Here is a 72,089-nt window from a genome sequence, read left to right on the forward strand (position 1 = left end):
TATATGGTTTGATGGGGATTAATTGAGTTAACCGGCTTCAAAGATGTTCCAAAGAGGAGATGGAAGCAGAATGACCAGATTTGGAAAAAAAGGTTTGGAAATCAAAAAACGCTACTTGTACTTATTGCCCAATAACTTACAAAAAACAGCAAAAAAGCATAAAAACATTGGGTATTTCTAAACTCAGGACAAATAGTAGAATCTATTTAGCTAGTTTTTTTACTTCCTTTTGTAGGTGAGTAAAATATGTTTCAAAGAAAAGTCATAAAAGGTGGGGGTTTTTCAAATTTTCACCATGTTTTGTTTTTTGTTTTGTTTTTTTTTTTATACTAAATAAGATGATATGATCAAATTATATGGTATCGTAAGAAAGCCCATATTGTCCTGAAACAACATATAACATGTGTGGGTACACTAAATGGGTGAGGAGAAAATTACAGCCGAACACAAGCACACAAAAGTGTTAAAACAGCCTCGGTCCCACAGGGTACAAAAAGAAAAAATAAGCCAGGCCCTTAAGGGGTTAGGGAAATTAGAAGAATGGTTAAGAGCATGGCAGTTGCAGTTTAATATTGATAAATGTCAAATAATGTACTTGGAACGTAAAAATCGCAAGGCATAATATAGCAGGGATACTGACGACAGAAGTGAGGGACTTGGGAGTAATTATTTCTGAGGACTTAAAGGTAACCTGGCAACTTAGTCTTACAAAAAGTAAGCAAAGTTCTTATAGCTAGAGGCATTAAGAATCAACAAGAGGGTGTTGGGTCTGCCACTTTACAGATCTCTGGTCAGACCACACCTATTGCAGGATTACAACCAACGACCTTAAATTTGGGAAACCATTCTCCTACCCATGTTGCCACCAGGAGGCTCTGTGATCACTGGGGTATCTGTCTCCCCTGCTATCCTTGTTCAGGAACCTGCCACACCTGTGACCAACCTTATCATTAGTGGCCTTTATATACCAGTGCTCCCAGCTTCCTTTTCTGGAATACTGCACTTCCTTTCCTGCAATATTGTTTTTGTTGTTGCTTAATCCTTGCATTTTATCCATTTTTCTGATTAGGCACACTGTTATTGATCATCTGGCTACTTTATTTGACCTTGGCTTTCCTGACCTTGTCTGCCAGTCTCCCTAGACTCTGCTGCCAGTTCCTCAGTCTTGTTCCTGTAGTTGATGCCTAGGAAGAAGACTAAAGCTGCAGCAGACAGCCTTTCTGAACCCAAACCAGTCCCTGCAGATACTCCTATCTAATCCAGTACCTGCAACCATAACAAGTATTGTGTAAAGTGGAGACCCCATTTCCAAAAATATATTGATTTTTTTTTTTGGACAACGTTTAGAGGAGGGCTACCAAAATGGTGAATGCTTTGCAGGATAAAAAATGGGGTGAATCAAAATTTCTGCCATCAAATTCTAAATTTCTAATAAATAATCTGGACTCTTTGGAGTTTGTATCTGAGAATGGTACTAGTGCAGCATGAAATGCTATTTATCCAAGCAGGGCTGGTCTTAGTACCAGACAGCCATGGCAGCCGCCCGGGGTGCCTGAATGAGGGGGCGCTGCACAGTTCAGATGCTTATTGAGGCAGATGCAACCCTTTAAGCATCCAAATTGCTTGCAGAGGCAGGGCTTGCCACAGTCAGCAGGATAAGCAAATCAGCTCATAAAAGCTTCTCTGAAGAGGCTGCATGCACAGTGAGTAGCTAGGTGTAGGGGCATGTGTTCAATAGTGAGCAGAACACACAAACAAGATATATATATATATATATATATATATATATATATATATTTGTAAAGCACTCTCAAAGGATGGTCAGCACTCCAGGTCTTCAAGTTAACAACTTCTCTTTGTTCAAACAAAGTCAAGTAGACGTATAGGTCATTGCTGACTTTCATCAGCAATGACTGAAACGTCAATTTGACTTTGAATAAAGAGAAGTTGTTAACTTGAAGACCTGGAGTGCTGACCATCCTTTGAGAGTGCTTTTTATGGAAACTGCTGGTTACTAGCACCAGGCTTGGAATATTTGGAATGGTGTGCAATGGACTTTGTGAGTAAATATATATATATATATATATATATATATATATATTGCTGTGTATGTGTGAGTGTAAAATGAGTATGGGTTCTGGTGCGTGTCAGAGTACAGTGTTAGAATGACTTGGGGGGGTCAGAATGAGTGTGTGCAGGGTGTCAGTGTACAGTGTTAGGCTGAGTGTGTGTGTTCAGTGTTAGACTCTGTGGTATGAGTGTTTGTGTTAGTTTACATTGTTAGACTGCGACAGTGTACACTAGAATTAGTGTGTTTGGGGGTGTCAGTGTACAGTATTAGACTGTTTTGGGTGTCAGTGTATGGTGTTAGAGTAAATGTGTGTGGAGTGTCAGTGAACAGTGTTAGCCTAAGCGTATGTCAGTGTATGGTGTATGAATGTGCGTGAGTGGAGATGGTTGTCAATATACAGTGTTTAATGGTGAGGAGTGCCAGCGTATGGTGTTAGAGTGAATGAGCCAGGAACGTGATGTGCACAGTGACATGCAGATCTATTATTTCCTGTGCCTGTAATGCACCTTGTGTATTCAGCATAACCCTACATAGGAAATAATTGTTCTGCCCCATACTCTGTACAGCTTCTTCACTGCTCAATCCTGCTAGACTTAAAAATATTGCTAAAAATATTGGGGAGAGCAAGAGAATATTCTTGCCTAGGCCCAACCCTGCATCCAGGAACTGTGTGTACATGCAAGAAGGGTACAGCTAGGCATCTCAGGCTGCCTCTGTATATTTTACTTAATAGCCTTACACTAAACATGAGGCACACATTCACCAAATTTTTTTAGCAATTTATTGGTTGTATAAACACATAGAAACTGTTCATGTTTATTGTAGCAAAATAATTTCCACAACATTCTTTTATTTAACGTTCAAGCATGCAAATCCCTGTTATTACTAAATTAGGGCTCTTTGCCGCACATTTATAAAATTCACATTTATTTACTTTTTCTGCAGCTTGATGAACTCATCTCTAAAAGGGTATTTTAATAGCATGACATGCTCTGAGTAGATATGTGTTGAATTATAATTGCCGTTCATTATTATTCTTAAGCAATTGATTTAATTGAAGCTCACTAGAACATTGTACATTATACAAGACTTTAAAATGAAAAGGTTATTTTACAGAAACTTTCTAAAAAAAAATGAAAGATTAATTAATAAAGTTCAGATGCATAACCATTTTATTAAAAAAATGAATTTACTTTAAACAAAGTAATCTCTCAAACATTGATGGTGCATATTACACACTAATGGGCTGCAACACAGATGGGAGAGGTTTTAATGTAAATTAAACCTTGGTTTTAAAATGCATCATGTTGCCAAATTGGTATTAGCTGTTTCATTGAGACCTGACTTAAATGGCAACAAAACATATACATTTGTAAAGAAAGCAGTTTAGGTCATAACTTTTATAGATGTCTATTATCTAAACACTGAGTGCAAATGATGGCAATGGTCTAACATATTCCCTCTTGTATTTGGACTGCCCCATCTACACAAGATTTGTCTTGATGGAAGGTAAAATAAAAAATAAAAAATAAAAAACAAGCAGCTTGGGGATTAACTAACCCCGGGGTTCAGGGCCAGCCCTGCTATGGAGCTGAGTGGGCAATTGCTCCAGGCAGCATTTGTGAAGAGGCAGCACTTTGCCGCCCCAAGAAATACTTTTGGATGCCCCAGCCTGCAGCAAGCTATTATTAGAGAAAGAGAGAGGGAGAGGGGGGGAGAAAGCATTAGTACGTGTGTGAGAGTGATAATAGTGCAGTATAACTCCTGTCAATGTCTTATTCAGTGTATAGTGGTGGGAGTTATGCTGTACTCCATCAGTGCCTGGCTCAGTATATAGTGATGGGATTTATCCTCTAAAGTAGGTAATAACTCCCATCACTTTATACTGATTAAGACATTACATTATATGAATGTATATAGCACCAGCAGATTCTGTAGCGCTGTTACCTACAGTCAGTAAAATAAAAAATCACATTAACCAACACAGAAGGAGAAGAGGGCCCTGCTCTTGCAAGTTTATAATCTAGTTGACGGTGGTAGAGCCTATCACTATATACCACCGTCTATGTCTGTCTCAGGGTGACCACATCGGCCATGTTTTCCAGTATGTGGGATGTATAGACTCATGGACGGGAACCAATTAGTCAGTTATACATTATCCATACTGCAAGCAGTACTTTATCTGGCCTGATCAGCAATATGTAAAAATTATGTGTGTCCTGGAAAAATGGCAAATGTGGTCACCCTACTCTCAGTATATAATGATAGCAGTTATGCTGTACCACCATCAATGTCTGGCTCAGTGTATAGTGATAGAAGTTATGCTGTTCCACTGATGTCTCTCTCAGTATATGATAGTAGTTATGCTGTTTTTAAGTGTGTTTGTGTGGGGGGGTGCCACATACAGGATCGTATGTAGGGGGTGCCTGGTGCCAAATACTATAGATACGCCCTGGGGTCTGCGGACCTCATGCATGCTGCGCTGCAAAGAGCACCTTCTCCTCCATGATTGGAGGTCAACTCTTGCGTGGCCGCACCAGGACAAGATCTGCCATACTGACACCCACACACACACCAGGACAGGCTTTGTCACACCGACACCCAAACACACACACCAGGACAGGCTCTGCCACACCAACACCCAAACACACACACCGGGACAGGCTCTGCCACACCAACACCCAAACACACCAGGACAGGCTCTGCCACACATTTTCATTTCATTTCATTTCATGGCGCCCGCGGCCATTTTCATTGTTGGGCTGCCGGAAATTTCCCGGTATCCTGGTGGGCAAGTCCCTGTTAACTGTTATTATATACTAAAGCAGACATTGACGGTGTTACAGCATAACTGCTATCATTATATACTGAGGCAAACACAGACGGTGGTGCAGCATAATTGTTATCCTTAATATATTGAGGCAAACATTGACGGTGGTATAGGATTAATTTTATCATTATATACTGAGGCAGACATTAACAGTGGTACAGGATAACTTATTATATACTGAGGCACACACTGACGGTGGTACAGCATAACCCCTATCACTATATACTAAGCCACACATTGATGTGGTGTAGGCCTACCACTTTAGTGTCTGGCTTAGTATATAGTAGCGATGCACCAAAATGAAAATTCTGGACCGAAACCGAAAATTCAGCATTCACTTGGCCAAAACCGAAAATGACCCCCTCACCTTTAAAAACAAAAACAAAACGCTTTTATCCCCTTAAGGACCGGGCTCATTTTTCATTTTGTACCCTGTGGGACCGAGGCTGTTTTGACACTTTTGTGGTGCTTGTGTTCAGCTGTAATTTTCTCCTCACCCATTTAGTGTACCCACATAAGTTATATATTGTTTTTTTCAGGACAAGATGGGCTTTCTTCAGATACCATTATTTTGATCGTATCATCTTATTTACTATAAAAAAAATAAAAAAAACATGGTGAAAAATTGAAAAAAAAACACATTTTATGACTTTTATTTGAAAAATCTTTTACTCACCTAAAAAAGCAAGTAAAAAAACTAGCTAAATAGATTCTACTACTTGTCCTGAGTTTAGAAATACCCAATGTTTTTATGTTTTTTTGCTGTTTTTTGTAAGTTATAGGGCAATAAGTACAAGCAGCGTTTTATGATTTCCAAATCTTTTTTAACAAATCTGGTCAGTCTGCCTCCATCTCCTCTTTGGAACATCTTTGAAGCCGGTTAACTCAATTTAACCCATTCAAACCATATATTTTTGAAAACTAGACACCCCAGGGTATTCCAAATGCTGTTATTTTAACCCTTTCCATGCACCAATTATACAACTACACTTTGTCAAACTTTGTAATAGTAATTTTTTTTATTTTTTTTTCCACACAAATTGTACTTTAGTTATAGATATACAGGTGCTGGTATATGTCACTGTCAAACAACACCCCAATATGTGTTCAGCAACATCTCCTGAGTACAGCGATACCCCACATGCATGGGTTTGTCAGATTGTTTGGCTGGTAAAAGGCTACTTTTGGGGCATGCGTAATTCAGGTGGTCATTTGGTCATTGTGCCTCCCTCTCCTCTTTGGAATATCTTTGAAGCCGGTTAACTCAATTTAACCCATTCAAACCATATATTTTTGAAAACTAGACACCCCAGGGTATTCCAAATGCTGTTATTTTAACCCTTTCCATGCACCAATTATAGAACTACACTTTGTCAAACTTTGTAATAGTAATTTTTTTTATTTTTTTTTTCACACAAATTGTACTTTAGTTATAGATATACAGGTCCTGGTATATGCCACTGTCAAACAACACACCAATGTGTGTTCAGGAACATCTCCTGAGTGCAGTGATACCCGACATGCATGGGTTTGTCGGGTTGTTTCAGATTTAAAATGCCACATTTGGGAAGTGCGCTTTTTTTCTCCATTTTGGTCAGTCTGTACCTATGCCCTATATTTGAGCTAGGCCACTCCAATTTACCCCATCAGCCATTTTTTTTATATATTAGACACCCCTTGGGTATTTGAAGTGCTTTTATTTTAACTCTTTGTTGAGATTTTTGAGAATTTTTAGCACTTGCTCAAAATAATAAACTTTATTTTTTAATTTTATTTTATTTTTTTAATACTTTTTTTATATATTTTTTTTTACACATTTTGCTGGTACTGGATGGTTCATCTAGTGACATCACTGCATAATTATTTTTAAATGTTAGCACATTTTTTTTAATTTTTTTTTCCATTTTTTATTTATTTTTATTTTTTTTGAATATTTTACTAATCACATAGTGATTAGAAAGCTGGGCTCCATTGACTTGCATGGTTGAATGCAGTACCTGTATTCAACCAGCAAGTGGAGCCAGTTCTCTAGAGGGTCTGGAGACCCTCTAGCGAACTTTTTCGTCTTTATTGTTTTATTTCCCGGGCCGCCGCCATCTTGCTTGATGGCGAAGATCACCGGCAGCGGCGGCTGTGACCGCTCTCCGGAGTGGTCACAGCCCACCCAGAGGTAAGTGTTTGGTGTCGCTGGATGCCTCCTGATTGAGGCATTCCAGCGACACCATTTAAGTTTAGGAGGCGATCGTTGATCGCCTCCTAAACGCTTTTAAAACGGGCGTCCGCCGCCATACAATGTATGGCGGCTGTTGACGCCCCGGGGAGGGGCCAGACATGGCCCCCGATGCCGATCTCGGCCTTGCTGAATGCCTCGACATCGAGGCATTGCAGCAAGGCCGTTTAAGCGAAGAAAGTGATCCTTGATCACTTTCTAAGCTTATTTAATTTTTTGACGGTTCAGGACCGTCAAAGGTCATTTAGTGACCTTCTTGTTATGACGGTCCTGAACCGGCAAAGGTCGCGAAGGGGTTATTAAAAGTAAGTAACACATCAAAATGAGACAAAAAAATCAATAACAATATTAATCTAATAATGGAACCTGGAATGTGATTACAGGCTCCTTATGCCATGCTATCCCCCCCTCACTTACACATCCATGCTATCACACACACACTCATTCACAAACATTCAGCATGAATTACAGCATAACACCCATCACTCTCACACACTTACAAATCCACTCTCACTGAATGTTTTCTACCTTTCCTCTGTCACTGTCACTTTTCCTCCTCCTCTTTGTCTAAAAATACAGCTATTGAGGGGACATATACATACATCAGACATTCAATATCCTCACATGGTATTGTTATCTTTAAGGTCTTCAGATGCCTTCCTATTAACTTACTTCAAAAAATAGGTTATATTTTAACAATCCAAGATCACATGACGATCCCTTCATCATTCATACTTGTTGTTGCGGTGATGGGATCCAAGCCACAAGTGTGGAGATAGATATCTGTGTCTTTTAATGGGTGGATATAGGGCTTGTACTACCCCCAGGGCCGGCCCGACAATGGAGCCAAGTGGGGCAACCGCTCCAGGCGACACTTTTGAAGGGGCGGCACTTTGCCGCCCCAAGCCCTTTTTATTTTTTTTTATTTTTTTTTTTTTAAAGCGAAAGAGAGAGAAAGGGGCGCCGAGTGGTATTCGCTTACCAAGCTGTCAGTACCCGCTCGGCGCCCCTCTCTCTCTCCTCTGCGGCGAGTCTCCCTGTTCGGTCTCGGTGCCGGCATGTAATGCTGAGTGCCGGAAGATTTCCGGCGCTCAGCATTACAAGCCGGCACCGAGACCGAACAGGGAGACTCTCCGCAGGACTGCTGAAAGGTAAGCACAAGGGGGGGGCAGGGACGGAGGGAGAGGAAGGGTAGATAATGGGGGGGCGGAATTTTAAAATTCGCCCCAGGCGGCATTTTGCCTTGGGCCGGCCCTGACTACCCCTAATACTTTTATGTTTAGTTAGTATTAATTGCCATGTTTTCCAGGGGGGATCTTATCATATTCCTTTATGTTCCTAGATAATCTAAAGAAATCTCTCCATTTCAAATTTATTTAGGATGTGTGTCCAAGTCAGAATGTCACAAACCGGGGGAGCAGGTCTGATAGGAGCCCAGATGCAGGGGATACGAGGGGATCTGTCTGTACCCCACGATGCATGATGGCCTGGGGTTGTTGCAGACAGGCGCAGGAAATAAACCACAGACAGATCAGGATTAAGAGTTGTATTGTAGATGATGGTACAACATACAAACAAGGAAAGTCTCTTGGCTGAAAGCCCTCGGGATGGGGCACACACGGCAGGAAGCCCTCGGGATGGGGCACACACGGCAGGAAGCCCTCGGGATGGGGCACACACGGCAGGAAGCCCTCGGGATGGGGCACATGACACGGCTAGAAGCCCACTTGCAGGGCACACGACACGGCTAGAAGCCCACTTGCAGGGCACACGACACGGCTAGAAGCCCACTTGCAGGGCACACGACACGGCTAGAAGCCCACTTGCAGGGCACACGACTTGGGAGTCCACTTAGTGGGGCGCTGGCCGCAAAGCAGGAACCAAAGCAGGAACCAAAGCAGGAACCAAAGCAGGAACCAAAGCAAAGCAGGAACCAAAGCAAAGCAGGAACCAAAGCAAAGCAGGAACCAAACAGGCAGTCCTATAACGTCAATGTCAAGGCCCAGACTGCAGGGCTGGGCAGGTTTATAAAGGCTGTCTTGATCAGGTAATCAACTGCAGCTGGACCTGATAATCAGTCTGAGTGGTTCTGAGTGGCAAAGGCGGCCACTAGTGGCTGGAAACGTAAAATGAGTAGCACCAAGTTTAAACAAGTCCATACAGCGAAGGGTGAACGTTACACAGGGGCTCCAGTTCAGTTTTGTGCCATACATAACTTGGCTGCTGCCAATACATTAATGGCTAAATTTATATTTGAACTGTTTTTAACAGGAATATCTATGTGAAACAGAAAAGATTGTGGGGTCAAAATCCAGTCTATCCCAAAAATAAACTTGAATAATCTCTTTTTTCAGTATGAGGAGCTTTCTGCAGTTCCACCATAGTTCCACCATAGTTACATAGGCTGAAAAAAGTCATGCGTCCATCAAGTTCAGCCTTTCCCATATCTGTTAATTGCTGTTGATCCAAAAGAAGGCACAAAAACCCAGTTTGTGACTCTTTCCAATTTTGCAACAAACTGGGGGGGGGAATCCTTCTTGACCCAAGAATGGCAGTCAGATATCTCCTTGGATCAAGAAGCTGTTTCCCCATAATTAAAAAATTATAGCCCTGAATATTATATTTTTCATCCAGTTGCTGTTTAAATGTCTGTACAGACGCTGATAAAACTACCTCTGCAGGCAGAGAATTCCACATCCTTGTTGTCCTTACTTTATAAAACCCTTTCCTTTGCCTTAGACTAAATCTCCTTTCTCCCAGTGTAAATGCGTGACCACGTGTCCTATGCATAGCCCTGTTTACGAATAGGTTTCCAGACAATGGTTTGCATTGGCCCTGAATATATTTATATAATGCTATCATATCCCCTTTGAGGTGCCGTTTTTCTAAACTAAACAGATTTAAATTAGTTAAGCTTCTTCATAACTAAAGTGTTCCATTCCTTTTATTCATTTTGTAACCCGCCTCTGCACCTTTTCCAGTGCTATAATATCCTTCTTTAGAATAGGTGCCCAAAACTGCACAGCATATTCAGGGTGTGGTTTTACAATTGATTTATAAAGAGGCAAAATTATATCCCCCAGTCTATCTAAATCCCTCTGCCGCAATGTAATATCCTGCTCACATTGTATTACTTGACAGATTTTAGTGTTTCTGCAAATACGAAAACATGACTTTCAATGCCTTTTGCAAGATCATTTATAAATATGTTGAATAAAATTGGTCCCAGAACAGAACCCCGAGGGACACCAATTACCACTTTTGTCCAACTTAAAAAATAACCGTTTATGACAACTCTCTGTATTCTATCACAAAGCCAATGTTCTACCCAAGAACGAGAATTTGCATCTAGACCAATTTCTTTCAGTTTGAATACTAACCTATTTTGTGTAATCGTGTCAAACGTCTTGGCAAAATTCAAGTATATTACATCCACTGCAACACCTTGATCTACACTTCTACTTCCTTCTTCGTGGAATGCAATTAAGTTAGTTTGACATGACCTATGTTTCATAAAACCATGCAGATTTTTGCTAATAACACTGTTCTTGCCAATTAATTCCTGAATTTTATCCCTTAATAACCATTCAAATACTTTCACAGCCACAGAAGTTAAGCTCACAGGTCTCTAATTTCCAGGCAAAGAGTTTGAACCCTTTTTTAATATTGGAACCCCATCTGCCTTCCTCCAATCCTTTGGTTCAATTCCTGAAATAAAAGAATCCTGGAAGATTAAAAACAGAGGTTCACTTATTTTCAGACTTAGCTCCTTAAGCACTCATGGGTGAATACCGCCAGGCCCCGGAGCTTTGTTGACATTAACTTTAATTGTCCTGAGTCATCCAATCACAATTTGTCTGCAAGTTTTTTGCAGAAGTAATTTGCATATCCATTGCCATAGGTTCCTCCTTAATATAAGAAAAATAGTTATTTAAAGTTTCTGCTTTCTGCATATATGAGACATATATATGTAGGGCTGCTGGGACATAATACCAACGATGGATTAATTTAAAATATTGTTCGTGAAGGTTTATGCAATATACCACTTTCCTTACTTTGATCCAGACTGAGCACCGTGTCTCAATCAGGTAAGAGATCCCTAGCTCTAACTCTTTCTCCTTCCCTCACCCACTTTAGCTCAGCTGCAGATTTTCTTAGTGTGCGAACAGCCTCATGTTTGACTACATGGTCATGTAACCTTGCGTTACGTTACCCCGCTCTGTTCCAGCCAGTCTGGTCCTTTGTGACCAATTTTGGACCGGCCCAAGGGAAATTTTGGCACCACTCCTTGTGAGTGACACCCAAGCGGAAAATCCACCCCAAGGTATCCCATTGGTTGTTGGTTATCCCAGCGCTCAGCATTAATAGCCAGCGCACTTCAAGGGGCAGCAGGGAGACATGGGTTAGTATAAACGGACCTCGCATATCTTTTATTTTGGGCTGGTTAGCGAGATCTCTATGATCTCCCAAGCTAGCCCATAGTCCCAAATGGGACTCTGGGGCTAAACATATATTTATAAATTATATCGGATGGAGAGTTAATGCAGAGTTAATACAGTGGCATTCCCATCGATCTCTGCCCTTTGGAATGGATGGGGTATTGCTTAAAGTCCCCAAGAGGGGGGTAAGGTCCTGCACTAGGATCATGTCATATGACCCAACATACGTGCAAAATCTATTGTTTGTAGCAATAGCTATAAAATACCACAGCTAAAACAAGGTATTTTCTACCTTTTTTCTATAGGATTTCAATTCCCAAGAAACTGAAATTATAAATTTATTTCCAATGTTTCATTATTCCCATTTCATGAGCCTACAGCACACAATACTGATTGCAATCTCTCCTTTGTCACTATAGACCACAACTTGATGATGAAGCGGTAAAAGCAATCAAATTATAATTATGGTACAATAACATAATTTCACAGTATATTTTTAGAAGCAGTCACTTGAAAAGCGAAATGTAAATATATTATTCCACTTCTACATTTGAATACTTCTGCTGGATCATTGTCAGTTCAATAATGCTTGATGTTCCTTGGAATTAAATGTATTAATTTATGTTGTTGAAATAAAACTCACATTACATTTTATTGTTATGTTATTGAGTACAAAATAAATTATGTGGTGTCATAATACCAAAGAAGCTGAAACTGATATTATTAAAAGCTTTACAATTATGAAACGGGTAGAAGGATATATCACATACGTAAAGAAATATCTTTATTGACGTACCTTTAATATAGCATTTGAAAAATATGGTGCAAAGGAATTGGAACATTGTGGCACAAGGTACAACTTTACCAGTAGTGTTAAGTCAAGACACAAACATTGTTACAACAGGTCAAGGTCATTTGATAAATACACCAAACTCAGCTGCTACAGATGTTTAAATTGCATAGTTTGCACGAACATGTCTTCTGCCACATCTTTCACATTCTGACATTTAGGCAAAAGGTTAGAGATAAAGCACACAGTTACTTATACTGCAGTTTGTTGTATATTTAATAACATGCTCCTGTGGGCCGGCATATGTGGGTAAGACGGACCTTACCTTGCAGGAGCACAGAGATCAAATATTGCGCACTGAATGTTACTGCCTGCTCATCAACTTTTTTCTCCTTCTTCTTCTGACATAGTAGCGGGGTTTAGCATGTATTTGTTTACTTGTTGCTTTGGCAACATAACTTCCTTACTTGTTTTTGTCTCTTTTCTTTTTAGCATATCATATTGTTGTTACATCACTAGCGTATGTTTCTATTGGCTGCATACGGTGGTCATTTTGATCAAGAAGCACTAATTGGTTCAAAACGTTAATTTTATGCTATAGGCCCCCCTATAAAGAATTTTAATTTTTTTATTTTCTCTTATTTATACCTGTGAGTGCACCATTTTTGGATTTGTGTGTATATATATATATATATATATATATATATATATATATATATATATATAGTATATCCAAAATATATAGACAAAAGTATTGGGACACATTTTTGAATTCTGGTGTTTCAATCAGACCTATTACCAGAAGTGCATAAAATCTAACACCTAGCCATTTCTGAAAAAAAAATCGGTCGCTGTGAAGAGCGCAGTGAATTCAAGAGTGGTACTGTAAAGGGATGACATCTTTGCAGTAAGTCAGTAAGTGAATTTTCATCCCTGCTAGATATTCCACTGCCAACTGTAAGTGGTATTATTGCAAAGTAGAAGCGTTTAGGAACAGCCGCAACTGAGCCACAGAGCAGAAGACCACTTAAGGTCACAAAGCAGGGTCACCGTGTCCTGAGGTGCATGGTGCATTACAGTCGCCAACGCTCTGCTGATTGCATAGCTGAAGATTTCCAAACTTCCACTGCCATTAAAATCAGCAAAGAAACTGTGTGATGAAAGATTCATGGAAGTCTTACATTACCAAGTACAACTCCAAGCGTCGGATCGAGTGATGTAAAGCACGCCGCCTTTGGACTTTGGAGCAGTGGAAACGTGTACTGCGGATTGTCAAATCACCAGGCCCGGACTGGCCATCGGGCACACCGGGCACTTGCCCGGTGGGCCGGGCCGCGGCCGGGCCAGCCCAGGCCGCGGCAGGGCCGGATTGACTTAGGGGCTTATGGAGCTGCAGCTCCAGGCCCCTACCTTAAAATAGGCCCAGTCAGGACCGGACTGACTGGGCCCATGCGGCCGTCCTTCATGCAGGGCAAAAGGGGCACCTGCCCCTTAAGCCCGCAGCAACTGCGACCTGCAGCGTTTCTTCTACCGCCAGGGGGACGCAGGAATCCAACGGAACCATGTGACGCGTCTGCTTCCCCTGTGCAGATCTGCGGAAGTCTGCGGGCGGCGCGTACATCATTAGTTCAGGTAAGGGGGTGAGGGAGGCTGTATGGAGTATGTGAGATTGAATGAAAGAATGAATTAATGAATTAATGAGTATATGTGAAGGAGTGAGTGAATGAATATTTGTGAATGAGTATATGTAAATGAGTATCTGAATGAGGGTATTAATGAGTATCTGAATGAGGGAATTAATGAGTATCAATGTATGAATGAATATCTGAATGAGTGAATGATTATCTGTGAATTAGTGAATAAATATTTGTGAAAGAGTGAATGAATATGTGTGTGTGATAGCATGGATGTGTAAGGGGGCAAAGATGCAACAGGCAGGCTGTTTTGGTGGCAAAGATGCCACAGGCAGGCTGTTTTGGTGGCAAAGATGCCACAGGCAGGCTGAGTGAAACCGTCCTTGGAAACCCTCCGGATGCGGGTATCAGTGTGGCAAAGCCTGTCCAGGTGTTTGTGATTGGGTGTCAGTGTGGCAGAGCCTGTCCTGTTGTGTGTGTGTTTGGGTGTCGGTGTGGCAGAGCCTGTCCTGGTGTGTGTGTGGGTGTCAGTGTAGCAGAGCCTGTCCTGGTGTGTGTTTGTGTAAAGGTGTTGGTGTGACAGAGCCTGTCCTGGTGTGTGTGTTTGGGTGTCGGTGTGCCTGTCCAGAGCCTGTCCTGGTGTGTGTGTCTGGGTGTCAGTGTGGCAGAGCATGTCCTGATGTGTGTGTCTGGGTGTCAGTGTGGCAGAGCCTGTCCTAGTGTGTGTGTTCGGGTGTCAGTGTAGCAGAGCCTGTCCTGGGGCGTGTGTTTGGGTGTTGGTGTGGCAGAGCCTGTCCTGGTGTGTTTGAACACAGAAAAGAACCCCAGCACTCCAATCAGCTTCCAATCCTTAGGTTACTTTATTCAAAGAAAGCAAAAAAGCAACGTTTCGGCCAAACGTTGCTATTTTTGTTATGCTTTCTGTTTTTGTTTTGCCCTTTTTTCCTGCTAGCTCCCAGCTTCCTGGTAGTTGAGTGCTGAACCATTTCTTCTTTTTTTAACTGTCCTGGTGTGTGTGTGTGTTTGGATGTCGGTGTGGCAGAGCCTGTCCTGGTGTGTGTTTGGGTGTCGGTGTGGCAGAGCCTGTCCTGGTGTGTGTGTCTGGGTGTCGGTGTGGAAAAGCCTGTCCTGGTGTGTGTGTTTGCTTATCTGTTTCCTTAATTTACAGTAGGAACTATTTAATTTTTACTTATCCAGAGATAAAACGCCCTCCTGAATTTGTAGTGACTTCAGGGGACAAAACATTCAAGGCCCTGAAATCATTTAGTGGAAAAGATAAGGTATTGTGTTATTTACTCTATAATATTTTTTTAAAGGATTAGTTGTACGAAATTGTGGCTTCAGGCTTCCCATGTTGAATGACCAAGTATTATGTATATGTATGTACATATATGTTTTTTCATAAAAATGGGCTGCTCAGTCTGAAATGCCCGGGCCTATTTTTTGTCCCAGTCCGGGCCTGCAAATCACCCTTCTCTGTTTGGCAGTTTGATGTGTGAGTCTGGGTTTGGCAGATGCCAGGAGAACGTATTTGCCTGACTGCATTGTGCCAACTGTAAAGTTTGGTGGAGGGGGGCTGTAATGGGTTGCTTTGTTAGGGCTATAGATACCCTATGAATCCTTCGTCTGTCCCTCAGGATAGTCTCAAGCCTCAGGAGGCTTGAGACTATAGATGGATCTTTGTCTTAGATCACAAAAGTAGTCACAACCACCATGATTGTGAAGAACAAATTGAACATTTTATTGTTGTAAAACATAGCCTTATATATCCACATAATTGCATTAACATTGATAAACAGGTAAATGTAGACAACCTAAACATTAATCCCCTTTAGCTAATGAATATCCCCCTGGCAGCAATCCTGTTAATGGGATTTGTTTACACAATGGACAGGCTGGAGCCATCTCTGACTACCTTTGGGCCCTGTATGACAGGTCATTCTGGGGCCTGACCATCAAACACATGCCAGGCGTTCTTGTCCAACATCAGTGACAAAATGCTCTACTGGATGAATGGCCAAAAATTCCCACAGAAACACAAAATGTTGTAGAAAGCCTTCCCAGATGATTGGCAGTTGTTATAGCTACATATTATAAATGTCTATGTAATTAGAATGCAATGTTATAAAAGTCCCTGTTAGTGTAATGGTCAGGTGTCCCAATACACATAACACTAACCAGGGGAGTGCTGGCATCTTCTGGCCCAGGGAGCAGGTAAATCATCCCCTTGTCTCCCAGTTACTATTATATACACTAGAACACCATCTCTAAGGAATTTGATGGCGCAATATAAAACAATAAATAATAATAATAACACACAAAATCACCATAACAGAGACTGACTAAAACATCCTCAATCTATTATTGTACCTTATTTCCTTACACATAACAATTCAGCCTCTCACATATATCACAGATAACAGCTCAGTACCTCACACATAACACTTACATACACACTAACACACTTAAACAAGTAACATACCTACACACTCAGACTCATGCACACTGACACACACACTATCATACCAATACACAAAGAAACATACTTACACACATATACTAACTCCTAACTGCCACACACAAAGTAACATTTTTACAAACACATGCAAACTCATACTTACACACACACATACTAACATACACACATACTTGTAACGGGTTCACCAAGAGAGCTGTAGTAACTCCCAGAGATCACCCACATGTATCCTCCTGTTGTCCCCGAAATCACTTCCAGCACCAGTCAGCATGCACACCTTGGAACCCTGCTATGTGTACCCAATAAGTAGACACAACTACCTTGAATTGAGTACAGCAGGAATGAACAGTTTATTCTTGTAAAACATAGACTCATATAGCCACAGAACTTCATTAACATAAATCAACATTGATAAACAGTTACATCAATCCTCTTTAGCTCCTGAATCTCCCCCTGGCAGCAATCCTGTTAATGGGATTAGTTTACACAATGGAGTTCCTGCCTGTTTGGCAGCCAGACTGGAGCCATCTTTGAGTACCTTGGGGCCCTGTATGACAGGTCATTCTGTCACAATACTCAAACACACTAACACACCTATTTACACAAACCTACCTACTGTTGATGGCTCAGGAGGAGATAGGCTGGTAAAGATTTTCTGCTCCATCTCAATCCTCACATGATGCATGATACAATGTGCATTGTCTATTATTAGATTTATACTAGCTATAACATCAAAGTAGCTTGTTATGATAAATATTTGTACTTTTGTTTGTTATATTCTACAAGGCTTACAGCATAAATCTCCTTAAATAACATTTGCAGATCGATGAGTGTGGTCTAACTTTAGAAATTAAAATAATTTTACATTTGTATTAATTATTGATTTCACTGCAGCAATACCTAATTAATAGTAGAATTTAGGTTTATGAATTAAATATGAAATAATACCGCATGCAAGAAAATATTTACAAACAATCTTCAAAATGCTCATGTACCATTTATATTAACAATTTTCATGTTTAAGGGCAAAATCCTAAAATACATTGTAGTAATCCATGGAATTATTATTATTTTGTATTATATAATATAGATTATATTGTAACAAACATACTCATCTAGGAGCACACAGTCTTGTTTGCAGAGAAACTTCGGTGGCAGAATTATATATATTTTTTAAATGAAATATGATTTAACTCCTTTGCGACCAATAACGTACGTCATGAAAGGAGGTCCCTAGAGGAACCATGATGCACCTCATACATCATCAATTAAAAACGCTCCCAAATTGACGCAATTGCAGGGTCAACACTGCTGAGTTATTTTTTAATATTTGCTATTAATAATAATATTGTGTAGTAAGTGAGGTGGGGTTCATTAGTGGGGGGAAATGAACATGCGCAACACAGTTGTTTAGCAGCCCTGGTACAGGGAAGTACCCACATAAGGTACTGGCCAAACCTTGCAAGTCAGAGACCCATAATACATACATTAGAAAATGAAATCTCAATTTGTGGAGGACAGCACGCTGAGAACCTTTGACGGCTTAAGTATGACCTTTAAGATATCTCCTAAGGACTTCTACAAATACGTTACCAGATTCAACCCTCACCAAACTCAATTAACGCAGATCCTTACAATATGTTGAGTCAAGTATGCTCGAAACCATTCCCAGCCCTCTCTCATAGGTTATGGCCCCCTCCAGTTACAAGACACAGCTGCCAAATCTCTGTACATGCCCTGTATGCTCTTGATCCTCAATTAAAATGTTTGAGTGGCATGAATAGTTTGGTCTGGGCACAAGCGCTGTAGAACAAGTAAAACACTGGGGCAAGTGACCATGAACAAATGGTGGATGATCTGACAGAGGCCCATAATAAGGTTTCAGATGCACAATACACCTTAATGGAAGAAAGCGCTCAGTTCAAATTAAAGGTAATCGACCTGGAAGATACTTCACAATGTGAAGGTCAGAATCAGGTGTATGCCTGATACAATCCCCATTAAGGGGTTACCTGACTTTATTAAAGTATCTTTTCTTGCTATACTCAGTGTTGCCACAGCGATCATCCTTGATTGCACACATCGCCTGCCAAAAATTAATTAATGCTTTTCTCCTGAGGGGTGTGATAACATGTATTAACTTCTGTCACTTAAAGAAGAAGATCACTCAGCTTTATAGGCAGACTCCTAAGCTACCAGATACGTTTGTGAATATCAACCCCCTGACACTGCAGAAGTACAGGGAATACACACCTTTCACCAAGTAATCAAGGTATACAGTATCGGTGGGGCTTTCAACATTTGTGATATCATCAGTGAAAAAGGGCATCCATCTACTTTGGAAATTTCCAGGTTCAAGAGGGTCCCCACTGCCTAAGCCTCAAAGGACCATGAGGGTGAAGAAATCCTGTCCAGTGATAGCAAGCAGCAGGAGACACAAGGAAAAAACGACATCCTCATCAAGGGACACTGCTGGGTGATTTGCCATGTTATGTAACAAGACTCTGTGAGATCTGGGGGGGGGGGGTAGTGCTTGGAGACCAAGCCCAAGAAAGTTACATAACATTTTGAACTTCTTTATACCTTATGGCTATAACTCACAGTGGTAAGAAAAAGTAAACATACCCTTTGGAATTAACTACATTCTGTAGTAGATTTACTTTGATTTTTAAGATCATTGTCCTGATGCATTACACTGAGCTTCACACAGCCACCCTGACATTAAACTTGGAAATTCATTGTCCCCTTGATGATGGCAAGCTGTCATACATCATGATGGTATATGTGTGTATGAGAAACCTTTTTTTACACCATATGTACTACTGTGTGTTATTCCCTAACAATTCAACCTCATCAGTCTACAAAACATTTTCCCATTAGCATTGTGGAATGTCAAGGTGCCTTTTGGCAAACTTCAGCTGAACATTGATGTTAAATTCAAGAGTAGTGGCTTTATCTGTGGTGATCTGCCATGGACTTCACATCCTCAGTATTTTGCATATGGTAGACTCATGGACAGAGAAGCTAACCAGTTCCAATTTTTCCTTCCAGCCCTTAGCTGTTAATCTAGGGTTAACCTAGGGACCAGTTAAGATGTAAAAGGGCAGCCTCTGGGGTTTGGGGTATTTTAATGTTTTCTATTTTTTCAATTGAGCGAAGGCATTACACTATTCTTCATCTGTATTTTGAGTATTTAGCTCTTTCTCCCAGGATTTCTTGGCTGTAGGTTTCGCTCTCTGTTTAGTCTGATCTATAAACCTAATACGTTTTGTTAGCAATTTTTTTGGCCTGCTTTGGTAAGAAATGTGAAAAGACCTCACTGTGAGGTCGAAACGTTGTTCTCTGTCTCAATAAATCTGCCTGACGTTGGAACTCTTGAGAGTCTGGAGCCATTATTTATCTATTGGTAAGAAATGTGTCTCAATAAATTATAAGTATGACTTTCCAGTAGACTTGGGCACCAGGGGGCTCTTTGTGTTCGTCTTCGTACTCGAATGGAAAAATGTTGGACAAGAACTAAAAAATAGCTTAGGGTTAATGTACGGTTATTTTTAAGATTATTAGCAGTGCACTGTTTTGGTTAAAGATGTATTATTATGTCTTTATATAATTAAATTTTAATTTAAATGGGTTTATTTAATTTTATTTTAAAGTTATATTTATTATTATTTACTTTATTATATTTATTTAATGTTGTAGTGCTACCCTACCCAGCTATACCTATGTGCACTAGCATACCTAGTTTAGCTAAATTTGATGGGACAGGAAAAAAGCAGGACTGTCCCTGAAAAAGTTGGGTCTGTTGGCAGGTATGTGGATGGAAAAATGTTATAGGGTGAAGTGTGAGTTATAGCGTTAATGCTAGTGAGTGTAGAAGTGAAGGCCAGGGCAAATAACAGGAGGAAAGGTCCTTGTGATTTGTGAATTGTACGTGTGTGTGTTATGTGTTATGTCACTGTGTTATATGTGTTATGTGTGTGTTATGTTTGGTAGGTTGTGTATCAGACGGAAAAAAATGAAATGGAAATGGAAAAGGAAATGGAAAAGGCGAATGAGTGGGCCATTGGCGACCCACTCACCTGTTTCACCCCAGGGCAAAGCATCCAAACAACTGTCAGTCCTAGACGTTTGGCAGCGGACTTCCAGAGCTCAGAGACAAGGCCCTAGCGTAAGCTGGCTACTCTGGCGGAAGTAGCAGGCGTTGCCACACCGCAAACAGACGCAGCCAGGGGGGAGAAACTGCCCTTACCATTAGGGACATTTTGGGCATGACACTAGCCAGGAAGGGAACTGGCAGAGAAGAGACGCTGGCACCACCAGCAGCAGCAGCAGCAGCATTGGGAAAGTTGAATGAGTGGGCAATTGACAACCCGCTCACCTGTTCCACCCCAGAGCAAAGCATCCAAACACTGTGAGTCCTAGACGTTTGGCAGCGGACTTCCAGAGCTCAGACACAAGGCCCTAGCGTAAGCTGGCTACACCGGCAGAGGTAGCAGGCGTGGCCACACCGCAAACAGACGCAGCCAAGGGGGAGAAACTTCCCTTACCATTAGGGACATTTGAGGCATGACACGAGCCACTGGCAGGAAGGGGACTGGCATTGAAGAGACGCTGGCACCACCACCAGCAGCAGCAGCAGCAGCAGTAGTATTGGGAAAGGCGAATGAGTGGGCAATTGGCGACCCGCTCACCTGTTTCACCCCAGAGCAAAGAATCTAAACACTGTCAGTCCTTGGCGTTTGGGAGCGGACTTCCAGAGCTCAGACACAAGGCCCTAGCGTAAGCTGGCTACTCCGGCGGAGGTACCAGGCGTTGCCACACCGCAAACAGACGCAGCCAGGGGGGAGAAACTGCCCTTACCATTAGGGACATTTGAGGCATGACACTAGCCACTGGCAGGAAGGGGACTGGCATTGAAGAGACGCTGGCACCACCACCAGCAGCAGTAGTATTGGGAAAGGCGAATGAGTGGGCAATTGGCGACCCACTCACCTGTTTCACCCCAGGGCAAAGCATCCAAAGACTGTCAGTCCTTGGCGTTTGGGAGCAGACTTACAGAACTCAGACACAAGGCCCTAGCGTAAGCTGGCTACACCGGCAGAGGTAGCAGGCGTTGCTACACCGCAAACAGACGCAGCCAGGGGGGAGAAACTACCCTTACCATTAAGGACATTTGAGGCATGACACTAGCCAGGAAGGGAACTGGCAGAGAAGAGACGCTGGCACCAACACCAGCAGCAGCAGCATTGGGAAAGGCGAATAAGTGGGCAATTGGCGACCCGCTCACTTGTTCCACCCCAGTGCAAAGCATCCAAACAACTGTCAGTCTTAGGCGTTTGGGAGCGGACTTCCAGAACTCAGACACTAGGCCCTAGCGTAAATTGGCTACACCGGCGGAGGTAGCAGACGTTGCCACACCACAAACACGTGCAACCAGGGGGAGAAACCACCTTAAACATTTTGGACATTTGAGGCATGACACTAGCCAGGAAGCGAACTGGCAGAAAAGAGACGCTGGCACCACCACCAGCAGCAGCAGCAGCATTGGGAAAGGCGAATGAGTGGGCAATTGGCGACCCGCTCACTTGTTCCACCCCAGTGCAAAGCATCCAAACAACTGTCAGTCCTAGGCGTTTGGGAGCGGACTTCCAGAACTCAGACACTAGGCCCTAGCGTAAATTGGCTACACCGGCGGAGTTAGCAGACGTTGCCACACCACAAACACGTGCAACCAGGGGGAGAAACTACCTTGAACATTAGAGAAAGAAAATTAACTTTCCAAGCTAAGAGCTGGGTAACCCAGCTTGGGCAGATTTAATTTAAGAAAGGCAATCTGCTCCATCAGATGAGGTGCCATGCGTGAGCGCTGTGGACTCAGTATGTTTCCAGTCATAGAAAACACGCGCTCACTTTGAACAGTGGTTGGTGGACATGATAGAAGCTGCTGCGCAACCCATGAGAGTGCAGGCCACACACTCTTCTTTTCATCCCAGTAGCTAAGAGGATCAACATTAGGTGCAGAAGGAACTTCACAGAGGTAAAGTTTGACCATTTCAGCAGCACTACTCTCCTTTCTGCTGCTAGCTCTGTCAGATGGTCCAACTATACTCCCAAGTGCCTCTTCCCAAAACGCAGCTGCTCCCCTCAGCTGTGTTGTGATGCTTGTGGCATTGCTGCTGATGCTTCTGCTAGGAGTAGCAGACCACATAATCTCTTCCTCCTCCTGCACCTCTGCCTCCTCGGACAGCATTCCCATTTTACGCTGCCAGTCACGCACCTTGTTGACCAATTGCTCCCGGTAGCTACTGAGAACATTGAATTTCAAAGCTAGCTTTCCCTTAATTCTTGGATTGCAAAGGCACGCTAGCATCATTTCAGAATTCTCTTCCATGCGTTTGTGAAGGTGTACTTTTAGCAGATCCTTCAGTTTCCCGACTATGGCTGCTACGTCAGGATGTAGAGTGCCACCTTGAACAGCCTCACGGTTTTCAAGGAACACATCCATCTTGCTGCCTAGATGGGAGAACACTGGGATTACCTGGGCCAGACTGACAGTGTTTGAGCTTAAATTTTCAGTGGCATCCCTGAATGGTTTAAGGACTGCCACTAGCTGGGCAATCACTGTCCTCCCTATTCAATGGAGATGTAATCCCAATATTATGCTCTGAGGCAAGATTATGGATTGCCCTCTGCTGCTCCAAAATCCTCTCCAGCATGTCTAACGTGGAGTTCCACCGTGTACTGACATCCTGACATAGGCAGTGTACGGGAAGACCTGACCTCTCTTGCTCTTCCCTCAAAAGTTGGCTAGCCTTAACACTATGGTGAAAGTGCCCAGCGATCTTTCTGCAGCGGGACAGAACTACTGGTGCTACATTAGTTCCTTCTGACATTGCTGCCTTCACTACAAGATGGATGATGTGGGCTGCACAGCGCACACCAACAATATGACCATCTCGCAGCGCTTTCACCATATTGGCACCTCCGTCAGTTACCACAAAACCAACTTCAACATTGGTGCCTGCCTCTGCTCCCACCCAAAGGCTAAACATTTTCCTCATCGCATGCAGAATATTTTGGGAAGTGTGCTTTTCATCCATCACTTCTGCATGGAGAAGGAATGATCGGTAGCCTGCTGCAGCAGCTTCCTTGGGCACACCGGGCTGCCACCAGTGTGCTGTCAAAGAAAGAAAGGCATACTGCCCACTAGGTGCACTCCACAAATCTGTTGTGAAATGAACAGACTGACCAGCAGCCTTGGAAAGCTCCTCTTTCACTGCTGAAACACAGGACCGATACAATGAGGGGACAATGTTCCTGCTGAAAGTGGAACGTGACGGAACTGTATATTGTGGAGCCACAGCCGCCATCAATTGTTTGAAAAGCTCCCCTTCAATCATAGAGAAGGATGCCCCTCCAAGAGCAATGAACTGACCAATAAGTCGTGTTACTTTATTGGCCTGCTGTTTGGACATTGACCTTTTTGATTGGAATGCCACAAATTGTTCCAGGGTGGGCTGGACATGCAGTGCTCCAACCTGCCTTGGTCTCTGGCTGCCAGCACTAGCTGCTGCTGCTTCTGCTATTGGCTCAGAAGCAGCTGTTGGGGTTTTTCCACGGCCACCAGCTATGCTGCCTGCACTACGTTTTACTTCTGCATCTTTCCCCAATAGCGCAGCGTTGTGTTGAGTGCTGAGGTGATGCTTCATGCTAGCACTGGTAAAATGGTCAGACACTTTCCCTCTGCTTATTAGCTTCCCACAATGTTTGCACTTTCCATAGCGCCCTTCTTCAACATTTTCAAAGTACTCCCAAATTGGGGCGCGCATAGCCTTGGAGTGTGCCTTGGGTGCTGCTTCTACTGCTCGGGGTGGATGAACAGAGGCAGAACTAGTGGTGGTGGGACTGGTGGTAACAGTACTGGCCATAGTGGGACTGCTAATTGTTTTAACTCTAGATTTGGTAGGTTTTGCTGCTGCTAGTGGTGGTGATGATCGTAGCGGAGAAGGTGGAGGCTCAGGGGGAAATTGTGCACTAGTCATTTGGACACTGCTCTCTGAGGAATCCGATTCCTGACCACTCATCTCCTCTACTTCCTCTGGCTCATAGTCTAGCTCTTCATTAGCCAGATCAAATGGAATTCCTGCTAGGCTGGAGCTAAGACTGATATCGTCGTGAGACTCGTGACTAGTAGTAGTGCGAGCAGGAAGAACAGACTCTGTGTCACGACCACCACCACACTGGCACTTACCGTAGAAGTTTTTCTACCCAAAGTACTAATGCTGAAGGAGAAGCCCCCGGTGGCAGCACCCCAGGATTTAGAGGATCCCAACAGTAAGGAGGCCAGCTAGAGGTAGGTAATATTGGAACAGAGTTGGATCAACAAGGTATTGGTAAAACGTAGAAGGATCTGGTAAAGGATCCCGCAGGGTGGAGATGATGCCAAAACGGTAGTCAGGAAAGCCGGGTCAGAGCACCAAAATCGGGTAGTCAAAATCCAGAGAGGGTAGTCAGACGAGCCAAATCGGAGAAGGTAGCGGTACAAAATCAGCAGGCAAGAGACGTCAGGCAAGCAAAGGGTCAAAATACTCAGGAGACTAAACAGCACGGTGCACACAGCAAAGACCACAACAGGGTAACTGGGAGGAGGATTTCCGGATTTTTAAATCCTGTGCCAGACCTAAGCTCCGCCCACTGGATGACATCACTGATGCAGCTTCAGCCTGCCATCAAGACCACGCCCCCAGCTTCTACTCAGGAACCATGGATGTGCCGAGATCGGGTAAGTACTTGTCTTTGGGGGTCACCACCTCGTGGTGCCCGTCGCGCACGGGTATTAGCTTGCCCGTGCTTGCTGGGACCCGGGACTGTGACAGTACCCCGTTCTTGAGGACCGGCCGTAGGCCGAAATTCCCAGGTTTATTAGGAAATTTCCTATGGAATTTTTTAAGCAACACAGGAGCGCGGCGATCTCTAGAAGAAACCCAAGACCTCTCCTCTGGACCATACCCCTTCCAATGCACCAGATAATGTAATAAATTACGTATTCTTTTGGAGTCTAGAATGGAGTGGACTTCATATTCCTCCTGGGAATCAATAAAAATGGTTTTGGGACGCGGGGTATAAGTAATGAATCTTATTACATATGAGGGGCTTAAGTAAAGAGACATGAAAGGTACGGGACATCCTAAGAGAGGAAGGGAGTAGCAATTCATATGTGACAGGATTTATTTTGCGAGCAATACGGAACGGACCGATATACCGGGGTGCAAATTTCATTGACGGAACTTTAAGTTTGAAATTCCTAGTGGATAACCACACTCTATCCCCGACTAAGTAGGAGGGACCCAACCTGCGATGTCTATTAGCTTGTTGCTTATACCTTTCAGCAGCCCTGGATAAGGATTGTTGAACCGAGTTCCAAAGGGTAGGTAGTTTTTCAACATAGTGGTCCACTGCTGGAACTTGCGTCGACGTAAAGGTGTCAGGTAACATAGCAGGGTGAAACCCATAATTACAAATGAACGGGGATAACTTAGAGGCCTCGTGACACATATTATTCCTCGCAAATTCAGCCCATGGCAAAAGTTGTGTCCAGTTATCTTGGTGCTCATTGATAAATAAACGAAGAAACCGTTCAAGAGATTGATTGGTTCTTTCAGATATCCCGTAGGATTGGGGGTGGTAAGCAGAGGAAAAAGCTAGGGAAATGTTTAAAGATTTGCAAAATGTTTTCCAAAATAGAGCAGTAAACTGAACCCCTCTATCCGATACTATTTGATGAGGGAGACCATGCAAACGAATTATTTATCTAACAAAAATAGGAACGAGTTCAGGAGCAGAGGGTAATTTGGGAAGGGGAACGAAATGTGCCATTTTAGAAAAACGATCAACAATGACTAATATCACGGTGTTCCCCTCGGACACTGGGAGTTCTACAATAAAATCCATGGCTAGACAAGTCCAGGGACGAGAAGGTACGGGCAAAGGCTGGAGCAGACCTACAGGTTTGGCATAAAGACTTTTAGCGGTGGCACAAGAAATACATGTGACCACAAAGTCTTTACAATCCTGCACCATAGTAGGCCACCAAAAACGTCTTCTTATTAATTCTAGAGTACGACGAGAGCAAGGATGACCAGAAGATTTAGATGCATGAGTCCAGGTTAAGACATTAAGTCTTTTCTCCTCAGGAACTAACAAGGTATCGATGGGCCATTTACTGTGAACTGGGCCTCTGCCTTGAGCCTTGAGAATACGAGAAACCATAGACGAGGATAACTGCCTGGTAACAGACGCAATGATTTGAGAGGGTGCGAACATAGGTTCCGGAGTAGGTTTGATATCAGAGTCATTAACAAACTGTCGAGAAAGAGCGTCAGCTTTAATATTCTTGGAACCAGGACGGTAAGATATAACAAACTGGAACCTGGAAAGAAAAAGCGACCATCTGGCTTGCCGAGGGTTACGTCTTCTGGCTTTGCTGAGATACTCTAAATTCTTGTGGTCAGTTAAGATGGTGATGGGATTCCTGGCCCCCTCTAATAAATGCCTCCATTGCTGTAAGGCCATAATTATGCCCAACAATTCACGATTGCCCACATCATAGTTAACTTCAGCGGGGTAGAATTTTTTCGAAAAGTATGCGCATGGGTGGAGCTTATCATTAAATTCCTTTCTAGTGAGGGGAGCCACAATCTTGGAAAAGTCACGAATGAATTTTTTGTAATAATTAGAAAACCCAAGAAACCTTTGGAGGGGCTTTAAAGCACGAGGTTGAGGCCAATCCGAGATTGCCGAAAGTTTCTTGGGATCCATCTCAAACCCAGATGCCGATATGATGAATCCTAAAAAAGAGACTCTGGAAGCTTCAAACTCACATTTCTCGAGTTTAGCGTATAGTTGATTCTGACGCAACCACTGTAACACGATACGAACATGATTACGATCAGATTGTAAATCAGCCGAGTGAATCAGTATGTCATCCAGATATACAATGACGAATTGCAAAGAAATGTCCCGGAAGATATAATTTATGAATAATTGAAAGACAGCCGGTGCATTGCATAACCCAAAAGGCATAACTGTATATTCGTAGTGTCCCATGCGAGTGTTGAACGCCGTCTTCCACTCATGTCCCTCACGGATACGGATCAAATTATATGCCCCCCTGAGGTCTAATTTGGTGAATACAGTAGACCCCCGGAGACGATCAAATAATTCAGGAATGAGTGGCAAAGGGTATTTATTTTTAATGGTAATAAGATTAAGTCCTCTATAGTCGATGCAAGGTCTCAGGCCTCCATCTTTTTTGGCAATAAAGAAGAATCCAGCCCCAGCTGGCGAAGTAGATTTCCGAATGAACCCCCTCTTCAGGTTATCTTTGATATATTCTTCCAAAGCCTTGGATTCTGGTAATGACAAAGGATATGTACATCCCTTAGGAGGGATAGTACCAGGTAGAATGTCTATCGGACAGTCATAAGGATGGTGGGGAGGAAGAACCTCCGCTTGTTTTTTGTCAAAAACGTCTTGAAAAGCTTGATAAGCCCAGGGTAAGGCTGCTGTGGAGATAGTGGAAATGGAGGTATTATTAACTACCACGGACGACAGGCAATGTTTAGAGCAAGACGGACCCCATGAAAGTATGTCTCCGGACTGCCAATTAATGGAAGGATTATGGGCCCGAAGCCAGGGAAGACCCAGAACGACAGGACATCGAGGAGATTAAATGACATGAAAGTTCACAGATTCGTGATGTAACAATCCCACCGAAAGCAACAATGGAGACGTTTGCTGAGTAATAAAGGATGGACGGAGGGGTTTGCCGTCAATGGCTGTGATAGCAATAGGTGGGAATATCTTGCAAAGTGGAATCTGTTGCGACAGGGCGAAGGCTTGATCAATAAAAGAACCAGCAGCTCCAGAGTCAAGCATAGCTTTGGTAAAGATTTTAACATTATTCCACACTAAGGAAATAGGAAGGAGTACACAATCATTATTCTTGAAATTAGGAGCTCGAGAAATCTCACCCAGCCAAGCAGGGCCGGCCCAAGGCAAAATGCCGCCTGGGGCGAATTTTAAAATGCCGCCCCCCCCTTATCTACCCTTCCTCTCCCTCCGTCCCTGCCGCCCCCCCCATTATCTACCCTTCCCCCCCCCATTATCTACCCTTCCTCTCCCTCCGTCCCTGCCGCCCCCCATTATCTACCCTTCCTCTCCCCCCCCCATTATCTACCCTTCCTCTCCCTCCGTCCCTGGCGCCCCCCCCGTTATTACTTTTAAGCAGTCCTGCGGCGAGTCTCCCTGTTCAGTCTCGGTGCCGGCTTGTAATGCTGAGCGCCGCAGAGGAGAGAGAGAGGGGGGTGCCGAGCGGGTACTGACAGCTTGGTAAGCGAAAACCACTCGGCGCCCCTTTCTCTCTTTCGCTTTTTTTTAAAAAAAATAAAGGGGCTTGGGGCGGCAAAGTGCCGCCCCTTCAAAAGTGCCGCCTGGAGCGGTTGCCCCACTTGGCTCCATTGTCGGGCCGGCCCTGCAGCCAAGGCTCCTTTAATTGAACTGGGTGCGAGAGTTTTCCGGCTTATTAGGACAGGAACGGACGAAATGACCTTTGCGTCCAAAATAAAGACAGAGTCCTTCAGTTCTTTTCGGCGGGGGTTAATTTGGTAGCCCCCAATTGCATCGGTTCTTCCGGATGAGGAGCAGGAGTAGTTGGACCAGAGGTAGGTACAGCTGGAGGTAATCGGTAGAAATTCCACTCCCATCTCTTGGCTCTTTGAGATAGTCTCTCTCGAATACGATTATCAAGTCTGAGAGCCAAGGATATGAAATCCTCTAAGTCACCTGGATGGTCTCTGGTAGATAACTCATCCTTTAATCTTTCAGACAGTCCATCGTAGAAAGCCGTAATCAGAGCCTCGTTGGACCAATTAACTTCAGCCGCATTGGTCTTGAATTCAATAGCATAATCAGCCACTGAACGGGATCCTTGAGAGGAAGGCAGCAAAGACAAAGAGGCTGTAGCTGCCTTGCCTGGTACATCAAATGTCTTGCGAAAAGCCAATAAAAAGGAACTGCAGTTATAAATCAGAGAGTCTTTCTCCCATAGTGGAGAAGCCCAGGCGAGGGCTTTGCCGGTCAGTAAGGAAATCATATATCCCACCTTGGCTTTCTCAGAGGGGAACATATGTGGGGATATTTCAAACTGAATAGAGCATTGATTCAAAAAACCCCGGCAGGTTTCAGGATAACCATTGTAACGATTAGGTGTCGGCAATTTCACAGGTGTTGATATGGAGACAGCGGCTGCGGCAGCAGGAGTCAGGTCAGACGAAGCAGAGGAAGAGGTTACAGAAGCTGGATCTCCAGAACTTGCATCAGACCGGGCGACCAAAACTTGAACGGCATGGGCCATCTGCTCCAAGGTGTCCTGCATATTTTTAAATCTAGATTCATGAGACTCCAGCAGCTGGCCGTGAGAAGCCAGAACCTTGTGCAACTCCGAGGGATCCATGACCCTGTTGTACTGTCACGACCACCACCACACTGGAACTTACCGTAGAAGTTTTTCTACCCAAAGTACTACTGCTGAAGGAGAAGCCCCCGGCGGCAGCACTCCAGGATTTAGAGGATCCCAACAGTAAGGAGGCCAGCTAGAGGTAGGTAATATTGGAACGGAGTTGGATCAACAAGGTATTGGTAAAACGTAGAAGGATCTGGTAAAGGATCCCGCAGGGTGGAGATGATGCCAAAACGGTAGTCAGGAAAGCAGGGTCAGAGCACCAAAATCGGGTAGTCATACAAGCCGTGGTCAAAATCCAGAGAGGGTAGTCGAACAAGCCGGGGTCAAAATCCAGAGAGGGTAGTCAGACGAGCCAAATCGGAGAAGGTAGCGGTACAAAATCAGCAGGCAAGAGAGACGTCAGGCAAGCAAAGGGTCAAAATACTCAGGCGACTAAACAGCACGGTGCACACAGCAAAGACCACAACAGGGTAACTGGGAGGAGGATTTCCGGATTTTTAAATCCTGTGCCAGACCTAAGCTCCGCCCACTGGATGACATCACTGATGCAGCTTCAGCCTGCCATCAAGACCACGCCCCCAGCTTCTACTCAGGAACCATGGATGTGCCGAGATCGGGTAAGTACTTGTCTCTGGGGGTCTCCACTTCGTGGTGCCATTCGCGCACGGGCATTAGCTTGCCTGTGCTTGCCGGGACCTGGGACTGTGACACTCTGCACTTGGCCTCTCAGTCGCAGGCTCCTCTGCTACCTCGCTAGGTGGAGTTCCACTATGTGTAGCCCTCTCTTTAACTGTCTTTACAAAAATATTGTAAGGACTTGGTGGCTTGCTAGAGGTACTAGGAGGACATGGCGTGGTGGTACCGGTGGGAACAGTAGGCGCAGCACTAGTGGTGGTAGAGGCGGTAGAGGTGGTGGTGGTGGTGGTGGTTTTCCCTACGAAGGAATGAGATCGCTTTGGTTTGGGAAAACCCCTCTGAGTCTTGCTGCTAATTTGGCTCTGCTTGGTACCTTGCATGCTGCATGTGGATGGGGAAGATGCTGCTTGGGGCAAAAGGCACTTCTTTTTACTCACTGGGCTAGTAGAAGTACTAGTTGTGCTACCCTTTAACTTTAACGTGCTTCTGGTGCTTTAGGCTTTCCGTAAAAAAACATAGAGCTTGTGGGCCTGGCAGCACTACTACTGCCTGCTTTTGGTGCCTTTCCTTTACTTGATGATCCTTCAAGCAATGCTTCCCCAAATGATAAGCGAGAGCTTGGCCTACTTGGCCGACTAGACTGATGCAAAGGCTGCATCTTAGAACTGCTGGTGGTGGTGGTGGTAGATGGAGCTTGTCCCTCCTTAGTCCCAAAAGGAGGATCCATTTCAAATTTTGTGTTGTGTGTGTAGTGTAGTGTTTAAAAAAAAATTAAAAAAAAGGGGATAAAAAAATTAAAGACTTTGAATTTACACGGGCCTAAGAGCCTTTCCTACTACTATGCTAAACCTAAAGCTATATTTCTTAGTATTCTAGTCTAACTCTAGGCAGACGCTCTCAAGCCCACTAAGCTAAAGTGAGGTTAAGTTATATATAATATTATATTATTAATAGATTAGAATTACTTATATTATGGATTATAGATAGAATAAAGATTATGAATTAGAAAGAATTACTTATATATATATTATAGATTATGAATTAGAATTTATTATATTATGTTATATAATAATTAATATTAGAGGAATTACTTATATTATGGATTATAGATAGAAGAATATCACACACAGCGTAGACAGAACCTGTAGTCAGGTAGAACAGCACGTGCAAGTCCAACAGACAGATAAGTCCAGTGCAGAATAGCCAAGGAGCAAGCCGAGGTCAGGAAGCCGGAAGTCAGGATCGTTGCAGGGTAAGCCGAGGTCAGGGAGCCAGAAGTCAGAATCGTCGTGGAGGAAGCCAGAGTCAAACGCCTGGGAAACAGGAACAGGAACAAGCCGAGTCGGTAACGGGAAATCACACAGGAACGCTTACTGAGGAATAGACACTATACAAGATAGGTACGACCATCAGAAGGCAAAGCTGGAAGGTCTCTGAGTCCCTTAAGTAGGCACCCTGGAACAGGCATGAGACATCACACAAGACTCACGTGCGGGATGCTGCAGGCTGGGAGTATGGAAGCTAAGCAGAGAAATATAGCAGAAACATAACAAGCAAGGGACAGAGCAAGGAACAGGGAGACCAGGCACGAAACATAACCAGACAAGACATACATGATACAGGGCACAACAAAGGACAGGGAACAAGGCAAGGAACACAGGGGAAGGAGTGAGGAGCCGGAATCCTCGGACGCTTCTCCTTTAAGCAAGGATAGGCCATATAAACTAGGACATAGGGAGAGGAGAGAGGAACCAGAATCCTCAGATGATACAAGGAAGAAGGGCAAAGGTACATAAGAGACAGACAAACATGAATACAGGAACTAGCCTAGAACTATGTGATAACAATTGGAGATTCCGTCACATCATATGGCCATAGTATGCTTAGCCCACCACTACGCCAAAGTACTCCAATGACGGTGGGACCTAACGCTAATCCCTGCTGACAGTGGTACGAAACAAACCAAACATGTAAACCAAACACATAGCACAGAGACATACCTTTAGACTGCAGACTGAGACAAACAGAACACACGGGTGGGGCACACCTTATAAGGAAACAGAGCTGAAGCAAGGAATGGAAGATCAGAACAGAGCAAAAGGAAATCCAGGAATGGATCGAAGCAAAATAGGAAACTGAAGCAAGAGTGAGATATGCAGCTCCGCAGCCTGGTGTCACTATCCGGAAGTGAGCTGGTAAGTGAAAGGTTCCTAATAGCAAAAAACTCCAATACACACAGGACACAAATCCAGGCGAGGTACAATAGGGCACGAGCGGAGGCAGAGTCAAAAAACAAGCAGGGGGTCAGAGGCAGACAGCAAATAGATAATGGTCAGTAAGCGAGAATAGGGTCTGGTACACAAAGGGTCAAAACACAGAGAACGCTTCGGTATAGGAATCCAACTTCAACTGATACTTCAGCAAAGGATACTGGGACTGAAGCGTCTAAATACGTTCGAATTTGGCGCCAAAATGACGTCAGTATTTGAAACGTGTTGCTATGGCAACGGTGGAGCGTGTCCTGCGTCTCACTGGATTCTGCCGGCAGCTAGAGAGAGACGCGTCTCCCTGGCAACGGAGCGAGCGCCCCCTCCCTCCTGTTAACCTCCGGCTGCAGCTGCGTGGGAGTGTAGCTGGAGAGGCCCTGCTTGCTGCTGTGTCAGTAAGCCGGGAAGGAGCAGAGATGTCAGCGTGGGAACGATGGCTGGGGTAAGTACTTGCTTTATGACACCTGGGTAGGACGTGACACTTATATTATAGATTATGAATTAGAATTTATATTATATTATGTTATATAATATATTATAGATTAAGATTAAAGATTAGAATTATTTTAGTACTACAGCTAGTAGCTTGAAGCTTTGCTTAGTACAGTTGTTGTCGTAACACAGTCAATATTTCTTGAAAAGAAATTAGACATAAAATAAAATGTCACAGCAAAACAGTTATCTTCACTGCTTGCTGAAACACACAGCACTTATGCGGCTGCACTCACTAGCCCAACAAGTTCACTTCACTGATGGACTGAGGTGAGCAAAACAAATGAAATAAAATTAAATATTATTAATTAAGAAAAATTGATTTGGTCTCTTGCTGTTGCTAAAACAAAGCACAAACTAAAGAGCTGCAGCACCAGTACTAATAAGATTAGCTGAACTATAAGCTAGTAGTAATTAATTATTAATTTTATTTATAGCTAATTAACTATTAAGCTAGCTAAAATGAATTATAGAATTATTGATAATACTGAATGATTTTAGATTAGACACTAGTAGATGTCTTGCATGTCTACAGTACACTCTACACTAGTATACTATTACATTAACTATAGTATATATAACTGACAAATATATATATAATTTTATAATGTATTCAATTATTAATTATTAATATTACTGATTTTAGATTAGACACTAGAATTTTTCTTGAATGTCTACAGTACACTCTACACTAGTATACTATTACTAACTATAGTATATATAACTGACAAATATATATATAATTTTATAATGTATTCAATTATTAATAATATATTCTATTAAATTATTTATAAATTATTTAATTTATCTAAGCAGGACAGGCAGTAGGCACTAGTGCCAGCCCAGGGCAAGGGCACCCCAGTGCCAGTGAGGCACTGGGTGCACTGTCAACTCAACAGCAGTACACAATTGATGACAGACAAAAGCACTGAAAAAAAATGAAATAAAAAAATGATTAAATTAATAAAATTATTAATTCAGTAGATCTTCGATTCTTCGTGGTTGTGAGTCTTCGTCTTCGCCTACGGTTTGCCGGCACTGTATTCTGTTCTACGTTCCTTCGGAACGAACAAAAAAACAGCCTCTTCGTGCTTGTTTTCATGTTCGCCCGAAGACGAATGCGCAAGTCTACTTTCCAGCAATATTTCTTTATTTTTCAGATAGTTTTTGACCCTTAAGTAATTGAAGATCTGTCGATTGGATAATTCATATTCACTAGTTAGATCTTGGAAGGATTTAAATGTATTTGTTATTATGTCCCCGACACACTGTTTTTAGATTTCCATTCCTTTAGGGACAAATATTCAATATTCTATATATTCTGGGCCCATGAATTCTAATTTTTTTTTTTAATTCTAGTTTCTTTTGTATTTTTCCCCATATTGGGATGATGTGTTTTCAGCCTTCATTTTTTGAAGGACCTTGACTACACATGTTTGACTTTCTATTTTATACCATACTGAAGTGTTCTAATGGCATATTATCTATATGTGAAACTACACTTGCCGCATAATATCTCTCTATCATCGGGAGGCCCAAGCGACCCTCTTTAACGTTATTAGACATTATGTTATAATATAATATATTTTTTTTTCCCTCGCCATACATAATTTACAAAGGAGGCTTGAACCATTTTTAACCAAGGTCCAGGAATTCTAAGAGATAACATACGAAACATATAAATCCCTCACATACAAAACATATAAATCCCTTGCCATACATAATTTACACAGAAGGCTTGAACCATTTTTAACCAAGGTCCAGGAATTCTAAGAGGTAACATACGAAACATATAAATACATTTAGATAGAATGTAAGATCTCAAAACGTTTATTCTACCCCACCACGAGAGCCCAAGAGATTGCTTAAAGTTTTATGTGTTTGTTTAAACAGAGACATGAAGTTTGTTTCCATTATATTTTCTACATCTCTATTTTAATTCTAAAATATATGAATTCTTTAGGGTTGTTAAAGTTATATTTTCCTTGAATAGAGTTTATTTCTTTTTTATTCATATTTTTATATTAGGCTACAGTTTTGAAGTTGGATATTCTGCTATATAACTCGATTTCCTTTATTATAAAGGGGAGCGAGACAGAGGGATTGGTTATACTCTATATACTGTATAGAGAAATCTTAAGGTCTTTGTGTGAGGCAGGGTATCCTTTTATCAACTCACTTTCTCTTATTTTTATGGCCAAAATTTCTATTAAGATCAAATACAGTATTGGAGACAAGGGACAACCTTGTCTTTTACCATTACCTAAAGAAAACCAGCTGGAGCATATATAAGGACCAATTGTTCTTGCAAATGAAGCTTTACAGAGTGCCATTATGGCATCATGCATCCAACCTTTTACACTGGAAGGCCTTCTCCGGATCTAATGACTGGGTCAGGAGTGGCCTCTTTTCTAGGCTTTCACAATCAATTAAATCTCTGTATATTATTGCTAGTCATTCTCCCTGGGACGAAGCCAATTTGGTCTGGATGGATAATCTCGGGAGGATAGTTTTTAATATTTCCACTAGAATAGAGGCATATACACTCCCTGACCACTTTATTAGGTTCAATTGCTTGTTAACACAAATAGCTAATCACATGGCAGCAACTCAATCCATTTAGGCATGTGGACGTGGTCAAGACAACTTGCTGAAGTTCAAACCCAGCATCAGAATGAGGAAAAAAGGAGACTTTGAACGTGGCAGATGGGCTACAGCACCGGATGCCACTCCTGTCAGCTAAGAACAGGAAACTGAGGCTACAATTAGCACAGGCTCACCAAAATTGGACAATGGAAGACTGGAAGAATGTTGCCTGGTCAGACTTTGGTCAGACTTTTATCCTGCCTTGTATCAACGGTTTGGGCTGGTGGTGGGGGTGTAATGGTGTGGGGGGGCATTTTCTTGGCACACTTTGGGCCCCTTAGTACCAACTGAACATTGTTAAAACGCGACAGGCTACCTGAGTATCGTTGCTGACTATGTCCATCCCTTTATGAACACAGTGTACCCATCGTCTCATGGCGACTTCAAGCAGGATAATCCACCATGTCACAAAGCTCATCACATCATCTCAAACTGGTTTCTTAACCATGACAATGAGTTCACTATACTCCAATGACCTCCACAGTCAACAGATCTCAATCAAATAGAGCATCTTTGGGATGTGGTGGAACGAGAGATTTGCGTCATGGATGTGAGGGCAACAAATCTGCAGCAACTGCGTGATGCCATCATGTTGCAGGGCAGCTGGGGCCTTTACATAAATCAATACTAAAGTGAGGGGCAGGCTAGGGGCATAAATACACATAGTGTGTGTGTTGGTGTGGCAGAGCCTGTCCTAGTGTGTGTGTTTGGGTGTCATTGTGGGAGAACCTCAATCAGAACTCAATCAGAGTCTAGAAGACAGCAGTGGAAGCCAATTCAAGACAACTACCACAAGTGACCATCAAGTCCGGCATATAACAAGGTGATGTACTGCCCCTACTGCTGTTCTGCATAGGCTTGAACCCCCTCAGCCAACTAATTTCAAGGACTGGATATGGGTGCAAGGTGAAGAGTGGAGCCATAAGCAACCTCCTCTACATGGATGACATCAAGGTCAAAAGAGACATCAACTCGCCGATTCATTCAAACTGGAGAAGTGTGGCCAGTTTGTAGTAAAAAGAGGGAAGATGCTTACGACCTATGGGATGGAACTACCAGCAGGGCACATAGCAGGCATACAGACCAACTACAAGTACCTTGGTATCCCACAGTTACATGGGAACCATGAAGAGGAGGCAAGGAAGGCAGCAACATTCAAGTACCACCAAAAAGATAAGACAGATCCTGAAGAGCCAGCTCAATGGGAAGAACAAGATCTGCACCACCAACCAAATGCTTTGCCAGTCATCAGATACCCTGCTTGCATAATCAGCTGGTCAAAAGAGGACATGGAGGTTGCCAATGTGAAGACCCAGAAGCTCCTCACAATACTTGGAGGTTTCCATCCAAAGTCTGACACCCAGAGACTGTACACTAGCTGGAAAGAAGGAGAGCGGGGTCTGGTAAGTGTCAATGATGACACTGCATGAAATCCAGAGCATCTAGGAGTACATCAGTAAGGTGGCACTCAAAGAAGAGTTCCTGAGAGAATGCCTGAACCAGCAAAAGACAGAAGAAGTACCATGGCACACCAAGAGCATACAGTGACTGGACAGAGCTGGAGTCAAATATGGCACTGAGGCACTGATAATGGCAGCACAAGAGCAGGCACTAAGCACCAGATCCATAGAGGCAGGCATCTACTGCACCAGACAAAACCCAAGGTACAGACTATGTAGAGAGGCTTCAAGGACAGTAAAAAACATAGTGGCAGGTTGTAGGATGCTCACAGGAACAGCGTACACTGAACGGCACAACCAAGTAGCTGGCATTGTGTATAGGAACATCTGTGGGTTAAATCCTCCAGAGTTCAAATTGGAGATTCCACAGAAGATTGTGGAGAATAGCAGGGCTAAGATCCTGTGGGACTTTTAGATCCTGGTCTGACAAGCAGATACTGGCCAATAGGACAGCAGTAGTGATAGAAGTAGTGGTGCCATGTGACAGCCACATCAGGAAGAAGGTAATCAAGGGAACCAATGTTGAGGAAGACATATACCACGCATAGGGGTGATAAGAAAATATAAATAAATAAATAAATAAAATGTGAGAAAAGGGCATGATATATATTATAGAGGAAAAATTATTAGAGGGCAAGACTGTAGGGAAATAGAAAAATCCTTGAGATATGTGTCCAGCTATCATAGTGGTTGAGTTTAGGTGCTTCCTCATCATCTCCTTCCAGCTGAAGGTCACTTGGCTGGGGAGGTCCTTTGTTTGTGTCTCTTTGACATTGGGCCAACAACTTTTCTTGTTCTGTCCATAAATGCCACTGCATTCACTGTGTCTTCAACCTTCCACTAAAGGATAGTTGGGACACATTCCCACAGATCGTGAGAAAAGAAGGAAAAGTGATCCTTGGTTAATAACAGCCATTTTTTTTATTTTATAATTATTTTAGAAAGTATTATATATATATATATATATATATATATATATATATATATATATATATATATATATATTGAGAACATGCATACATTGTCATTTACTCGCATGGCTTTGTAAGTCTTAACTCATAAAATTTAAAGTTGCATAAACTCAGCTCAGGCTCACTGTCTACTCCCCACCCCCTTTATATACTTAACGCCATCTGGGGCAAGCCCCACTGATTTACATAGCCACTCCCATAATGAAGCAGAGCCTATCCTGGGAAGGAACCATAAAAAGGACAAAAATCATCCTATTATATTACATACCCGCGGGAGCTCCTGTGGACCTTTAGAGTATGTCCCCAGTCTCAGAGGATCATCAGAAAGTTTCATGTCTGCTCAAACTTAAAAGGCTCAACCTGAGGGGAACTGGTTGGAAGATGTAGAACTCTTCTGAGATCTTGTGGGGACGCAGTGTCCTATCCTGCAATAGAGTCTCCTCTGCTATGCTGAGCATAACATATTAAAACACAATTGTTAAAACACAGATAGAAAATAATGCATATCAGTGACTGTAAAAAGGAAAAAAGAAACATGATTTGAATGTTCCCTTGGCTAAAGCTAGGAAAATGAAAATTACTTATGTCTTTTTTATGTTGCTCAAATCTTAATTAGAGCAGCTGGGGATGTCACTGTCTCCCGCAAACCTAGTTTTAAAAGTATCCCTCAGAGTTAATCATCAGTCATTTAGATTGATTTAGCTAATTTGAAGGAGAACTTAAAAACCAAGCTTTTAGCAGTACTAAAAAACTAAATTTAAATGAAGTTATTCATCCATAATGGGTACTGGGTTTAAATGCTAATGGGTTACAGTTTAAAAAAGTGCATTTAGCTTGTTCAAAGGCAACCAGACAAACTTACAGCACTTGGACTATGCAAACAGCAGTTACCTGAAAAGGACATTTTAGATGGGAATTGTTTCTTTAACTAAGCTTCAGTGCGTTCAACTATATCTGATTATAAAACTGTTTACAATTAGTCCCCTCACTGGTTCTTATCCCCTGAAGGAACGTCAGTGTGGCTTCAACATGTTAGACATCTATTCACCCTGTGGGTTTTTTCCTTCTGCTTTATGTCCCTGTGTGAGTAATTTGATGAAGCCTGTTTTTATTTAGCACTTTTAGTTTACATTTTTGCACATTTTGAAAACATTGCCCTTCATATAATGAAGTTGAAGTTGATTTAAGTGAATAATTTCAAAGTATTTATTAATTCTGGATGAGCAAATTCCTGTCTCTGCATCTGAATCAATGTGTGAAATAGTAATTTCCATTGTAGAGCCCAGTGGGAGTGGGGGCTGAAGTACAAAAATTACTGTGAAAATAACATTCTATTTTTATATGATAAGACTCACTCTTCGCTGCGCATTTTTTTTCAAGCACATCATGATGAATGACAATCTGAGCTATTTTTTAATTTTCATTCCAGAGCTGGATCCCAATTAGGATTCATGTGTGAAAGCGTTTCAGTTTTCAAAAGTCTGGTTTTGAATCCTTGTGTTTATTTTTTAATACCATCAGTTGCTTACAAAACTGTCAACTGTCAGCGCAGTCTTTTGTGACTAAAACATGGATAACAGACTATTTAAAAATGCATTTTCTGCCTCCAGTATCTAAGAATTGCATGCATTGGGGAGATCCAAAACAGAATATGTTACTAAAATATTAATAGTTTTTAAAACAGGAATCAGCAAAAAAATGGGCTAATTTATTGTACACTTTTGCTTGTAGATTCTATGATAGAAAATGAAAGGTAACATGAATTGTAAAAAGTGGGGAGCATAATAAATATTATTTCAATAAATAACATAGTTAACCCCTTCGTGACAAAGGCTGATTTTACTTTTTGTACCCTTCGTGACAATGGCCTTTTTAACATTTCTGCACTGCTCGTGTTTAGCTGTAATTTTCTTCTTTCCCGTTTACTGAACCCACACACATTAGATATTGTTTTTTTCAGGACAAGAAGGGCTTTCTTTAGATGACATTGTTTTGATTGTATCTTATTATTTACTACTAAAAAAAGTATAAAATATGGTGAAAAACTTAGAAAAAAATGACTGTTTCTAACTTTTAGTTGAAAAATCTTTTACTCATCTATAAAAGGTAATGAAAAAACCTGCTAAATAGATTCTACTATTTGTCCTGAGTTTAGAAATACCCAATGTTTTTATGTTTTTTGCTTTTTTCTACCCATTATGGGGCAATAAGTACAGGTAGCGTTTTGCTATTTCAAAGCCATTTTTTCCAAATCTGGTAATTCTTCCCCCCATGTGCCATGTCGGGTATCTTTGAACCCGGCCAATGCAATTTACCCCATCAAGTCATATATTTTTGAAAACTAGACACCCCAGGGTATTTCAAATGCTAGTATTTTAACTCTTTCCATGCACCATATCTACCACCAGTCTTTGTCAAACTTTGTGGTAGTCATTTTTTTGCATTTGTTTTGCCACACACATTTTACTTCAGGTATGAATTAAAATGTTCTCGTTTATGTCACTATCACAAAACACCCCAATATGTGTTCAGCAACATCTCCTGAGCGCAGTGATACCCCACATGAATGATTTTGCCTGGCTGTTTGGGGGCAAAAGGGCCACATTTGGGGCATGCGCATTTTTCAATGTTGAACTTTGGCATTTGGGGATCCACTGCCCATGCCCTATTTGGTACATCTTTGAGCCGGGCCATTTCAGTGTGCCCAATAAACCCATATATTTTTGAAAACTAGACACCCCAGGGTATTTCAAATGCTAGTATTTTAACTCTTTCCATGCACCATATCTACCACCAGTCTTTGTCAAACTTTGTGGTAGTCATTTTTTTGCATTTGTTTTGCCACACACATTTTACTTCAGGTATGAATTAAAATGTTCTCGTTTATGTCACTATCACAAAACACCCCAATATGTGTTCAGCAACATCTCCTGAGCGCAGTGATACCCCACATGAATGATTTTGCCTGGCTGTTTGGGGGCAAAAGGGCCACATTTGGGGCATGCGCATTTTTCAATGTTGAACTTTGGCATTTGGGGATCCACTGCCCATGCCCTATTTGGTACATCTTTGAGCCGGGCCATTTCAGTGTGCCCAACAAAACCATATATTTTTGAAAACTAGACACCCCAGGGTATTTTAAATGCTGGTATTTTAACTCTTTGCATGCACACATTTTACCACCAGCATTGTTTCAAAGTTTGCAGTAGTATTTTTGTGTGTGTATTTTTCCCACACACACCTACTTTATGTATGAATTTACAGCTCCTGGTATATGCCGCTGTCACACGACACCCCAATATGTGTTCAGCAACATCTCCTGAGTACAGTGATACCCCACATGCATGAATTTGTCATTTTTTGGGGGAACTAAAAGGCCACATTTGGTACGTGTGCATTTTTCTAATTGGAAATTAGATGTGTGGCCATCCTTCCCCCGGTGTTAATTGGGACCTTGTTGAACCTGGCCAATTCAATTTACCCCATCAAATCATACCTTTTTTGAAAGTAGACACCCCACGGGCATTTAATATGCCAGTATTTTAACTCTTTCCATGCGAGAATTGTTTTAAGCTAATATGCTAATTTTAGGACTTGCTCACAAAAATATATTTTTTATATATATATTTTATATTTTGTTGCCTTTTTAAAAAAAAAATTTTAAACATTTTTTTTTCAACTTGGAGGTTCCCCTGATAGTGACATCAGTGGGAAATGATTTTTACATTTTACTGTTTTTTTACTATTTTTTTCTAATTATTAATTTTATTTTATTTTGTAATTTTTTTTTTACTAATCACAATGTGATTAGAAAGCTGGGCTCCATTGACTTGCATGGTGAATGCAGTACCTGTATTCAACCTGCAAGTGGAGCCAGAGTTCTCTAGATGGTCTGGAGACCGTCTAGCGAGCTTTTAAAACTTGCTTGTTTCTCTTGCAGGGCGGCGGCCATCTTCCTTGATGGCGAAGATCACCGGCAGCTGCGGCTGTGACCGCTCTCCGGAGCGGTCACAGCCCACCGAAAGGTAAGTGTTTGGTGTCGCTTGATGCCTCCTGATCGAGGCATTCCAGTGACACCATTTAAGTTTAGGAGGCGATCGTTGATCGCCTCCTAAACGCTTTTAAAACGGGCGTCCGCCGCCATACAAAGTATGGCGGATGTTGACGCCCCGTGGAGGGGCCAGAGATGGCCCCTTCGTGCCGATCGCGGCGTTGCTGAATGCCTCGATGTCGAGGCATTCAGCAACGCTTTTTGGGTGCAGAAAGCGAAAGTAGATCGCTTTCTGCACCCGTTTAAAGACGTGCCGGTCCTGGCACGTCAATTGTCGTAAAGCACATGCTTTTCCGTGTCGTGCCAGGACCGGCAATTGTCGTTAAGGGGTTAAACAAATGCTCTGAAAAATACCCCTCTTCTTATATCATCACATGCAGGGGCGTAACTAGATGCCTCAGGGCCCGGGTGCGAGAATCTGTTAAGGGCCCCCCACCCCCTCACCCCCCCCAAAAAAACATGATTTTTACCCAACAATTTTTTTTCAACTAATTCAACAAATTCAATTTACATATTGAATCATATCTGTAAAAAAATCAAAGAAAAAGCGGCGCATGTACAAAGGGCATAATCCAGGGGTGTCCAAGTTTTTTCTGCAGTGGGCCACTTCATCAGAATTGTATACGTGCGCGGGCCGCACTCATTTTTCACTGTGACCAAAAATATGGCCTTTAATAAAATATGCAGATTAAAATAGAGTAAAATGACACAAAACCTTTACTCTTCCTCTCATTGAATTCTGGGCCTTGAAAGTTTTGCGACTACAAATTCAGGATTCCCTAGATTTATTCTAGGGATGAACTAAAATGAAAATTCTGGACCAAAACATTCAGGGTTCACTTAGCCAAAACCGAAAATGACCCCCACCTTTAAAAATAATAATAAAAACTCACATGTTTAATAAAAGTAGGTAACACACAATTGGACTTGGCATGATAGGAGTGTGATTGCTAACAGCAATCACACTCCTATCATACCCAGGCAACCAGTAAATGCTGGTACCTAGGCATGATGGGACTGTGCTCGCTGTGATTGCTGTTAGCAATCACACTCCTATCATGCCAAGTCAGCCAGTACATGTTGGTACAGGGTGGCTGTAAGTGATGTGCAGACCCCATACTGCTGGCAGCATCACTACACAAGGGGGGCAGCTAGCTAGGTTTCAGCATGTACTGGCTGACTTGGCATGATAGGAGTGTGATTGCTAACAGTAGTCACAGTCCCATCATGCCTAGGTTCCAGCACTTACACATCCATCCAGTAAATGCTGGAACCTAGGCATGATGGGACTGTGATTGCTGTTAGCAATCACACTCCTATCATGCCAAGTCAGCCAATACACGCTGGTACAGGGTGGCTGTAAGTGATGTGCAGACCCCATACTGCTGGCAGCATCAATACACAAGGGGGGCAGCTAGCCAGGTTTCAGCATGTACTGGCTGACTTGGCATGATAGGAGTGTGATTGCTAACAGCAATCACAGTCCCATCATGCCTAGGTTCCAGCACTTACACATCCATCCAGTAAATGCTGGAACCTAGGCATTATGAGACTGTGATTGCTGTTAGCAATCACACTCCTATCATGCCAAGTCAGCCAGTACATGCTGGTACAGGGTGGCTGTAAGTGCAGACCCCATACTGCTGGCAGCATCACTACACAAGGGGGGCAGCTGGCCAGGTTTCAGCATGTACTGGCTGACTTGGCATGATAGGAGTGTGATTGCTAACAGCAATCACAGTCCCATCATGCCTAGGTTCCAGCACTTACACATCCATGCTATCACACACACACACACTCATTTATTCATATAATCATTAATTCACAGATTCATTCCCTCAATCACACACACTCATTCAAACACCCTCCCTACCCCCTTACCTGCACTGCAGCTCCTCGATGCCGCTCACAGACTTCAGCAGGGGGCGCAGCCTCCCTCTGCCTTCTCTGCTAAAGCACAGAGGAAGTAGGATGTCACGTGAACTCCGCTTCCTCTGTGCTGTCCAGAAGACCCTCCCACAAGTAAGTAGCAGGGCTTGAGGTGCGGCTCGTGTAAGATCGGTTGCCCTGGCTGCCGATCTTACGCGGGCCGCACCTCGAGGTCTCGCGGGCCGCATTTGGCCCGCGGGCCGCATGTTGGACGCCTCTGCCTTATTTAAAAAAAAAAAAAAAAACGTAAAAGAGATTTCGGGCGGCCCCTTGGCTTGGGCCCCCCTGCCGCCGGGGCCCGGTCGCAGTCGCGACCCTGGTAGTTCCGCCACTGATCACATGACCTTCCGGTGCTCCACCATAGAAGCCCCGGCAGAAGTGGCGGCAGCAGCAGAGATTGTCTGCGCGCATCGTGCAAACATTCACCGGCTGCCAGAGAGGAGGATCCAGGTCCCCTGCAATACTGCGGGGTATGCTCCTCAACCTCCTCTGGCGGAAGTACTGTCCAGCAGCAGCGGAGGCTGCCCCCACTAGACACCAGGGAATCTGACGCACAGGGGACAAGCCTAGGGATGCATCGGTAAGAGTGACATATGGGGGTATAAGGGATTTCTGGAGGCAGAGTGGCATATAGGGGGTTAAAAGGCATATTAGGGAGGCAGAGTGGCATATAGGGGTGTATAAGGCATATCTGGGGGCAGAGTGGCAAATAGGGGTTAAAAGGCATATCAGGGAGACAGAGTGTGAGGTTCGTCTTACCAGGAGGAATCCAGAATGCAGGAATGGAACACACTTGCTCAGAACAGAACACGCACAAGGGGCCTGGTGAGGGTAACAGGGCGCTTGGCAGTGTAGCTGTAAGCACAGGTGGTCAGAATGAAGCCGTTTAGCAGACCATTGTCGGGATGCCGGAGATACACAGGAGCCGTTGAGATAGCCTCCAGTGACCATACCCACAGAAGAACCAATGCAGATCGGATTAGCACGTGGTCCACTGTCAGAGACGGAGAAAGCTCGTCGTAGGAAGAACAATTTGTGCCTATACTGTGGTCAACCTGGGCATCTGATCTACTCCTGTCCACGACACCCTCCTAGGGGTAAGCCCACACACGGTAAAGTTTGCCTAAGTTCTTTTCCTAAAGACGGTTCTCCTCACCTATACATCTCCTTGTTTTTACAGTGGACCAATAACTCTACTACCGTTTCCGCCATCATCGACTCTGGAGCCAGCAGTTGCTTCATGGCTCAGTTATTCTGTGAGGTTCGTCTTACCAGGAGGAATCCAGAATGCAGGAATGGAACACACTTGCTCAGAACAGAACACGCACAAGGTGCCTGGTGAGGGTAACAGGGCGCTTGGAATGGAAGCTGTAAGCACGGGTGGTCAGAATGAAGCCGTTTAGCAGACCAGGGTCGGGATGCCAGAGATACACAGGAGCCGTTGAGATAGCCGGGGTCAGGAAGCCAGAGGTACACGGAGTCGGTAGGGATAGCCAGGGTCAGGATGCCAGAAGTACACGGAGTCGTTGGGAGAGCCGGGGTCAGGATGCCAGAGATACACAGAGTTGTAGAATAGCCAGAGTCAGGATGCCAGAAGTACACGAGAACCGTTAAGCAGACCAAGGTCGGATACCGGATAAACGAGACAAACAACTTGAGATACTGGAGGGGCTCACGAGATACGGGAAGCACCAGTATAACTGAGCACTGAGGACAAGGAGAGTGAGGTTTAAATAGCCCGGGGGGGCGTTCCCCGACGTCCGGGACGTGAACGCGTCCTGCGTCGCCATAGCGACGCAGCGGAATCCAGTCGGCGGTCATGAATAAATATTCATGAAGCGGCCGCGTGCGCGAGCGGCTGCTTCATGTGCCAGTGAGCGGTGCCAGCGTTTCTGCCGGGAGGGAGAAGAGGACGATCGGGAGCCATTTAAGGTAGGTGCCTTACACAGAGTGGCATATAGGGGTTAAAAGGCATATCTGGGAGGCAGAGTGGCATATAAGGGGGTATAGGGCATATCTGAGGGGCAGATGTGCATAACTGGGGGGTAGGTTGGCAAATAAAAATAAATAATTCATTTTTCTCAATCGATTATAAGATGACCCTGATTATAAGACGACCCCCCAAATCTGAATATTAATTTAGGAAAAAAAAGAAAAAGCCTGAATATAAGACGACCCTATAGGAAAAAAGTTTTACCAGTAAATGTTAATTCATGTAAACTATTTTTTTTTATAAAAGCTATGATTGAGAAAAATATTTTGGTTTTATTTCCTTCTATTTTCCAACCTGCCCCCCCAGTTATTCACATCTGCCCCAGAAATGCCTTATACCCCCTATATGCCACTGTGCCCCATGATATGCCTTTTAACCCTCTAAATGCCACTGTGCCCCATGATATGCCTTTTGACCCCCTATGTGCCACTCTGCCTCCAGAAATGCCTTATACCCCTATATGTCACACTGGTATTAAGGGGGCTAAAAGGCATATTATGGGGCAGAGTGGCATATAGGGAGGTTTAAGGCATTTCAGGAGGCAGAGTGGCATTAAGGGGGTTAAAAGGCATTTCATAGAACACGCTGCCTCCAGAAATGCCTTATGCCCCCCATTTAACACTTTTCTGACTCCCCTGTCATGCAGCCGGGGCAGCGTGTAGATGTCTACGTGATTCGTGTAGACAACTTACGCTGCAGCCGGAAGGAGGTGTGGCTAGCAGCGGGGGTTGTCTGCGTCCATCGCGCAGACCTTCCCCGACTGTCAGAGAGAATTCCCCGCACCGGTGCCGGTGCCGCACTTTTCAACTTTTTTCCTATGGGGTAGTCTTGTATTCAGGCTTTTTCTTTTTTTCCTAAATTAATATTCAAATTTTGGGGGGTAGTCTTATAATCGAGCAAATACGGTATATTGATATTATTGATATTCCATATTGGTATAATTAACAGTGGCGTCACTACAGGGGGGGCAAGGGGGGGCAACTAGGTTATTCCTTGCCCCCCCTGTTGCCCCCCCGCCGATTTTGGCGTGAGAAAAGAGAAAGAGGGTAGTAAGAATATTGAATTGAAGTAAAGTGTGAATGAGTGAGATGCATTGTCTGAATGAGGGAGAGCATGAGTTAATGTGTGGTAGAATTGTCTGAATGAGGGAGAGCATGAGTTAATGTGTGGATGAATTGTCTGAATGAGGGAGAGCATGTGTTAATGTGTGTATCATAGATGTATAATTGTGGGAGGGCAAAGATGGCACTAGCAGGATGTTTGAGCTAGAGGACTGCATTGGGAGGCGGGTCGCCAAAAAACTTGTGGGCGCGTGCGGTCTTTCTGGGGCTGTGGGCGGGAGCGGGCGGTCAGGCACTGTACCTGCGGGTCCCGGTAATCCCGCGCAGTCCCGCAAGGCTGCCTTCTCGCTGCTCCATTACAGTGTCTCCTATCTTGCTCCGCCCAGGAACAAGGCGGAGTCACATGATGTGATGTCACTTCCTGTGACTCTGCCTTGTTCCTGGGCGGAGCAAGAGAAGAGACGCTGTGAGGGAACAACTTGAGGGCAGCCTTGCGGGACTGGGCGGCGTGATTGGCCACAAATGTGGCGGGAGTGGGCGGGATTGGCCACAAATGTGGCTGGAGTGGGCGGGAGTGGAACACCCACATTGCGGGAGCGGGCGGGAGCGGGCAGGAGCGGGATTCAAAACAGCGGGAGCGGGCAGGAGCGGGATTAAAAAAGCAGTCCCGCGCAGGGGTCTAGTTTGAGCCTTGGGGACCAAGATGGCACAGGCAGGGTGTATATGGGACAAAGATGGCACAGGCCAGGCTGTTTGGGGACAAAGTTGACTTGCGCTGGGCTATTTGGGGACAAAGATGTCAAATCTTATGTGTGTTATCTGGGTGCTAGCCAGGTTCTATGTGGGAAGTGTGGACGCCAGGGCTGACTTTGGGGTGTGCAACCTGTGATCTATGCCTGTAATTTAGGGGATTTTAAATATACCTTTAATGCCGAGTTTTTATGTGAATTCCAATTGATCTGTGATCCAATTGATCCAATTGTTTGTGTTATTCTGTAGATCCATATCTGCTATGCTATGTTTCCATACATTATTTATGTATACCTGCACATACAGGGTTTGTATGTCTTGTTCAGTTGATTAATACCTGCAATGCTGTTTCCATGTATTTATTTGATCTATACCTGCAATGCTACGTTTCATATATTATTATTGTACACCTGCAAATACAGGATTTGTATGTCTGATTCTGTTTATTTGATATATACCTTCAGTGCTGAGATCACAAGTGAATTTCAATTGATCTATACATGGAAAGCTGGGTTTGTGTGTTAATGTGTTGATCTATACCTGCTATCGGCAGCAGGGTTTAATATTTATATATATATTTATATATATATCGGCAGCAGGGACTAGTATTAATATATATATCGGCAACTGGGGCTAATATTAATATATATGGGTAGCAGGGGCTAATATATATATATATCAGCAGCAGGATCTAATATTTATATATATCGGCATCAGGTCGCCACTGATAATCAATATGTATATTATGTGCTCATAATGCTCATATGAATATGGTTTGTGCTGCATAATGTGTGATTTGTTACTCACATTTCTATCTCCAGAACACCCTACAGCTGTGCTGTCATGAACTGGTGCATACATTATACGAGTGCTGTTAAGACATCAGAATGTACATTCCCTTCATGTTACATGAGTGTTGTTATGACCTCATGACATGCTCCAACCCTGAGATGACCCTCACCTAAATCACTGGGATTTTCTCTTCTAGTCATCTATCTTTGTGGCAAAGATGGCACTGGTATGCTGTTTGGTTGCAAAGATGGCACAGACAGGCTGTTTGAGGGCACTGACCATCTGTGGCACGGACAAGCTGTTTGGGGGAAAAATGTCATAGACAAAAAGCTGTTTGGGGACAAAGATGAAGCAGGCAAAATATTTAGGGGCAATGACAAGCTGTTTGGAGACAAAGATGGTGCAGACAAGATATTTGGGGGCCCTATCAAGCTGTTTGGGGACACAGATAGCATATGCAAGCTGGTTGGGGACACAAATGGCACAGATAAGCTGTTTTGGGGCACAAATAGCAAAGACAAGCTTTTTGGGGGCAAAGATAACATTGACCAGCTGTTTAATATGAATTAAAAGATGGACTGGGCTCTCTCATAGAGTGGAGGTGCTTGAGTGCAACTTAGCTGCAGCCTGGTACAAGTGCAACTGCTTTTACCTCTTATTGGCCATTGCATGGAAAAAAAACTTATGTATATATGTACCCCTACCATAGTGGCTAATTGGTGCCTCCTTGGTGCTGTGTTGGGATCAGTTAGTCTGTGTTTAGCACAATCCTGCTCCAAATTCTCTGTTTGTTGCCATGTGTAGAATAAGAGTCATAATTACATACTTGCTTTTTGTTACAACTAACTCAAACTTTAAAATTGCTCTCTACTAGACTTGGGCACCAGGGGGCTCTTCGTGTTCGTCTTCGTGCTCGTCTTCGGGGGAAAAAAAATCTCCGTATTCCGCGAATATTCGCCCGTTCCTGTCTTCTCTTCGGGCGAATATTCGTGGACATTCTTCGTGCTCGTTTCATCTTCGTTTTCATCCCGGTTGCCTAGCAGGGGTTAATACGGGGTTAAGAACACATCGGAGCAGCAGCAGCTGCCGTGAAGGTACGTGTGCGCAACTCTATTGGTCGTTTCGGCAGGGGGCTGGTCTGGCAACAACGAATGAATTGCAGAACTGCAGAATGCACTTCATTCGTTGATGGCAGACGAGCCCCCTGCCGAAACGACCAATAGAGTTGCACACACGTACCGAGATGTACTGTACACAAAATGACCTAGACAAATGCTCCAAGGAACTTGGCCTCCTTTGTTTTTATCATTTATTTAATAAAAGAATAGGGATTATTTTACATTTTTAAATCAATTTTGGACCACTTTTAATACATGCCTAACATTTGCTACCTATTTATAATGGCATACTTTGCAACAACCCAACTTTTACTGGACAGGACTGGAAAAAAGCAGGACTGTCCACGAAAATGTTGGGTGTGTTGGCAGGTATGTGAATGGAAAAATGTTGGACAAGAACTAAAAAATAGCTTAGGGTTAATGTACGGTTATGTTTAAGATTATTAGCAGTGCACTGTTTTGGTTATAGATGTATTATGTCTAAATAATAATTTAATTTTAATTTTAATGGGTTTATTTAATTTTATTTTAAAGTTATATTTATTATTTACTTTATTATATTTATTTAATGTTGTAGTGCTACCATACCCAGCTATACCTATGTGCACTAGCATACCTAGTTTAGCTAAATTTGATGGGACAGGAAAAAAGCAGGACTGTCCCTGAAAAAGTTGGGTCTGTTGGCAGGTATGTGGATGGAAAAAAGTTATAGGGTGAAGTGTCAGTTATAGCGTTAATGTAATGCTATTAGTGAGTGTAGAAGTGAAGGCCAGGACAAATAACAGGAGGAAAGGTCCTAGTGATTTGTGCATTGTACGTGTGTTTGTTATGTGTGTTATGTCACTGTGTTATTGTGTTATGTGTTGTGTGTATTATGTGTTATGTCACTGTGTTATTTGTGTTATTGTGTGTGTTATGTTTGGTTGGTTGTGTATCAGACAAAAAAAAATGAAATGGAAATGGAAAAAGGAAATGGAAAAGGCGAATGAGTGGGAAATTGGCGACCCGCTCACCTGTTTCACCCCAGAGCAAAGCACCCAAACACTGTCAGTCTTAGACGTTTGGCAGAAGACTTCCAGAGCTCAGACACTAGGCCCTAGCGTAAGCTGGCCACTCCGGCGGAGGTAGCAGACGTTGCCACACCGCAAACAGACGCAGCCAGGGGGGAGAAACTGCCCTTACCATTAGGGACATTTTGGGCATGACTCTAGCCAGGAAGCGAACTGGCAGAGAAGAGATGCTGGCACCACCACCAGCATTGAAAAATGGGAAAGGCGGATGAGTGGGCAACTGGCGACCCACTCACCTGTTTCACCCCTTAGGCAAAGCACCCAAACACTGTCAGTCTTAGACGTTTGGCAGCAGACTTCCAGAGCTCAGACACTAGGCCCTAGCGTAAGCTGGCCACTCCGGCGGAGGTAGCAGACGTTGCCACACTGCAAACAGAGGCAGCCAGGGGGGAGAAACTACCCTTACCATTAGGGACATTTTGGGCATGACTGTAGCCAGGAAGCGAACTGGCAGAAAAGAGACGCTGGCACCACCACCAGCAGCAACATTGGGAAAGGCAAATGAGTGGGCAATTGGCGACCCGTTCACCTGTTTCACCCCAGGGCAAAGCACCCAAACACTGTCAGTCTTAGACGTTTGGGAGCAGACTTCCAGAGCTCGGACACTAGGCCCTAGCGTAAGCTGGCCACTCCGGCGGAGGTAGCAGGCGTTGCCACACCGCAAACAGACGCAGCCAGGGGGAGAAACTACCCTTACCATTGGTGCCCGCCTCTGCTCCCACCCAAAGGCTAAACATTTTCCTCATTGCATGCAGAATATTTTCGGAAGTGTGCTTTTCACCTATCACTTCTGCATGGAGAAGGAATGATCGGTAGCCTGCTGCAGCAGCTTCCTTAGACACACCGGGCTGCCACCAGTGTGCTGTCAAAGAAAGAAAGGCATGCTGGCCGCTAGGTGCACTCCACAAATCTGTTGTGAAATGAACACACTGACCAGCAGCCTTGGAAAGCTCCGCTTTCACTGCTGAAACACAGGACCGATACAATGAGGGGACAATGTTCCTACTGAAAGTGGAACGTGACGGAACTGTGTATTGTGGAGCCACAGCCGCCATCAATTGTTTGAAAGGCTCCCCTTCAGTCATGGAGAAGGATGCCCTCCAACAGCAATGAACTGACCAATAAGTCGCATAACTTTATTGGCCTGCTGTTTGGGCATTGACCTTTTGGATTGGAATGCCACAAATTGTTCCAGGGTGGGCTGGACATGCAGTGCTCCAACCTGCCTTGGTCTCTGGCTGCCAGCACTAGCTGCTGCTATTGGCTCAGAAGCAGCTGTTGGGGTTTTACCACTGTCTCTGGAGATGGTACTAGTTGTTGTTGTAGTACCACGGCCACCAGCTATGCTGCCTGTACTTCGTTTTACTTCTGCATCTTTCCCCAATAGCACAGCGTTGTGTTGAGTGCTGAGGTGATGCTTCATGCTAGCACTGGTAAAATGGCCAGACACTTTCCCTCTGCTTATTAGCTTCCCACAATGTTTGCACTTTCCATAGCGCCCGTCTTCAACGTTTTCAAAGTGCTCCCAAATTGGGGCGCGCATAGCCTTGGGGTGTGCCTTGGGTGCTGCTTCTACTGCTCGGGGTGGATGAACAGCGGCAGAACTAGTGGGGGTGGCACTGGTGGTACTACCAGTACTGGCCATAGGGGACTGCTAATTGCTTTAAGTCTAGCAGATTTGGTAGGTTTTGCTGCTGCTGGTGGTGGTGATGATCGCAGCGGAGAAGGTGGAGGCTCAGGGGAAAATTGTGCACTAGTCATTTGGACACTGCTCCCTGAGGAATCTGATTCCTGACCACTCATCTCCTCTACTTCCTCTGGCTCATAGTCTAGTTCTTCATTAGCCAGATCAAATGGAATTCCTGCTAGGCTGGAGCTAAGACTGATATCGTGACTAGTAGTAGTGCGAGCAGGAAGAACAGACTCTGCACTTGGCCTCTCAGTCTCAGGCTCCTCTGCTACCTCGCTAGCTGGAGTTCCACTATGTGTAGCCATCTCTCTAACTGTCTTTACAAAAATATTGTAAGGACTTGGTGGCTTGCTAGAGGTGCTAGGAGGACATGGCGTGGCGGTACTGGGGAGAACAGTAGGCGCAGCACTAGTGGTGGTAGAGGTGGTGGTGGTTTTCCCTACAAAGGGAAAACCCCTCTGAGTCTTGCTGCTAATTTAGCTCTGCTTGGTACCTTGCATGCTGCTCGTGGATGGGGAAGATGCTGCTTGGGGCAAAAGGCACTTCTTTTTACTGACTGGGCTAGTAGAAGTACTAGTTGTGCTACCCTTTAACTTTGAACGTGCTTCTGGTGCTTTAGGCTTTCCGTAAAAAACCATAGAGCTTGTGGGCCTAGCAGCCCTACTACTGCCTGCTTGTGGTGCCTTTCCTTTACTTGATGATCCTTCAAGCAATGCTTCCCCAAATGATAAGCGAGAGCTTGGCCTACTTGGCCGACTAGACTGACGCAAAGGCTGCATCTTAGAACTGGTGGTGGTGCTGCTGGTGGTGGTGGTGGTAGATGGAGCTTGTCTCTCCTTAGTCCCAAAAGGAGGATCCATTTCAAATTTTGTGTTGTGTGTGTAGTGTTTAAAAAACTATAAAAAAAATAAAAAAAATTAAAAAAAAGGAAAAACAAATTAAAGACAAAAAAATTAGAGGAAGTTCTCTTCAGTGCTACTGCTTAAAAAGTTAAACTATGCACAACTGCACTGTGCTGTTGTGTGCAATCTGCCAAAGTGCTAAAGTTATTTAAATTATTAACTCAAGATTAACTATTTATATAACTAGCAGTATTTTATTTTTAATTTGAATTTACACGGGCCTAAGACCTTAGCCTACTACTATGCTAAAGCTATATTTCCTTACTATAAGTCTACCTCTAGGCAGACGCTCTCAAGCCCACTAAGCTAAAGTGAGGTTAAATCAGATTCACTATATGATTTATTAATTAATATTAAGTATAATATATAATATATTAAATATAATATTAATAGATTAGAAATAATTACTTATATTATGTATTATAGATAGAAGAATAAAGATTAGGAATTAGAATTTAGAATTAGAATTACTTACCGTATTGGCTCGAATATAGGCCTCACTTTTTCCCCCCACTTTAAGTCTTTAAAGTGGGGGTGCGGCCTATATTCGGGGTCTAGCGCCCGACGCCCGGGACATGCAGTCCCGGGCGCCGGGCAGGGTTAGGATACAGATCCCCCGCAGCGGTGCAGGGGACCTGCATCCTACTCCCCGATACGCTTAGACAGCCTCCCCTGCCAGCACTTTCCACGGGGGGGGTGCCGGCACGGGAGGTTGTGTAAGCACATCGTGCGGATGGTCACCGGCTGCGGAGGTTGTTTACCCGCATCGCCGCAGCAGGTGACCGTCCGCACGATGCGTTTTACCTCTGCCCCCAAGACTTACCAGAGGAGACTCCCGGGTGTCTTGCGGGGCCAGCGGGGGACATCTACGCAATACGCGTATACAACTTCTGGTGCCGGCACATCAGCTGAGTGCCGGCACCGGAAGTGTGTACGCGTATTGCGTAGATGTCCCCCGCCAGCCCCGCAAGACACCCGGGAGTCTCCTCTGGTAAGTCGGGGGGGCAGAGTGGCAGCATATCTCGGGGGGGAGGAGGAGGACAGTGTCAGCATATCTCGAGGGGGGAGGAGGACAGTGGCAGCATATCTCGGGGGGGAGGACAGTGGCAGCATATCTCGAGGGGGGAGGAGGACAGTGGCAGCAAATCTCGGGGGGGAGGACAGTGGCAGCATATCTCGGGGGGGGAGAGACAGAGTGGCAGCATATCTCGGGGGGGGGGAGACAGAGTGGCAGCATGTTTTTTTGGTGCTTTTTTAAAGAAAAAAACTTTTTCTTTAAAAAAGCACCAAACTTTTAGGGTGCGGCCTATATACGGGGGAGGCCTATATCCGAGCCAATACGGTATATTATAGATTATGAATTACAATTTATATTATATATTTATAATATATTATAGATTAAGTTTAAAGAAGATTAGAATTATTTTAGTACTACAGCTAGTACCTTGAAGCTTTGCTTAGTACAGTTGTTGTTGTCACACAGTCAATCTTTCTATTAGAATAGAAAATAAAATGTAAGAGCAAAACAGTTAGCTTCACTGCTTGCTGAACAAAAACACACAGAACTTATGCGGCTGTACTCACTAGCCCAACAAGTTCACTTCACTGAGGGACTGAGGTGAGCAAAACACTAAGGGTACTTTTAATAAAATTAAAATAAAATGTAAAATAAATGAGAAAATCTTTGCAAAACAGTTAACGTCACTGCTTGCTGATCAAAAAAGAACACAGCATTTATGCGGCTGCACTCACTAGCCCAACAAGTTCACTTCACTGATGGACTGAGGTGAGCAAAACAAATGAAATAAAATTAAATATTATTAATTAAGAAAAATTGACTTGGTCTCTGCAGCACCAGTACTAATAAGATTAGCTGAACTATAAGCTAGTAGTAATTAATTATTAATTTTATTTATAGCTAATTAACTATTAAGCTAGCTAAAATGAATTATATAATATTACTAATATAATGAGTTTAGATTAGACACTAGTAGATGTCTTGAATGTCTACAGTACACTCTACACCAGTATACTATAGTATATAATATATATATGACTGACAAATATATATATTATAATGTACTATTAAATTATTATATATTCTATTAAATTATTATTTATAAATTCTATTATTTAATTTATCTAACTGAAGACAGGATAGGCAGTAGGCACTAGTGCCAGCCCAGGGCAAGGGCACCCCAGTGCCACTGAGGCACTGGGTGCACTGTCAACTCAACAGCACTACACAGTTGATGACAGAAGCACTGGAAAAAAATTAAATACAAAAATGACTAAATTAATAAAAGTATTAATTCAGTAGAACTGAAGTGAGGAAGAGTACACTGTGAGAAATGGCAGGCTGAGGCTTACCAGTCTCACACAGAACAGAACAATCTCTCTGTAACGCTCGGAGGCAGCACAGCAGTGTTGCCAAAGCAGTCACAGCGAAAAATGAATGGATCTCTCAGGCAAGCTCTGGTCTTATAAAGGCGCTTTCAGAATTCAAAAAACAGCAGCACAGGCATTGGACGAGACCCTTAGCGTGACGTCACGAGAGTGAGCTGATTGGACAGACGAGATCAGCTCACTCCTGTTTGAAATTTTGGTGGCTGCGCGGCGAATTCTTCGTGGTTGTGAGTCTTCGTCTTCACCTACGTTTTGCCAGCACTGTATTCTGTTCTACGTTCCTTCGGAATGAACAAAAAAACGGCCTCTTTGTGCTCGTTTTCATGTTCACCCAAAGACGAATGCGCAAGTCTACTCTCTACTGTTGGTGTTATATATACTATATATATACACCAACAGTAGAGAGCAATGTTAATGTTTGAGTATATATATATATATATATATATATATATATAAAGCAGATATATCTTTTGTCGTTTATTTCCATAACTGATGTTAAAATGTACTGTGGAGCCTATTATCATTTAAATACATAAAAAAAGTATTGTCAGATTTTACTTCATACTTCACCCCTATTTGTGTTGAATATCTCATGCCCTAAGGCTGGTCACTGAAATATAAATGTATAAATTCCTTTATGTATCCACAGGGATATTTCAAACATGCAAAATCATTTTCTCTACTCTGAACAGGTCTCCCCAAAGCACTTTCAGACTAATAGAAAGGATTTCATTCAATCCACTAAATTATCTAGTTTAAATTGTGTTACATATAGAATGTAGATATATTATTATCTATGTAGTTTTATTTGAAAAGCCAGTAAATCTAGTCATTAAAAATCCTTTAATGTTTTATTTTGCTATTTGAACACTATTCATCATCATAAAAAATACACAATATATTAATTTATAACAAAGTAAAGCATTTTAAACCAACCCTACTAAATTAGACCCACTGCATAAAATATCAGATTAAAACATCAAATATTGTCTTGGTATTGTTGTAGTGTGGTGTGATGTTTTTTGATTGTTAAGTGAAACAGACTTCCGGCAGAAATGGTAAAGGTTATTACAATGGGGACATTTTAACAAAAGTTACACATAAGGGCATTTTGAATATAAGACAAGAACAATGACTTTTTACTTAATTATTCTGTTTATACCTGCCTCCCAATTCAGTTATCCAAATGAGTCACTTTACTTTGTCAGGCTTCTTCTAATTGTTTTGCCAGCCCATGCTTTTACCTGCATTTTCTGATACCACATCTGGCTAATCTTGACAACTTTCTTTGTCTCATCTTGTTACTTTACACTTGTAGTGTGGGATTGTTGTAGGCCCAATAAATATATATATATATATTTTAAATAAACAAATATATTTTATCATAAATTACACAGTACACACATGCTTTATACACAGAAAATAATCATTACAAATACCATCTAACAGACTTCATCCTGTGGTATGTGGCTCATGGGTTACTGCTGATAATATCAGTAGGAAACAGTTGCTATTAGGAGTACCATACTTTGTTTATCAAACTAGGGCAGCTAGGCCTAGATCTAGTGCAGCATGTCTGGGAGAGAAACAGCTCTGTTCCTCATTATTTGAGCTAGGTCACACTATTGGGCAATTGGGCTCCGATGTAAGCCACAGCTTATTCGACTTAGGCTTTGTAACTAGTTTATTTACACTATGCTGTGTTTGACCAGCACAGACATCTACAGGTCGAGGAGGACATATAACAGGCCTAGGTAAATGTCCCTGTTGGCCACTGGTATCTGTCTTGTATATCCTTAGGTACCGGTGAATACATCTCCTAGAGATTTCTTGGTTCTCCATATATTCTCTAATAAACATATCAGAACCACAATCCTACAAGCAACATTTTTTTCTTAACTAACAGAAACAATGCACATCCAATGCTCCCTCTGTGAAGAAAAGGTATTTTTCAGATGTATACAACAGTAATAAAATAAAATGATTAAATGAAGCCTACCTTGATTTTTGGCTGTACAAAGTAAAGGTTTCTGTATTATTCTTTTCCATGCAAATACCAAAGGCTGTTTCTAGACTACTTCAAGTCATACCTCTCTCATGCATCTGTGTGACCTCTTTGCATCTGTGTGATCTAACCTTGCAAACCTCAAATAATATAATTTCATGACCCTGTAGGCATTGCTACCCCCCTTTTGCCCCCCCCCACCAAATTTGGAAACCCTCCCCCAGCTGCAGGACCAAATGGTACAGCTCCATCTAAATGTATGGGCACACTGGGCAGTTGCCCAAGTGCCCTGTGTTCTGGGGGCCCCGTGGTGATTTCACACAAAGCCCCTAAAACTGTAGCGTATCTATAAAGGAAGGGGCAAGCGATGAGACCGCCACCCCTGGGCCAGTCTTCAGGGCCGCCCCGAGGAAGAAGCAAGATTGTGATCTTCCCAACCAGCCTACTCAGCGGGCGCCCGATGAGCAGGGCTGCTTGGGGAGTCCACAGATCTCCTTCTAACGGCCCAACATTAGGGAGTGTGGGGGTCTGTCACTTCAGACCTCGGCTTCCGTGCTTCCTAATCACTATGCTGTCGTACCCCCGCTCTCTGCATCAATAGCCGGTGCATAGTGATGAGGGAGCACTAATGCAGAGGTCTGAAATGACAGACTTCGCACTCCCACCACAGGATGGAGGATGATGAAAGATGTAAGAGGAGCAAGGTAAGTGTATGTGTATATATATATATATATATATATATATGTGTGTTTGTAAGCTGGTGTGTGTAAGGACAGTGTATGTGTGTGTGTAAGGGCAGTGTATGTGTGTAAGGGCAGTGTATGTGTGTGTGTGTAAGGGCAGTGTATGTGTGTGTGTATAGGCAGTGTATGTGTGTATATTTAGCTCTCAGGCAGATCTAGATGAGAATCCTCACTGCAGAAAATGGAGTAGGCTGCCCCTAGCGGTCGTCAGGAGACACTGCTACTGATGGAGCTGGATATAGTACATGGTTACAGCGAGGGCAATGGAGACACACTGGCATAGAACCCAACAGTGGTCAGGAGCTAGGCTGTAGTCAGAAACCGACAACCTTGTTGTTGCGAAGTGAAGCACTCACTATGCATTTTAAAAGGGCAGATGGGTTGTTTTTTGTCTGTAAGAGCTTGGTTAACACTGTATAATGCATAGTTAAATCATTCAGATGACTTTCAAGACATTTTACAGATTTAACGATGCATAAACAGGTTAACCTTTTTTGAGGAAGAATACAGAATATATAAACAGAATCCTTGGCTTAATCACTGAGTTAAAATGTTTCAACCTTACCAGGTTGTCAGTCATTAGTACCTATGGAGCATTTTTGCTCAGTTAATCCAACAAATTTGGTTCCATCTGCAAATGGTGGTGGTTGAGGGTAGCTAGGCTATCCACAACTTTTTCTGAGACTGCAACTATTGTTATAGTCTTATATTCAAACTAAAAACAATACTTATCATGATTGTATATTGAAAAAAATAAGTACCAATCAATCTGACACATATACCAAATATGCATGCAAATCAAGATAAAGTTTGTTTATTTGCCTCTTGTGCTAGGATTAACACTGAAATACGTAATGGTTTATTTAACTTTTTCATTTGCAGCTCCTGTCTTAACATTCACTATTGATAGTTGAAAGCAGCTTTTGAGCTCCTCCGCCCATACAGAGCTACTCCTTTACCCAAATATCCATACACTGCAGCATGGACATTATGAAGTTCTTTTCCAGCCTAATTATGGTGTTACATGGCTTTTCATTCCTTGCACATCCCACAACGTCTTTTTTAAAAGGAATATTCTCACAAAGGCATCTCAAGACAGGAGACATACTTGTCCATACCATCTCAGAGCAGACATTGATTAAATGTCCTTTTTTTCTTACAAATTCAAAAAGAAATAGGCTGTATTTAAAACGAAAATAGAACTAGAACACAGAAGAAAGGGATTATTTCAAGTAATTCTCCTTGAAACTGTAACAAAGGAATATTTCCTGGGGATTAAATGGTCTATCAGGTAATCAGAAAAGTTCTTTTAAGGTTTTCCATGAAGAAGCTGAAGAAGAAAAAGGACATTGTAGCTGGGTAAAATAATAAAAAAAACTTTAAACCTGTGGTGACTGTGAGAAATCCTGGCGAGGTTTAGTGCATAGTTGATTCCCTGCAGTTTGGAATATAAAGTTTTATGGTATTGAAAACTTTTTCTCGCATTCCACATGATTATAACATATCAAAAAGTACATACACTATTCAGCATATCTTAAAAACACTTAAACAGTTATTATTATAAATGTGCATAAATATATATCAAATAATTCAGCTCATTGAAGACCAGCCATGTCAAACTGAAAAAAAAAGTAATTAGTGTATTCACAAAAACCTGAGTAGCAAGCATGTAGTAAATCCCTGCTGCTATTTAGCCTTAAAGTACACATTAGGTACCAGGGATCGATCTCCCCAACCACCACCTTACAGTTGGTGATAATATATTGAGATAAGAGACAGGCTGGTATTGATGAGTTACAAGCCCATGACTTCTTATTTTCATTTGATAATTTTTTTTGTTTGTCTAAAAATCAGTACATAGTATGTGATGTAATGTTATGTTGATTTGTGACACTGTTAATGTTGTTAATTTCCAAACTCTAAAGTTCTACCTTAAATACTAAGATATGGGCTACCTTAAGTCCTGTTATGCAACTAGGAGGGGGCAGCAGAGAGAGAGGAAGAGAGAGCATGGAATAAAGAAGTTTCTGCCTGATCTGTCTGTCTTTATTGTACATACAACACATGGTACCAGAAGTGTATCTAAAGAATAATGGCAAGCGGCACAAGAAACATTCCTCCCCTGGATTTAGAATCTGGAAATGTATCAGAGAACTGGGCAAAGTGGAAGGAGCTGATAGAGCTGGTTTATGCAGGCCCTGATGCAGCACAATGGACTGATCAACAAAAGGCTGCATACTTTCTCATCAGTGTTGGCCAAACAGGCCGGGATGTATGCAGAGCATGGTGTGCAAGTGGAAACATAGCTCCAGAGGACAAGAAAAAGACAGAGGTACTCTTTGCAAAGTTTGATGCATATTGTAATCCACGAAAAAACACCACAGTGCAAAGAAAGCTGTTCTATGAGAGGAACCAAGGGGGCAGTGAATCAGTTGATGAGTGGGTCACACAGTTACAATTGCTTGCAAAAGACTGTGCATTTCATGATAGCAGTGATATGATAAAAGACAGGATATTAATGGGCAGTCAGTTCAAAGAAGTGCAGGAAAGGTTACTGCAAGAGGAAGAATTAACCTTTGAAAAAGCTATCAGAATTGCGAGAGCATATGAGATGTCAAGAAAAGACTTGCAGGTACTGGGAGGTCCACAACCACAAGTCAGTGCAATTGAAAAGCAATTTAGAAGTCACATAAGAGAAAAAGCTGACTGGAGAGGGAATAAAAGAGAAAACAGAGATAGGAACACAGAAACAACCTGTGGATATTGTGGAAACACACACTACAAAGATATGTTATGCCCTGCAAGAGGCCAAATATGTAATAAATGCAGAAAAAAGGGGCACTTTGCCAAAATGTGTCATAATGGAATGAGCTATAGAAAGCCACAGACACGACCAGTGTATAATATAGATGATTTGGACAACCATTCAGATGATGACACAGACGGCTCACAGATATACCTTGCATCGGTGCAGAACAAACAACACTCTGCAGATGAAGCAGTGGTCACCTTACATCTAGGGGATGCTAAGATCCCTGTCAAGTTTAAGATTGACACAGGAGCTCAGGTAAATTGCGTGCCAGGGCACATATATCGCAAATTCCTCAGTAAGGAATTACAACTCGAAACGCAAAGGCTACCAAAGCTAAGAGGTTATGGAGGAGAGGTCCTGGATGTTATTGGACATTGTCATACAAAATGTGCCTATAAAGGATCTGAATCTAACTTACAGGTGTTTGTAATAGAAACACAGGCTCCTGCTGTGCTGGGTCTGCGGACGAGCCAAGAGATTGGACTTATCAAAATTATAATGACTGTTAACAACGGTGAAAACATACTTACAGCTCACGGCATTAAACATGATTTCAGTGATGTATTCAGAGGACTCGGATGTCTTCCAGGGATATGCAAAATCCGGATCAAAGAAGGGGCACACCCTGTTATACATGCACCAAGGAAAATACCTTTAACGCTTCAAAGCCAAGTAGAACAAGAACTCTCAAGGATGGAAAAATTGGGAGTGATCAAAAAGGTCACAGAACCTTCTGAATGGGTCAGCTCTATGGTGGTGGTGGAAAAGAAAAACACAGGAGCAATCCGTATATGCATTGACCCACGTTATTTGAACAAGGTCATAATGAGAGAACATTACAGACTACCCACTCTAGAGGACATAGCACACAAACTTGTTGGGGCATCAGTGTTCAGTGTACTAGATGCACAGTCTGGGTACTGGCAACTAAGTTTAGATGAGAACAGCAGTCGCCTCACCACGTTTAACTCCCCGGTTGGACGATGGAGATTTACAAGAGTACCTTTTGGTGTAGCATCTGCTCAAGAAATGTTCCAGAAAAAATCACACAAGCTAATTTCAGGCCTGCAGGGTGTGGAAGTCATAATTGATGATTTATTGGTCTATGGCAAAGACCGTGCGGAACATGACAAGAACCTGATTGCTTTGCTTAAGAGATGTCGTGAGAAGAATATGAAGCTCAACCCGAACAAACTGCAGATTGGTGTTGAGGAGGTAAGCTACTTTGGGCATATCATCAGTAAAGATGGTTTAAAACCTGATCCCAACAAGATACAAGCAATCATTAAAATGCAAGCACCAACTTCCAGAAAAGAACTAGAAACAGCACTGGGCATTTTCAATTATCTGTCAAAGTTTTCGCAGGGTTTAGCCCAACAAACAGCACCTCTACGAACTCTACTGAAGAAAAATGCATGCTGGTCTTGGGATGCTAATATGCAAACAACATTTGAGAAAATAAAGGCCACCATAAGCAAACAGCCCGGACCCATCTTGAAATATTTTGATGTAAACTGTGATACTGTTCTTCAAGTAGACGCATCACAATTTGGGTTGGGTGCAGTACTGACACAAAGAGGTCACCCAGTGGCCTATGCCTCGAGGGCACTTACGGCAGCTCAATCCAACTATGCCCAAATTGAAAAGGAAATGCTAGCCATTGTCAACGGATGTGAAAAATTTCATGAATATATCTATGGGCGTCCAGTATTAGTGGAAACGGACCACAAGCCTTTAGAACACATCATGCTGAAACCACTAAACTTAGTCCCTCCACGCCTACAGAGAATGGTAATGAAGCTGCAACCATATGACCTTACTGTCAAATACAGACCAGGGAAAGAAATCCCAATGGCAGACACGCTATCCAGAGTGTTTCCAGCAGGACATGACGCACGGGATGAACCTGATCTGGAGGAACAAGTGCACACAGTCTTAGTCAATGTACCCGTCTCAGATGTCAGATTGGAAAGTATTCAAAAGGAAACGTTAATGGACAAGCAACTAGAAAAACTTTGCCGGGTCATGTGCAATGGTTGGCCGGAGAAGCGCAAAAAACTACCACCAGAATTACAGGAATTCTGGCCTGTGAGACATGAATTGTCAAATAACGAGGGCATTATCTTCATGGGTGAACGTATACTCATTCCTAGAAGTCAACGGAAAGTGGTTTTGGAACAAATTCACCAAGGACACTTAGGCATGGCTCTGTGCAAACGACGGGCACGGGAATTGGTTTATTGGCCTAACATAGACTCTGACATTGAGAGGTTTGTGAAGATTTGTGAAACCTGCAACGAATTTCAACGACGAAACACAAAAGAACCCCTCATCCCCTGGAGTATCCCTTCTCGTGCTTGGCAACGACTGGCTACTGATATTTTTCATACTGAAGGAAATGACTACCTGATTATTGTTGACTATTACAGTAAATACTTTGAAATAGTACAACTGAAGGATCTGAAGTCCTCATCTGTAATTTCGGCTTTCAAATCAATACTATCCAGGCATGGTGTATGTGAAGAACTTGTCTCTGACAATGGTCCACAATTCTCCAGCGCTGAATTTCAATCTTTTCTCCACGAATGGGGCATCAAGCACAGTCCCGTTAGTCCACATCTACCACAGGCTAACGGACTAGCTGAAAAATATGTAGGCATTGCCAAATCCATTCTAAGGAAAGCACAATCGTCCGGGCAGGATGTTCATTTGGGTCTTCTGAACTATCGTGCAACACCTCTGGAGGGCTTATGTTCTCCTGCACAGTTACTTATGGGCAGAGCACTGAGAACTACAGTGCCCATTTCTCCAAAAAAACTTCAGCCACAGAACCTTGCACACGAGCATGTAGCTGCGCAACGAAACAAAATAATTTCCAAACAAAAGCAATATTATAACCAATCAGCCAAATCTCTGACACCACTTGCCACAGGACAAGCTGTAAGACACAGAGTAGATGGAAAAACTTGGGAACCTGCACGTATAGTACGAGTATTGGAAACCCCAAGGTCATATGTAATCGAGAATCGGCTGGGTCAGGAACTCAGACGAAACAGATGTCATCTACGTCCTGACTTTTCAAGTTCTGCTACATGTACCTCAAATGATGCTGCAGCTTCCAGCATACCCGCCTTAACAGACAAGCTTGACTCGTATTCTGAGGACAACACTGAACCATATAAAACTACCGACTCCCTGGGTTTAGCATGTTCTACGGCTCCAGAAAGAGAGAATGCTCTGAACACTCCTATGGAATCAAGGGACACCTACTCTAGTTACGGTCGCAGATTGAAACCTAAAATATGGGAGGACTTTGTTACACATTAAATGAGTAAATGTTTGAGGGGGAAGATGTGATGTAATGTTATGTTGATTTGTGACACTGTTAATGTTGTTAATTTCCAAACTCTAAAGTTCTACCTTAAATACTAAGATATGGGCTACCTTAAGTCCTGTTATGCAACTAGGAGGGGGCAGCAGAGAGAGAGGAAGAGAGAGCATGGAATAAAGAAGTTTCTGCCTGATCTGTCTGTCTTTATTGTACATACAACACATAGTACACTAGTATCCGAACATTAAGAAATGTATATAAGATGTGTTGACAGATCGTTTGTAACAACTGCTGAAATCAACCGGAAGGTCATCGGTGGACGAAATATCCCATGCAGTGTCTGTCTGGACCCTGCTGTGATATCCAAATGCTCCCCCTACTGGCTGATCACACACACACTTTGCAATCCTCAATGCAATGCAAGTGGATCACAGGGAAGAGGGTGAGACATAACATGTCGTCCCCTTTCAACAAGTGGAAAACATTTAGAAAACAAATCACTAAAAATAATAAAATAAATAATAATAATAACAATGTAATTGTAACATCATTGGCATAATAATATGTTCAAGAGGTCTCCAGAGGTATCGCTATACATATTGCACCGATAACAGTGCCAAAAATTAAATAACAACTAATTTAAAAAAAAATCATAAATAATTAAAAAACCTTTACATCCTATTGCCCCAACTCTACATGTCAAAAGGATAAGCTCCCTCACCCTTGTTTACTATCCCCAAACCCATTAAACCATAACTATTAAACATACAAATCTATACAACATAAAAAAATATGTATGTGGTGTATGACTATAATCAGTTGCCAACTTTATTAGGATGAGAAGCGCAGACAGTGTTTATTTTTGTTAAGAAAGGATTAACCACAAATGGTTTGTCTCATTTTAGATTGGCCTATAGACCAAAAGGGTTTAAAATTTGCAGTCATTGAATTAGGGCAAAATGACTGGAGGGGTGGGGACTGTTGTGCTTCATGCATAACAACCTAGTGGTTTAAGAATAGACTATGAGCTAGATGCACTAAAGTAAATGGTATTAGTCTTTAAGATGAAAGGTACTATCATGAAATGAATTTTTGGCTCCTTAATGTTTTAACGTTTTACTAAGGTGAACTTTGACATTGTGATTTATATTGTTAATCATACCATTTTGTTATTGTATAATTTTAATGCTCATGTCTTTTTATGTTTACTTGTAAGCCTACTGATTTTGTATGTGTTTATAGTAACATTTGTATGTATTTACAAATAACATTTTAACTACATCGATGGATTATATATTTTATATTTTTTATATGTCTCTCTATTAGGGCTGCAACAACGAATCGATAAAATCGATAATAATCATAATAATTAGTTGAATCGATTTTTATCGATTATAAAATGAGGTTTTTTTCAGAGCAAATGCAGCAGTTACTACTTACAGTCCCTCCCTGTAGTCACTCTGACAATTGGCCCCGCCCCTTTCCCCCAGTCCCTCACTGCAGTCAATCTGATGATTGGCCCCGCCCCCTTTCCCCAGTCTCTTCCTGCAGTCACACTGCCGATTGGTCCCGCCCATTTCCTATAGTGTCCACATGGCTAACTGTGAGTATAACATTAATATTTGGGCTGCTGAAAGTTAGGGGAGGTGGGGGTTAATTTAGGGGCAGTTATGGTTAATATGATGTTTAGGGTTAATTTAGGGGCAGTTATGGTTAATGGGGTGTTTAGGGTTAATTTAAGGGCAGTTATGGTTAATGGGATGCTTAGGGTTAATTTAGGGGCCTCACGGACCCTGTAGAGACGGTCTTAGGCTTGAACAAATAAGAATCTCCTTTATTGTACACCAAACACCAACTTTATACCTGAGACCATCTTGAAAAGAACAATACATAAATACATTAGCTTAAACACTTTAACTGTCACCAATCAGGAGGGAGCTGGAACAGGGAGCAACCAATCACCGTGCAGGGGGTGTGGTCAGGGTAGGCCCACGGCCCATTAACTTAGGGACCAATCAAAAGGGGAGCCACCCTCCCTACCATATATGGATTTCCTGGGGTGTGGCTGTAGCAACAATAGGGAAGGTGTCTACCTAGCAGATGCTCCTGTGACAAGGGGCAGTTATGGTTTATGGGGTCTTTAGGGTTAATTTAGGGGCAGTTATGGTTGATGGGGTCTTTAGGGTTAATTTAGAGGCAGTTATGGTTAATGGAGTGTTTTGGGTTAATTTAGGGGCAGTTATGGTTAATGGGGTGTTTAGGGTTAATTTAGGGGTAGTTATGGTTAATGGGGTGCTTAGGGTTAATTTAGGGTCAGTTCTGGTTGATAGGGTATTTAGGGTTAATTTAGGGGGAGTTATGGTTAATGGGTTCTTCAGGGTTAATTTAGGGGCAGTTATGCTTAATGGGGTCTTCAGGGTTAATTTAGGGGCAGTTATAGTTAATGGGGTCTTCGGGGTTAACTCAGGGTTAACTTGGGCTCTTTAGGGTTAATTTAATGCTGAGGACTGAGGGTTAATTTAATAAATTTAATAAGGTGCAATCAAAACCACAAATCTGCGCACCCAAATAATGAGTAAATTGTATGTGCAGCACAAAAATAATATGTACAAAGATACCCTTCCAGTGACAGTTCCCACATACAGTATCCAAAAGGCTTGTATAAAGGGAAGAGAAAAAAGAAAGAAAAAAAATTATGGTGTAGTCTCAAAGTAGGTCTCAAAGAAACGCTATTAAGCAGATCGGGCCCTTACAATTTAAAGGGCATAAATATGCCCATACATAGAGTGTGATGATCTCCTTGGGAGTTTCTTTATCCCACACTGGTACTTGTAGGTAAAGAAGGTAGGCAGCGGAGGGGAGTAAATAAAAACGATAATTTTAATGTATAAAAGAAAGGCAAACTTGTTGTCCTCTGTGAGGCTGACCGTGGATCCAGGGTGGAAAGCCCTCCCCACAAGAAAAATGGCCCGGCTAAAACAGCTTAGGAAGCAATCGGAATCGCTTCCTAAGCATAAATGGTGTTGCTGACATGCCTTGATATCGAGGCGTTTTATAAATTTATAATTTTTCAGAGACTGCTTAATTGCCATAAGACATATAAACATTTTATAATCTCATATGTTTGTTAGAAGATAAACGCATTTTAGTAGATCTGGTTTGACCATTTTCAAGCAATTCTACATTTCCACCCAAAACCTTGATAATCCCCTCCATGACAAACTTTGGTTATAAATTTGGTCTTCTGTTTTGTTGAACATTGTATTTTTTTTTAAAACAGACTAGACACATTTTGTAAAATCATAACACAAAATATCTTTGCATATTTCAAAGCAGAAGTTTGGAATGGGATGGATCATTGTCCATTAATTAGAGACCCAAACCTAAATAAGGTTATAGTTTCCATGTAGCTGGTGGTAAATGGAATGAAAAGGGTTAAAATACCAGCATTTCAAATACCTTGGGGTGTCTAGTTTTTAAAAATATTGGGTTTGATGCGGTAAATCGTATTGGCCGGCTTCAAAGATACCTGAAATAGGATATGTGGGCAGACTTCTTGACATGTCAAAATTCCAATTTGAAAAATGCACACCTCTCAAAAAGGGCCTTTTAGTCCCCGAACAACCTAACAAACCCATGCATGTGGGGTATCACTGCGCTCAGGAGATGTTGTGGAACACATATTGGGGTGTTGTTTGGCAGTGACATATACCAGGTGCAGTAAATTTATGCCTGGATTACAACATGTCTGAAAAAAAAAACATTTTTTTACTATCATAAAGTTTGACAAAGGCTGATGGTAGAACTAGTGCATGGAAATGGTTAAAAAATATAAAATATATGGTTTGATTGCCCAGCTTTGGGGAAAAATTGGTTTTGAAATAGCAAAACGCTACTGGTACTTATTGCCCCATAACGTACAGAAAAAAGCAAAAAAACATAAAAACATTGGGTATTTATAAACTCAGGACAAATAGTAGAATCTATTTAGAAGGTTTTTTCATTACTTTTTGCAGATGAGTAAAAGTTTTTTTTTTTAAAGTGAGAAAATGATATATTTTTTTAAAAAATCACCATATTTTATCTTTTGTTTTTATAGTAAATTAGTTGATATGATAAAAATAATGGTATCTAAAGAAAGCCCTGTTTGTCCTGAAAAAAACCAATATATAATATGTGTGGGAGCATGAAATCAGAAAGAAGAAAATTACAGCTAAACAGCAACACTGAAAAATGTTAAAAGAGCCATTGACCCAAAATATACTACGAGTAAGAAAGTCTTGTCATTAAATGTTAACTATTCAGTGTTTTCATCTTTTTAGCATAGTAAAATCTAAACAGATATGATATTTGATATTTTGTACTAATCTTGTCCTTCTTGCCTTTTTATGGTGCCTAATTAAAAAGTGTCACTGTTGATATATGGTAAGTTTTCTTTGATACAATGCCAGTCCTGATTATCCCCACCAAATACTTTTGGAGTGTATAATAAAAACGTAACATCTGGAAACAATGTGTTGAGTTTTTGTAATATCTACATTGAATATGATACATGGGTCATTAATATTCTGGACATAGAAGAAACAGGTTTCTGAGCTGATCAAACTGTTAATAACCCTGGCATTATAGTTCACAAAACAGATTTTGTGCTATTAAAGCTTGCATTTTGTTTTATCATTTAGAGTGATTTCATGAATTACTGCATGTAGAATTTCTGACCATGCAGGCCAATTAATCCTTATCTACAACTGAGTTTACTACCTTTTCTGAAATGTCAGAATATAGAACAATGCAACTCTAGTTTGCCAAATAATGTTTTATAGGTAAATTATGATTTGCAACCATAAAATAATATATTGTTATGTTAATATACATTTTAACTAGGAGTCCTTTAAAACGTTTTCAAGAGTTTCAGTAAATATCATAACACAAAAAACAGTTTGTCTGGATTCATAGTTTTTTTTTACTGATATGACTAGTTCTTTCTTTAGACTATCAAAAAGTCTTCTAAATCAATACATTTTGGGTTATGGACTACAAAGATAATAATATTTAGATTCCTTTATTTGTAAACCCCTTTTTTAGATATGATTATTTTTCTTATGCTTGTAAATAACGAAAATATTGCATTCTTCTTAATTATATATTAAGATTATTGCTATTTCTATTATTTTCCCAGGAAATTATACAACAAATAAAAGAAAATCTGAATATCATTTTTTTTTTTTACAGAAAACACTACTGCTATGATGTCACCTTTACCAATCATGTTTTGGATTTAAGGACATTCACTATGACAATAGAACAGTGCCACTCTTCGTATAGCTACACATCATGCAAATACAAAAGCATCAATAGCAACACAAGATCAATTTTGTCTCTTGTGAACAGCTATTGATTCTTCTGTGGCATATTTAATTGTTCTGTGCCACAAAAAGATTGTGTTAAATTATTATGTCATTCAATCTATATTTCTTCCCCTGACCTTTCACCCTCTCTCCTAACTCGCCTCACTGACTCAATTCAGGAATTGCATCATGGATGGCATCCCATTACTTAAAGCTCAACATCTCCAAGACCAAGTTTATGGTAATCCCGCCATCTGCTTTGTCCACAATTACTGACATATCTCTTACTGTTGACAACTCCACTATCCAACTGACAAATCAGGTTCGCTGCCTTGGTGTCACACTTGAGTCTCCTCTATTCCTCACATCCAGTCCCTCACCAAATTCTGCAGCCTTCACCTGAAAAACATCTCCGCCCATTCCTCACACAAGAAACCTCTTCTCACTCCCATATTCAGGATTTTACCCGTGCTGCACCTCTTCTGTGGAATTCCCTTGCCTGTCCCATCATACTTTCTCCCTCATACGCAACATTCAAAAGCCCACCTTTATTGAGAAGCGTACAACCTTTCTTTCTAACACTCTTAGCCATCACCCTATCTGAACAACCAACAATCATCTGGTCCCTATCAACTCATCCCCACCCAATCAGCACTCTCCTATTGTTTCACTTCCCCCCAACCACCGACAAGATTGTAAGCTAATTTATAGAAAATGAAAACCAGTGTTTGTGTTGAAGTGAAGGTGGAGAAAAAGTATAAAAAATCAAAACAATAATGATACTCTATTCCCCCCCCCGGGCACTTGCACTTTTATACCATTGGACACATCACCTGGAACAATCCACGTCTCCTGATGACAGACAACAACACCGGCACCTGTTTGCTGGAACAGAAATGATTTTCTTTGAAGCTTCCACAAGACAGCGATGGGTTCCAGATATATATAGGACAACTGTTGACTGCTGGAAACTAATTCTATTTACATACGCTGATGATACATTCACCCAAATGTAAGTGTAATTAACCCCTGCCTGTCTACATTTTATAAATGAAGATAACATCCCGTGGTTGTGCTTATCCTTTAGTTTTTTTTTACATTTCCACTGGAGACGAAAGAGATAAGAACCCAGGGAAACATTTGAGAAGTCTGAATATCACAATAATCTTGTAAGTGCAATCATTGGCCTCCTTTAGAATTTTTTAGTTGTTTACATCTACACTATTATTGATTCTTTTTGCTTTTTTTTTTTCCCTTCATCCCCCGATTTGAAAATCACCATCAGTTGATACGAGCGCCCCTAAGTGGATTGTGTTTTAAGATTGTAAGCTAGCAATAGTAGGGCTGCCTTCTACTTTTGTAGATTTTCATTAGGTGTAAAGATAGAAAAAGTAAGCTAATGTCACGAACCGAGGACACAGATGGATAAGGAGCCCAGGTGCAGGGGATACAACATACAACAGACAACAGATCTGGATCAAGAGTTGTATTGAATAAGGTGGTACATCAATAAATACAAAGAAAGTCACGCGACTTGGCAGGAAGCCCACTTGCGGGGCACACGGCAGATAAGCCCTCTTGCGGGGCACACGGCAGATAAGCCCTCTTGCGGGGCACACGGCAG

This window comes from Sceloporus occidentalis, unplaced genomic scaffold, assembly GCF_023333645.1.
Source record: "Sceloporus occidentalis isolate IW3139 unplaced genomic scaffold, rSceOcc1.0.p SCAF_54, whole genome shotgun sequence".
Classification (NCBI taxonomy): Eukaryota; Metazoa; Chordata; class Lepidosauria; order Squamata; family Phrynosomatidae; genus Sceloporus; species Sceloporus occidentalis.